The 71,549-nt window shown below is 49.5% G+C and overlaps 1 long non-coding RNA gene across 1 annotated transcript; it reads right to left on the bottom strand.

The window, feature by feature from the left end:
- Nucleotides 1–47,878: 47,878 nt before the first annotated feature.
- On the bottom strand, nucleotides 47,879–52,295 carry LOC142076137 (uncharacterized). Its single transcript, XR_012671122.1, has 3 exons — nucleotides 52,196–52,295; nucleotides 50,352–50,550; nucleotides 47,879–47,925 (listed from the first exon to the last, which is right to left on the bottom strand). It is a non-coding gene; the product is annotated as an uncharacterized LOC142076137 (long non-coding RNA).
- Nucleotides 52,296–71,549: the final 19,254 nt, after the last annotated feature.

Genomic DNA, 71,549 nt, shown 5'->3' with positions numbered 1-71,549 from the left:
CCTTTGGCTGTCTTTGGATGAAAAAGAAACACCACCCTTATTCCACCTCACTCTCACCCCAGAAGTAAGGCAAAAAGATATTTAGTAGAGAGAATTTCAGAGCACTTCTGACTAAGAAGCGTAATCTTTAAATGATAGAGGAGTTAGCAGTGAAAGAAAAAGCACTGTTCTAAGAACTTCCTCAGGAGGCTAACTGCTGAGACGTAGTAGCTTTTTTGACAAGTAAGAAGGACTGTTGGGAATGAAATTGAAGAGCTTGCCTTCATCCTCACCATCGAGAATAAGAAGGAACTCCCTTACAGCACTGACCTGTTACTTTTGTTAGTGATAGTAGCGCTAATTCAAAAACACCCTTGAGAGCTGCTCTATTTTACCTTGGTTCCAAAGCTCACCCTGCTCAGATTTTGAAAGGACTGCTTCAAACCTCTGCAACCCAAGTCTCTACAGCCTTCTCTCATCCTTGGGAATATTGTTGTGGTTTTATCCAAGGTTAGTAAGCAATTTAAGAATGTCATCCAGAGATCTGCCCCAAGGCTGGATAGTTATGAGTGGCAGGGCGAGTGGGATAGCATGGGCAAATGCCTAGGACGATGGGCACCCCCAGTGTTCTGGAACTTTACCCCTGAACAAGTGCAGAACCCTGAAAAATTAGTAGAATATTTGGAAGAAGTATGCTGTCACCTTGGCCATTCTAGGGAGACGCAAATCACTACAATGTGCTGGGGCCTGGCCCACGCCTACCGAGCCCTGTTTAACACCACTCAGAACCCCCAAGGGGAAGGAAACCTCTCTGCAGCTGATGACAAAGCAACAGGCCCTGTGGCTACTCCACGCACCATGGCAGGCACGGCAGCTACTCTGCCCCCTGCGACAGAGAACCAACCCATGCCGGTATCAGTTGCCCCTATACAAAAAAGAAAATGCACAAGAAAATCAGCTCGTTTAGTAAGGGATGAAGATGAACCAGGGCCATCACGAGAACAGGAGGAGGAGGAGGCAGAACCCGTAAATGAGATGGTGACCACCCGATCCCTATCTCTGGGTGAGCTGCGAGATATGCGAAAAGAGTTGTCCAGGCGAGCACGTTGTCACCTGGCTGCTCCGATGCTGGGATAATGGGGCCAGTAGCCTGGAATTAGAGGGTAGGGAAGCCAAGCAGCTGGGATCCCTTTCTAGGGAAGGGGGCATTGACAAAGCGATTGGACAAGGGGCACAAGTCCTCAGCCTCCGGAGGCGACTCCTGTCAGGTGTGAAGGAAAGGTATCCCTTCAAGGAAGATGTTATATGTCACCCAGGCAAGTGGACCACCATGGAGAGAGGTATCCAGTACCTGAGAGAATTAGCTGTGCTGGAAGTGATTTATGATGACCTGAACAACGAGCAGTTACCCAAAGACCCAGATGAAGTCAAATGCACCCGACCCATGTGGCGGAAGTTTGTACGGAGCGCACCAGCGTCACATGCAAACTCATTGGCAATAACGACCTGGAGAGATGGAGAGGAACAAACAGTGGATGAACTGGCTGGCCAACTCTGGCAATATGAAGAAAGTTTCTCTTCCTCCCTACGGGCCTTTGTCTCTGCTGTGGAGAAACTGTCTCAGGAGGTCCAGCAACTCAAAGAGGATATGTCCTGCTCCCCACCTGCACGGACCAGTGTCTCAGCCATTAGGAGCAAGCGTCCCTCTGCTCAAGAGAGGAGACATCGTGGGTACACACCCCGGGGCACCTTGTGGTTTTACCTGTGTGACCACGGAGAGGACATGAGGAAGTGGGATGGAAAACCTACCTCAGTCCTACAGGCACGGGTACATGAGTTGCAAGGGAAAACAACCACAAAAGGGGGTTCTTCCAGGAAAACTGCTGCTCCAGTCTCCAGTGAGTTCCCCAGACAGAGTAGAAGGGCTGATTCCACTTCCGACCTTAACAAAGGGACTTCTGATTCATACTTAAAAGAAGTGGATAGCGAATATGATGATCAGGACTAGAGGGGCCCTGCCTCCAGCCAGGTGGAGGAAAGGGACAACCGGGTTTACTGGACTGTGTGGTTTCGATGGCCTGGCACATCAGACCCACAGGAGTATAAGGCTCTCGTAGACACCGGTGCACAGTGTACCCTGATGCCATCAGGCTATAAAGGGGCAGAACCCATTTGTATTTCTGGAGTGACAGGGGGATCCCAAGAGTTAACTGTGTTGGAGGCCGAAGTGAGCCTGACTGGGAATGAGTGGCAGAAGCACCCCATTGTGACTGGCCCAGAGGCTCCGTGCATCCTTGGCATAGACCACCTCAGGAGAGGGTATTTCAAGGACCCAAAAGGGTATCGGTGGGCTTTTGGTATAGCTGCCCTGGAGACGGAGGAAATTAAACAGCTGTCCCCTTTGCCCGGTCTCTCGGAGGATCCTTCTGTTGTGGGGTTGTTGAAGGTCACCACAACAGTGCACCGGCGGCAATACCGCACCAACCGAGACTCCCTGATCCCCATCCATGAGCTGATTCGTCGACTGGAGAGCCAAGGAGTGATCAGCAAGACTCGCTCACCCTTTAACAGTCTCATATGGCCAGTGCGAAAGTCCAATGGAGAGTGGAGGCTAACAGTAGACTACCGTGGCCTGAACAAAGTCACGCCGCCACTGAGTGCTGCTGTGCCGGACATGCTGGAACTTCAATACGAACTGGAATCCAAGGCAGCCAAGTGGTACGCCACCATTGAATCGCTAATGCATTCTTCTCCATCCCTTTGGCAGCAGAGTGCAGGCCACAGTTTGCTTTCACTTGGAGGGGCGTCCAGTACACCTGGAACCGACTGCCCCAGGGGTGGAAACACAGCCCTACCATTTGCCATGGACTGATCCACACCGCACTGGAACAGGGTGAGGCTCCAGAACACCTGCAATACATTGATGACATCATCGCGTGGGGCAACACAGCAGAGGAAGTTTTCGAGAAAGGGGAGAGAATAGTCCAAATACTTCTGAGGGCCAGCTTTGCAATAAAACGAAGTAAGGTCAAGGGACCTGCACAGGAGATCCAGTTTTTAGGAATAAAATGGCAAGATGGACACCGTCAGATCCCAACGGATGTGATCAATAAAATAACAGCCATGTCCCCACCAACTAACAAAAAGGAAACACAAGCTTTCTTAGGCGTAGTGGGTTTTTGGAGAATGCATATTCCAAATTACAGTCAGATCGTAAGCCCTCTCTATCACGTGACCAGGAAGAAGAACGACTTCAAATGGGGCCCTGAGCAACGACAAGCCTTTGAACAAATTAAGCAGGAGATAGTTCATGCAGTAGCCCTTGGGCCAGTCCGGGCAGGACAAGATGTAAAGAATGTGCTCTACACCGCAGCCGGGGAGAATGGCCCTACCTGGAGCCTCTGGCAGAAAGCACCAGGGGAGACTCGAGGTCGACCCTTAGGGTTCTGGAGTCGGGGATACAGAGGATCCGAGGCTCGCTACACTCCAGCTGAGAAGGAGATATTGGCAGCATATGAAGGGGTTCAAGCTGCTTCGGACGTGGTTGGTACTGAAGCACAGCTCCTCCTGGCACCCCGACTGCCGGTGCTGGGCTGGATGTTCAAAGGGAGCGTCCCCTCTACACATCATGCAACCGATGCTACGTGGAGTAAGTGGGTCGCACTGATCACACAACGGGCCTGAATAGGAAACCCCAGTCGCCCAGGAATCTTGGAGGTGATCACGAACTGGCCAGAAGGCAAAGATTTTGGAATATCCCCAGAGGAGGAAGTGACACGTGCTGAAGAGGCCCCACCATATAACAAACTACCAGAAAACGAGAAGCAATATGCCCTGTTCACTGATGGGTCCTGTCGCCTTGTGGGAAAACATCGGAGATGGAAGGCTGCGGTATGGAGTCCTATACACCAAGTTGCTGAAACTGCTGAAGGAGAAGGTGAATCGAGCCAGTTTGCAGAGGTGAAAGCCATCCAGCTGGCCTTGGACATTGCTGAACGAGAAAAATGGCCAGTACTTTATCTCTATACTGACTCATGGATGGTGGCGAATGCCCTGTGGGGGTGGCTGCAGCAGTGGAAGCAGAACAACTGGCAGCGCAGAGGTAAACCCATCTGGGCTGTTGCGTTGTGGCAAGATATTGCTGCCCGAGTAGAGAACCTGGTTGTAAAAGTACGTCACGTAGATGCTCACGTACCCAAGAGTCGGGCCACTGAAGAACATCAAAACAACCAGCAGGTGGATCAGGCTGCCAAGATCGAAGTAGCTCAGGTAGATCTGGACTGGCAACATAAAGGTGAATTATTTATAGCTCGGTGGGCCCATGACACTTCAGGCCACCAAGGGAGAGATGCAACATATAGATGGGCTCGTGATCGAGGGGTGGACTTAACCATGGACACTATTGCACAGGTTATCCATGAATGTGAAACATGCGCTGCAATCAAGCAAGCCAAGCGAGTAAAGCCTCTTTGGTATGGAGGACGATGGTTGAAGTATAAATATGGGGAGGCTTGGCAGATTGATTATATCACGCTCCCACAAACCCGACAGGGCAAGCGCTATGTGCTCACCATGGTAGAAGTAACCACAGGATGGCTGGAAATGTATCCTGTGCCCCATGCCACCGCCCGGAACACCATCCTGGGCCTTGAAAAGCAAGTCCTATGGCGACATGGCACCCCAGAAAGAATTGAGTCAGACAACGGGACTCATTTCCGAAACACTCTCATAGACACCTGGGCCAAAGAGCATGGCATTGAGTGGGTCTATCACATCCCCTACCATGCACCAGCCTCCGGAAAAATTGAACGATACAACGGGCTGTTAAAGACAACACTGAGGGCAATGGGTGGTGGGACATTCAAGCATTGGGACACACATTTAGCAAAGGCCACCTGGTTAGTCAACACCAGGGGATCTCTCACCTGATCTGGCCCTGCCCAATCCAAACCCTTACGTGCTGTAGAGGGGGATAAGGTCCCTGTCGTGCACATAAGAAATATGCTGGGGAAGACGGTCTGGGTTGCTCCTGCCTCTGGCAAGGGAAAACCCATCCGTGGGATTGCTTTTGCTCAGGGACCTGGGTGCACTTGGTGGGTGATGAGAAAGGATGGGTAAGTCCGGTGTGTACCTCAGGGGGATTTAATTTTGGGTGAAAATAGCCAATGAACTGAATTGTACGATGTTAATTATTACATAGTACTGTATGTCATCACTTCTATGGTTACCATATGCCATATTAACAGTATTACAGTAAGAATCACCCAGATTAATGTAGGATGAACTCCGATGAAACTGAGCAAGGTGCAACAATGATCGAACCGGACGAGCGCCCAGAACTGGCCTCCGCATGCAAGAGCCCAACACCACACATCTCTCCTGCCCTGCAAGACTGTTACGACAGGTGGAACCCGAAGCCATGGACTACATGAACTCAACAGACGTTTTAGAGGGATGGCCCATGGACTAAGGGAATGATATCTCTGCGTGTGTATATATCAAAAGGCAGGGAAAAGTAGCGGTGACTAATTGGAATGGATGGGAAAATGTGAGACCTGGGCATGATGTAGATGGTATAGAATAAGGGGTGGATATTGTCCTGGTTCCAGCTGGGACAGGGTTAACTTTCTTCCCAGTAGCTTGAGGGGTGTGCTGTGTTTTGGGTTTGGTGTGAAAGGAGCGTTGATGGCCTATTGATGCTTTGGCTGTTGATGGGTGATGCTTGCACCGGGAGGGGGGAGCACAGCTGGGGTGGTGGACCCAGCTGGCCAATGGGGTATTCTATACTATGTGACATCATGCTCAGTATAAAAACCAGGTGTGTGGGGGGGCTCGCCCCCCGTTCATGACACGCAGTCGGCGGTCGGTGAGCGGTTGCGTTGTGCATTGCCGGTTTTGTGTATTCTGTTATTGTTGTTGTTATCATTACTGTTGTTATTATTACTGTTCTACTTAGTTTTATTTCAATTATTAAACTGTTTTTACCTCAACCCGGGAGCTTTCCTACTTGTGCCCTCCCGATTCTCTCCCCCATCCCACTGGAGGCGGGGGTGATCGAGCGGCTGCGTGCAGTTTATTTTTTTTGGCTGGGCTTAAACCACGACACTGGGTAAATGCAGTCACCTTCTCTTCCAGACACCCAGAGGTGGGATCTGAGTGGACGTGCTCTGGGGCACAGCCTTTAGTTCCACTGCTCATGCATTGGCCGTTTCTGAAAAGTGCACACCACATTTGGGTGCTGCCAGGCGTCAAGGAGTTCTCCCAGTCTCCGTGACCTTTCAGAGATGATGGAGAGTGGCCTCACTGTGCCACCAGCCTGCTCGCTCAGCTCCCTGGGATGCCGCCCCTCCTGTCCCAGAGACTGGTAAAGATTGCATTAGTCCAAGTGACCCCAATGTGATCCCCATCCACTGCTGGCTGTTCTTCTCCAGATTCCTACCTCGAGTCACAGAGGCCTGGGAGACGTTGCTGGTGAAGACGGAAGATGAGAGGACATGGAGAATCTCACCTCTATCCCTTATGAAATTCAGCGGTGGCCACACAGTGTCTTTGTGTCTTCTTTAACTTTTCCTGAAGTACTCAACACTCATTATGGTGCCCTTGCGTTGCCTTACAGGTCTAGACTCAGTTTCGATCGGGACTATTGCTGTGCCTGGAGGATGCTGTCCTTGAAGAGCAGCTGCACTGAGCTCTGCCACCATGCCTTGGCAGTTCATTCCATCAGTGTCACAGCTCGGTCTCTGACATGAACGGCTCCAGCTCACCGTGTCTGTGGCCCTGGCTGAGGGCATTGCTGCACATTAGGGCTGAAGCACATGCGCTGTGGAACCAGGCAAGCTCTGACTTGCCATAAGGGGTCCTGGTACCAAGTGTCCTCGACCCCGTGTGTGCAAAGGCTTTGTTCAGAGCAGAGACATGGCAAGGACAAAAGATTGCTGAATGTCTTTGTAGGCCTAGGACTACAAACCCAGACCTTCACTCATGTCTCTCCCCCCTCACTGGCTTCTCCTTGAAACACAAAGCCATGGGCTGATCCAGACTCCCTCTGGGTGACCTCTTACAATACAAGGATACTCTTTGAGAGAGATTTCTTTTTCCTCACATCCAGTCTGAACCTTCCAAGATGCCCTTTGTGGAGGTTTCTTTCTCTTCCCACTACCAAGAACAGCTCCATCACCTCTGAAACCACCCTTCAAATACTTGCAGACTACTACTGTGGTGCCCTGAGCCTCTACTTCCCCAGGCTAAAGAAGCCCAGGACCTTCAGCCTCTCTACACAGGCTCCAAACTCCATCCTGGCAGATCTCCTCTGGACCCTCTCCAATTCCTCCCAATTCCTCCAGAACAGGGAGCCCCAAAGTCAGACACCGATAATCCAGATGTGGCCACACCCATGCTGAGTCAAGGGAGATGATAGCTCCCTTTTCTGGGTGGCCACGCACCCCCTAATTCAGGCCCGTATGCGCAGCCCCATATGCAGGTGGCCTTACACACAGTGAGTGCGTACCGCTGGCTCATATGGCATTCCTTGGAATGGCCAGGCCCTTCTCCTCAGGGTCACCCCTGAGCTGTTCAGGCCCCAGCCTGCCCTCATCTATGGGTTTACTCTGTCCCCAGTAAAGGACTGACCACTTCTACTTGTAAAACTTCATCAGGTTTCTATTGCCAAATCCCAGAGTTACTCAAGTCCCCCTGGAGCGAAGCTCTGTTTGGACAGCTGTTAATATGGGGGTACAGATGGCCCACCAGATTTGTGGTGCCTCTGACAAGAGAACAGCACGAGGAACTGCAGGACACTACAGATAATAAAGGAGGTCCTAGTCTAATGGAATCGCTGACCAAGGTAGGAACCGCCCTGGTGACAACTCAGAAACACCAAATGAGGGTACCAAGAAAACCAAACTAGGGCCAGGGAGGGAAGGTTAAACAGAGACGTGCTGTTTGCATGGGAGGGTACAAGGATGGTCAAGGGGAAGAAATTGTGAGATGGAAAAGAGGGGGGGGGCGGGGAAAGGTCAACTAGTGGAAATGAAATCAGAAAATATCAAATTAAATTTTTGCCAAGCAGTCCTGCATCTGAGCAACAATGCCTGGAGTGGGACAGAAAAGCCACAGATCATCCCTTTGGTCAGCTGAGGTCAGCTGTCCCAGCTGTGTCCCCTCCCAACCCCTTGTGCACCCCCAGCCTACTCGCTGGTGGGGTGGGGTGAGGAGCAGAAAAGGCCTTGACGCTGGATAAGCACTGCTCAGCAGCAACGAAAACAGCCCTGTGTTATCAACATCAGCACAAATCCAAAACACAGCCCCATACAAACTGCTATGAAGAAATTTAACTGTCCCAGCCAAAACTAGGACAGAAAGGCATTTTGGATTCCATATAATTTGCAAGAGTGCTTGAACAGTTTCATGTTATGTTGAGGTACGTAGTTATAATGTCATCAGAAGAAAGTGAAGACAAAGAAGATGAAGATGGCAAAGATACTCAAAAGTGTGATAACCTTTTACAGCAGAAACACGTCATTTACAGTTTCTGTGAACAGTTTTCCTTCAATGTATTGTTCTTTTCAAAGATTTACGGACGATGTTTTGCTATTTCCATATCAGAGTTTAGTGATTTTAACGTAAGGCTGTCCACTGAAATGTAAAAGAAAGGACTGATGTATTCAGGAAATAAGTGTAATTACATAGACTGGATAGTTTTACTCCTGTAGTTTACAGGTGTCCTGAAAACGCAGGTGTGTGTTTTTTCACTTGTGCTGTGCAGTGATTAAAAAAAAAAAAACAAACACAAAAAACCACCCCGAAACTTCCTCTGAAACTAGAGGTGGATGAGACCTATCACATTTTCTGCCTCTTCCGCTACCCTGCTTTCTCTTAAACTTGTTTGTATCACTGTCATAAATTCCTTCCTTACTCCAGAGCCAAGACAATATCAGATATTTCTTCAGGCCGGTCTTCTCCTGTCAGGCAGAGATGTCCATGCAGACGTGCTCGGTCACAGACCCTGCTGCAAGAGGACGAACGGGCGGGTGCGTGGTTGGTAGTGGTTCTCCCTTATCGACAGTGCTGTCAATCACGTCAGGGAATGATGCTTTGGGGGGGTTTCAGATGGGTGGTAATTACAGAATAAGTATGTGATTATTACCGCGGTAGTCTGGGGGTATGAGAAGAACAAAGAGGTGGGGAGGAGAGATTTTTCACAGCGCAGCTTTTGTGGGTCCGTGACCACGATCATGGGGGTGGTGGCTGAGGTTCTGTAATGGACGTTCTTTTGTTCTGGAAGTGAAGCCCCAATCGCCCTCTGACAGTCTTACTCAGACAACTGTATCTGGGAGCATACAGGTTCTTTTCCTGAACCTGAAGAGAATCCAGTCACAGGGAGAGCCTGTTTGGAAGTTTTAGTGGTCTGGGGACAGAGGCCAGTTGGGGGCGGGGGCCCTCGGGGGTGGGGGCTGCTTCTGCCCCGTGCCCTTGGCCTGGTGCTCATAGCTGGGAACGGGCTTTCCCAAATCCTGCTGGAAGGAGCCGGATGTGGGAGCTGTGCCCGAGTGGGGGGACAGGGAGCACCCCAGGACCAGCCTCAGGACCTGCGGCAAACCTGCCTTCAAATCAGCTCTTCCCAGCTGGACACTGCCCACTCTCCTTCGGGAAGCACGGTACGCACCAAGCACACCCGGAGCTGCGCCTGTGCCAGGAGAAGACTTCAAGCACAGCCGGGCTGATGGTGACAGTTCCCACCGGCTGCCAGCCCAGGAAGATGCAGGGAAGGTGCACGGAGGGGACACCGACCAGTTGTCACTTCCCCGCAGGAACAGGTTTTAACAGCAGAAGGGAGGCAGGACGAAGGCCCAGGAGGTCAAAAAGCACATCAGAGGGCGGGCGGAGTCACGGTGAGAGCAGAGGGAGAAGAGCAGGAGATGCAGGCGGCGCGGCTGGGACAACGCGTCCGAGGTGACATCGGCCACACAAACACCGCGACAGAGAGAGGCACTGGGAGGGGGTGGGGGGGTGAGAAGGGGCCTGGGCGCGAGGAGAGCACGGGGAGACGGGAGACAGCGATGGAGGTGGAGGGGAAGAACCCGGGGTGCTGGGAGTGAGGACGCTCCTGCCGGGCAGGTGCTTGTGAGGTCACTGGTGGCAGAGGAGCTGATAGGGCAGGAGCAGGCCCCGGGCGGGTGCAGCTGCTGGTGCCGTCGCGGCCGGCAGCTTTCGCCCCTCCCAGAGAAGAGGCAGTCAGCTGCGCGCGCACAGCGCTGGCTGCTCTGCAGAGCCGCGGCTGCTCTGCCCCGGGTCCTGCTCTCGGCCCCGCCTCTCCCCTTCCCTCCCCCTCCTCTCCCCCTCACCCTCCTCCCCTGTCCCCCCTCGCCCGCCTGTGCCGGTCCGTCCCTCTGTCCCCCCTCCTCTGCTCCCTCTGTCCCTCTGTCCTGCTGCTCACCGCCATGTCCCTGCGCCCCTGCCCTGCCCGCTTCTCCCTGCCCCCTTCCTCACCAGGGGTTTCCTTCCGCCACTCCCCGCCCCCCGTCCTCCGGTCCCTCTGTCCGTCTGCCGCCCCTCCCCGGCCACCCCACCGCCCTGCCCACCCCCCTCTGCCGCTCTCTCCCTCTCCCCTCCTCCTCCCGGCTCCACCGGGGCTCCGGGACCGGGGCCGGGGCAGCCCCGGGGAGGGGCCATGGGGCCGGGGGGGGGCGGGGCCGGGCCGGGGGCGGTGTCCCCAGGGTCAGAGAGCAGGAAGGCGCACCCCGGGGCATGCCGGGAGCTGTAGTGCTGGGCACGGGGCTGCCGGGTGGCCATGTTGGTTCCCGGGGCATGCTGGGAGCTGTCGTTTCCCCACGCTCAGCTTCCTGGCAGCCATGTTGGCCTCGGGAGGCGCGGTCTTTGCTGCAGCTGCGTCTCGGCTGAGGTGAGGGCTGGGGCTGGGCGGGAGTGGTGGGGAATGCTCCAAACCGCCCAGTGTGAGGGGCTGCCGGTCAGCTGGAGCCGGGCCGGCCGGGGCAGCCCCGGGAGTGACCCGAGAGCTGGGGAGGGGAAGGAGACAGACCCCCTGGGCACAGGCACCGGGCAGCCCCACTCCCAGAGCCCCCCTGGCATCTTTAGTTACTACAGTAATAGGAGTGGTGTGTTTTCCTGTTAACTCTCCCAGGGCTTTCACTGCAACTGCCCTGTTCAGGACTGGGAATATTCAGCTGCCTGGGAAAATCGCCAGCCCGATTATTATTGTTCAAGCCTTGTTCCCTCGCTGAAAACTCTTCATTTTTGAATGTGTCCTTGCGCTGGCAAGATGGAGGCAGTGGAGATTGTTTCCTGCAGGGAGCAGCCTGATGAACCCCGGCTGCTGCCGTTCGGAGGCAGAGCTGCACACTTCTCCCGCCGGCGCTTGTCCAGTGGTTTCGCAGGTACAGTCGGCCCGAGCGGGAGCAAAGCTGCTTCCCTGCGTATTTCCTTTCCACCTCTTCCCTTATCCCCTCCCCGCCCTGCCCCTCTGTGAGGCTGTTTTTGTGGTGCACCTTCACTGGTGAAACGAGCTCCCACACCAAACGGAGGGGAAGAGAAGAGGGTGAGAGGAGTCGCAGTCCTTAGTTTGTAGGTTTAATCCCTAGGCCCTATTCAGAAAATACAGCATGTGTGGGTCAGCGGTCCCTGCAGATTTTTATTATTTATAGCCGTTTATGTAAACACAGGACTTCACACTGCAGGTTCACACGGTGCTGTGCTGCTTGCAGACGGAATCGTTTTTACCCTTGCTACAGTCTGGAGGTAGCAAGTGCCAGCTGATAGCTTAAGGTGGAAATGAAAGTGAGCGATACGCATGCGATGGTGATCCTGCCACAAGGCACGCTGTTTATTGATCTGGGGAAACGCTGCAGTGACTCTGTCAGAGGACAAGGTTTTCAGTGCCATTTCTGTATTTCATACCCCAGGGATTTCTTCCCTCTGCCTGTGTTTCTGTGCAGGCACGTGCATGAAACAGAGGTGTTTCTCTGTGCCGTAACTGGGACTGATGACGGCTGGGTGGGTGGGAAGACGCGCAACCACGAAGAAATGTCCTGCAGCTGCCCTGCAATGTGCTTCAGGATAACACAGCTCTTCTGGTCGTTTGCTGCCATGGAGAGCTGCCGAGTGCATGGGAAGGTGTTGGGCTCCTCCTCCCTGCGGTCGGCACTGGTCCTTACTGGGTAGCCTCCCCCGGCAGCCAGTGCTGTACGTCCCTGTCAGCTTTAGGCAGACCTCTGCAGCTGGAATGTGTGCCATGTTCCTCTGATTCATCCATCCTCCACCTTGCATAGCAAGACGTTTAAAATACTGCAATGTGCTCTTTTTATTGCTGCTAACGTTCAAAAACATTGTTTTGGTCTGGTCAGCAAGGTATTTGGAAAACCTCACTGTTGCATTTTGAGAATAAAGTGGGTTCCCATCCTTCCCCCTACCCCCCAAACTGTGCAGGATCCAGACCTTTTCCCCCTACCCTGCTGTGTGTAGCCTGGCTTTGTTTGTTTTGCTGCCTCAGACCCAGAATCTAGCAAACAGCTGAGATGTGTGCTGTGTGCTCCAGGCCAAAGAAAGTTTCAAATGGTCCCAGTTTACTTTACGCAGCCATGCAGCATGGTACATTTTGGAAGGAACGCTGGGATGATGGATCAGAAGTTACTGAAAATGAGATGATCCTGGTAGCGTTTCATTCTCGGTGCCTGGTTTGGGAAAGAATATACTCAAATATTCTAAAATACAGATTTACTAGAGAAATAGGAGTGCAAGATAAATTCATAATTCTTAAATTCATGCTGCATTTGTTGCTAAATGTATGTTTTAATTTCATTCAAACTAGAACGTAAACCAAGAACGTACCTGAAAAAGGATTTGAATAGCTGTCTTTGTTTCCCAGAGTGAGCATACAAGCAGTTTGCAGGATCAGAACTTCAGCCTGTTCTGGGTGATAAACCCTCAGGAGAGGAAAGAGACACCCCACTTTTTTAATTACAGCTCTACTTAATATTTCTTCGTGTTAGATTGTGTTGGCAGTCAGAGTCTAAGCACGTGATTGAACTGTTAAAAAATCAAGGTATTTAAGGATTATTTACTGTATTAAATCCTCTTACAAACGTGCACTCTCTTGCCCTGTGGATAGTAGAATGGCATGACTGGTAATTTTCCTTTTCTTTTCTAGAAGGATGCATTTAGGAAGGCAAAGGCAGAGTACAAACCAACCCATAACAAACCAACCTGTGAAAACCCAGACATCCACTTCCACAAACAGGAAGAAGCTATGGGCCTTTGCTTCAGACTCTGCAAAAGATTGACCAAGCCCGAGGGAAGCGACAAAAAGTGAAGAAATGCCACAGCGTAACTTCGGGATGGCAGGTGAGGTTTCCGTCCTTGTTCCTCAGATGTGGCAGCCTTGTTTTGTTTGAGGATGCGACGTTGGAATCGAACCGCAAGACCAATTTTCTTTACTGCATGTGGTGCTGTAGTGCAAGTCCCTTTCATGTCCCAAATTAAGGTGCCAAGACTCTCGTTAAACCTCTGCATAAGAACCTAAAATTCCTTAGTGCTTTCAAGAGTCAAGTCTGGATCTGTGGCATATCCTAACCCATAACCATTTGGGGTCCAGATTGGATTGATTTTTAATGCAGGCTTATGTGCTGTTAGAGATTTCCTTTTTGTGGTCAAAAAGGAAAATGCTGATTGTGTGCATTCTTTTTCCCTTTCATAGAGTGTTGTACTATGTTTAGTAATTTGCTGTTTACAGAGATAATTTATGGGTGTCTATGAAGTTGGAGGTGTTAACGTTCTTGTGGATGAATGTACCAGTGGAGCTAGGTTTTTGCATTTAAATCAAGAGAAGCATAATTTAATTTCACTTAAAATGTGCTCTTTTGCCCACTACACCTTGGAGGGGCAGATTCTATCCTTTTAAACATTAAAAAAAAAAAAAAAAATCAAATCTGTGAATAAGTGTAGGTGGGGTGCCTGAACTGGTGAAAGGCAGAGAATCTCTCTCTGATTTTATCCACAAATAGCAGAACTGTTGCAATGCTGACCTTGAAATACAGAGACGTTAATGTTAAATACTGGCAGCTTAAGAGCAGTCAAGGTAGAAAAAACATTTTTTCCCCCCACCAGCCTTCTTTTTTTTTTTTCATTTTTGCGTTTTAAGGTTTCTAATTTTCAAAATACTGATGTATTTGAAAGTTTGTCATATCCTACCTAGTTTATGACAAGCGTGTGGCAGATAGGACTTTTCTGCTTAGAGAGATTGTGAGCTGGAGAGTGGAAAATGGTTTTCTGGAACAAGTGTGAAAGGATAAAACGGGATAAAAAGGCTTGTATACCTTTTTACCGGTTGAGTGGTATGAAGATTCCTGGAATGAAATTCCTTCTGGCTATGAAGGAACTTTGAAATGTGATCAAAATAAAGTTCTAGAAGTCTCAAGCCCCTTCATCCCGTTCTGCTGTCAGAGGAATAACTCTTACGCTCCTCAAGGTTTCTTGACTTACCAGGAAGAAGAAGTAGGAGGTCGTGGTCTATGTGGCTGCTGTCCCCCACCGCTCCTGCTGGGGTATCCAGCTGTAGAGCTTCTGAGTACAGGGAGATCTTGAATCGGCACCTGTCAAAGCAGAGGACAGAGAACTTAAGAATTAATTAGAATCTAACCTAACCCACTGTTTTATCTGCAGAGCCATTCATTTCTGAAGAAGGCCCTCTTCTGTGCTACATGTGATTTTCTTTTTTAATTTTTATTTATTTGTTTGTTTTCTGCAGACTGAGTCAGTGAGCACAGTAATTCACAGGAGTCTCACGCCAGTTCTCACGCCAGTGAAGGCTGGCTGTTTCATGGGTATAACAATAGCCCGTAACATAGCGACAGCTTCTGACAGAGACGTTAGCAGCATCTCGAGCATGGCAAGTCTGCCGTGCCAAACGGATTCCTGCTTTGTCAAGTATACACCAGTTTGTGGTAAATACGTTTTGTTGTATTCTCCTCCCGTCGACTTCATGTGATAGTTCAATTCAGCTCTGACTCTTCTATCCAGTAGAACCTCTTTTAAAACGCAGGCTGTGTGCTGACAGATGAACTAAAATGTAGCTGAGCAACCGTAGAAATGCCACTGACTGTCTTGCATCTTCAGGGAGATCGTTTCCTTAGGAGAGGGATTATATGATTCCAGAAGAAGTCCAGGAAACCTGTTTTCCTTGTTGGTAGTTGTTAATCCTGTCTTGATTGCCTTTTACATATCACATTTCATTTTGGAAAATGTAATACAGAGAGAGTAAGATCTTCCTTTCTTTTTCTGAAGTCCCACCCAGGCCATATCTCTCCTTTATTTTTGGCATTCCAGCCGTAAGCACGCCACTTTGAAGTTTCTCACGTTGACCTGTCATGGTGTCAAGAACCTGAGGGGCGGCACCAGCATTGGGCTTCTGACCTGCAGACCCACGAGTGGTGTCCTTGCTCGTCCAGCCGGGAAGTTGTGATTGAGCACGTTTTTCTCGTGACACGGCTCACGTGTGATATGTTAGGGCGTAAGGCAAAGCCAACGGCTGTTTGCAGCCCCGCTCGCCCCCTGCAGCTGCCCCGGCCCCAGCCCCTCCCCTGGGGCCTGTCCCGCAGCCCCAGGCCCCCCACGGCCTGTCCTGGCAGCAGCGAGCGGAGCCTCGGGCGCGCTCGATCCTCCGTTAACGCGGGTGCTGCCAGCGCCAGCGTGGGGACGGAGCGGTGCCTGCAGGAGCTCCTGCAGCAGGAGGGGCTCCAGGCTGGGGCTGGCTGCGGTAATGACGGTTCTTTCCCTCTCCCAGAGGCCGCGCTGAGGGCTCGGTTGTCCGATCCTCCCCCGGGGATGTCATTGGCTGCATCTGGCTCGGGCTGAAGGTGAGGAGATGGGAAAAAGGTGAAGCGGCTGGAGAAGGACAGGAAGGGGATCTGGCTGGAAGCTGCCCCCGGCTGCCGACGAGAGGCAGATGGCCTCTCCGGGTGAGGAAGGGTCCCTCTGAGTATTCCTCAGCAGACCAGATCGCCGACATGCACCGCGGGGGGCTTTTGCCTAACCAAAAGTGCGGTTCGGCCAGGCAGTGTGTGTGTCTGTGTGCGTGCGTGGGGCTGTGTGTCCAGGAAGCCTCATGTTGTAAGAGCTGAGAGAGGCAGGACAGAAGTGTCTGAGCTGTAACATTCTCCTGGCAGCACGGAGAGCGGGAACTGCGGTGAGTCCTGGGCCCCTGGGGCCGTGTCGCCCCTCTTCTGCGTCCGGGTCCCTTCCTGTGCCTGTGCCCCCCCTGCCTTTCCCTCACTGGTTTCGCCTTTTTGCTTCCCTGTGCCCCTCTTCTTCTGTCTGTTCTTGTATCCTGCTCCCTGTTCCTCCCTCTCTGGTTTCCAAGCCCCTCTCTTTCTCTGCCATTCTACCCGCCCCTTTGTTTTTTCTTGCTCCCCCTCTGTCCTGCTCCCTGCCCCTCTTTTTTTCTTCCTCTGTCTCTGTCCGGCAGCCCAGCGCTGTTTTTTTTCGTTCTCTGCCTCTTTGTCCTGATCTGCATCCCTCTCTGTCTTTCACAATCTCTCTGGCCTCCTCCCTGTCCTGCCTTTTCTCTCTCTGCTTGTGTGTCCCCCTCCCTGTCCCCGTCCTCCTCTTTCTCTCTCTCACTCCTTCCCTTTCTCTCTCTCTCTCCCTCTGTCCTCTCACCATCTCTGAGTTTTTGGTCATTCTGTACCCCACTGTCGCTGTCCTTCTTCCTGTCCATCTCTTACTCTCGCTGTGCCTCTCTGCTGCTCCCGGACCCCCTTTCTTTTTCAGTCTTCCCCCATCTCTCCACAGGGCTCCTGACCCCTCTCTTTCTTTCTCCATCCCTCCGTGAGGCTCAAAATCCCAGTCCTTCTCTCTCTGTCTTTATTCTTGTGTGTGCCTCTGTCCTGCTGCCTGACCCTATTCCTTTTTCACTCCCTCTCTGTCCTGCTGCCCACCTCAGATTATTTCTCCATCTCCCTCCTGCTCCCTACCCTTATTTTTCTTTCTCTGTCCTGCTCCCTCTTTCTGCCTCTCTTCCTCTCTCCCTGCTGCTTCTTTCTCCACCTCTGTCCTGCTCCCTGGCCCTTTTTTCCTCTCGCTGTGCCTCTGTCCTGCTTCCTCTCCCATCTTTTCTATCTTTATTTCTCTGTCCCACTGCCTGTCCCATCGTTTCTTGCTATACCCCCCGTCCAGCCGGCTCTCCCTTTTTTGTGTTCTCTCTTCCTCTGTCCTGCTTCTCGGCCTTTCTTTCCTCTTCCACCACCTCTGTCCTCCAGGCCATGGCTGTTATTTTTCCTCTTGGTCTCTTTGTCCGGATCTGACCCTGTCTTTATTTCTTAGTCTTCTCTGTCCTGTTCACTGTCCTTCTTTTTCTCTCTCTGTCTGTATGTCGCGTTCCCTGTCCCCGCCTTTCTCTATCCCTCCTTCCTTCTTCTCCTTCCCCCCTTCTCTATCCCTCTGTGCTGCTCCCCAGCCCTACTTTTTCTTTCTCCATCTCTCTGCAAGGGTCCTTGTCCCTGTTTTTCTTGATTTCTCCATCTCTCTGGCCTTTTCCCTGCACCTTTCTTTCTCTCTCAGCTCCTCAGTCTTTTCCCTCATCTTACTTTTCTCTTTCTGGTCCTTCTCCCCATCAGCTTAACCTGATGACCAGGCGTCCCTGTGCTCTGGTATTTACCCGTGTCGTGGTTTAACCCGGCGGCAGCTAAGCGCCACACAGCTGTTTGCTCACTCCCCCGCAGTGGGATGGGGGAGAGAAACGGAACAAAGGTCAGACTCGTGGGTTGAGACAAAGACAATTTAATGGGACAGAAAAAGGAAGGGAAAATAATAATAATGGTAAAAGAATATACAAGTGATGCACAATGTGATTGCTCACCACCTTCTGACCAATGCCCAGCTAGTTCCCGAGCAGCAGCCCCACCCCCCCGGCCAACCTCACCAGTTTTTTGTTCAGCATGACATCACACGGTATGGAATATCCCTTTGGCCAGTTTGGGTGAGCTCTCCTGGCTGTGTCCCCTGCCAGCTTCTTGTGCACCTCCAGCCTCCTCGCTGGCAGGGCGGTCTGAGAAGCTCAAAAGTCCTTGACTTGGTGTAAGCACTGCTCATCGAGAACTGAAACATCAGTGTGTTATCAACATTATTCTCGTCCTAAATCCAAGACACAGCACTATACCAGCTACTAGGAGGAACGTTAACTCTATCCCAGCCGAAACCAGGACAACCTAGCATTGCCCTAGGGAAGATCTGTGTCTGTAGGGCTAGGGATCATTTGGGAGCGGATCTCCTTAGGTAGATGGTGGAGCTAGGCGTAGTGAAAGCTGGGGTTGTTCTCAGCTGGTGCTCTGTGCATCTTGTTGAAAGAGCAGGCTGTGGGCCTTATTTTGAAGGAAGGTTTCTTGTTCTGCACTTATTGCTGCGAGGGAGGCTGCACAGGAATGGTGCTGGGGTCTGCAGGGATGGGTGGGACCTGCTGTGATTCCTCATAAATGTGAACTGGACTTCTCTTAAGGGACTTGAATGAAACCAGACTGACTGCCTATGGTTTTCTTCCCCAGCTCCAATTCCAACCTATGTGCTTTGTGCTAATAAACAAGAGACCCTGAGCTATTTTCCAGATGTCAGTGGCTGCTGGTTCGCAGAGAACATCGCTTACTCAGGTGACGGTGCAGTTGGTCTGTGATCAGGGATGTGTACTTGCATGATGGGGCTTTTGTGAACATTTGCTGGTCTTGCCACTTCAAAGGCCTTCTTTTTTCTGGAAATTTTTAAGACGGCGTTTCTTATTCTGGGGTTCAGACTGGAGTTAGACTTTATGTTGAACAGCTGATGTAACGGGGTCCGTAAAACGTGAGAGTGTGCTCCTTTTTTGCTGTTGTTTTCTAACACTATCTGAACTTCGGTAAGCAAGAGGAAGAGTGGTTGAAAGAGCCTGTTCTTTGAGAGTAACGCGTGCCTGTAGCGTGCCTGTCTTTGTATGGTGAAGGTTTCCTCCTGCAGTATGATTTTGCTGGGCTGTGAGGCTGTATTAGAGTAGCAGAGGTAAGAAGTGTTGTCTTTGATGGTAATGAAGCTGTGGCAAAACAAGCAGGACAAGCTAGTTTCTTCCTAGAATGCTGCCTGACAAAAACAGTGGCACGTAAAGGCACTTACAGTTGGCTTTTTTATGCAGTCTTCATACGGAGCTTTGGATATTGATTGATTTCTGGGAAGCAAGACAGCAGCAAGGAAAGAAAACTGGGGCTTGTCTAAACGGCTTCTTTGCAGTAGGCAGGGTTCAAGCCTTTGCGCTAGCACAGGTCTTAACTACAGTTTACGAACACAGAAAATGAGCTGTCTGTAAGGAAGGTTTCAGTAGAAGTAAGGCTCAGTTTGCTAAATTGGCTCCTGTGCACGTAATGCAAATAAGAGATGACTTGGCAGCGTTTACATCTCAAGTGCCGTCAAGGTCTTTTCACGGGTAGTTCTGGACTGCAGGTCGTGTGCCTGGGTGGTCCCGAGTCCCAGGATGAGCCAGCTCCTGCCAATAGTTTTACCTCCTGGAGGTACGTTTCATTTGGACTCATTTTCTCAGCTAAGTCTATACGAGTCTTACAGACTTGAGCCCCTTGGGATGGTGCCGTTGTAGTTCGAGTGCTCAAGTGGCACTGTTTGGTTTACCGTTGCTTTGCCAAGGCAAAGCCCATTGCAGGATAACGGTCCCACAAAAAGCCTGGCACTGCAGTCTTCTCGGTAGTCGTCTGTAGCCTTCACGCTGCCAGGCTGTTGCTGCTGTTTCCTCAGAAGTAAAATTCACCCTAATCCTGGGACGTCTTTCCTGCCCTCTCTGGACGGGGTAATTGCTGGTCATTCATGAACTGGTCATGCTCTACCTTCAACCTAGGCAGGGTATTTTCCCTCATTCCCATCTTTTTCTGAAGTAAACATCACAGTTGTTATAATCATGAAAAAGCCGAATTTTTTTCTTCCTTGTACAAATACTGCTTTATACAATACTTTCTTCATTTCCCTGTTCTGTGTTGGTAGCTCTGAGCATTTAATCTGGTCTACCTGAGCCTCCTGAACGCCGAAGCAGTGTTCTGAAGGAGGCCTTATTACGGATTTCTTCAATGCTGTTAAAATAAAACCTGCTTGCTCTGCTTTAAATCGGGGTGACGGAAAAGGCCACTGTGGTTTTTGAGTCCTTTTTTCCCTTCAATTTTTAGATCAGCAGAGGAAACTTCTGTTGGGCTTTCTCTTTGCGTGCGTCCTGGTGCCTTTCTCGCCAGCTTTCTTTGCCAAACGTGGGCTATTGCTTAAGGCCTCCATCAGAAGTGAATGCCTGTCACACGGCAAGGTTCTTTGGGTATTGGACGAGAAAACAGCAACGGCCTACAGAACAAGTCTGATCAACCTCATTATAATAACATAAATTGACAATCAATATAATGAAGCCTGAGTGAAGCAAGCTAAACATGAGCAAAAGAGAGAAGGGGGAATCTCACTTGCCATGTAGGCAAGGTACAACACCATTAACGATTAATCTTACCCGCTGATGAGCAACAGTCGGGGAAATTGTCGACCTGTCGTGTTCTCCGTCATGACATAAGGACATCTCCTTCGCTGGGCAGCACCCTGGACCAGCCAACGAGAGCTACCCCGAGTCAGTGTTGGGGCACCTTATTTATGGGATCGCACCTTCTCTGTTCCATCGTAAGACTGACAGGTTGACGTAGACACGTCCTTTACGTACAAAGCTGGACGTGTCTCAGAAGGGCTGGTGATCTGCAAGGAGTTACATGCAATTGGTCACAGGTTTCTGTGTGCGAGTGGGTCCGTGCAGCTGTGTGAGCAGTGCAAGCACGCTATGTAAGTGCTTTCCACTGTCCCGTGCCATCCCGGAGGCCAGGAGCGTCTCGCCACACTCCACCCCTTACGGCGTGGTAACGGCGTGATCCAGTGGTTGGGGTAACAGCCCTGCAGAGTGAGAGCGCGAGCCTCTCTTGCCTCTCCACGTGCGAAATGGCTGGGCGTGAACGGAGAGGTGGTGGAGGAGGAGGAGGGCTTTCCCAAGCGGGGGGAAATGCGAGATTAATCCCTATCGGTGTGTTTGATCGTTTGCTTCTAGGACATATGGCAAAGCAAAGCTTAATCACAATCCAAACCAAACTTCTTAATGGGCTAAAGAATATGACACTAATAAGAGTTTTCATTACTATGTTTTGCAAATTTACGGATGGTACCCAACTAAACAGGTCAGAAAGTGAAACTCCACCAAGAGGTATTGCGATTTGATGTATTGTTTGGAAATGGCACGGATGTTGTGTTCGATTTGTCGAGATTGTTAACATCGGTGCCACAGGTGGTGTGAATCGATGCTCAGACACCTCCTTGTTGCAGGGTAAGCATATCAAGTACGAGACGATTTGTCCTACTAGCAAAGCTAACGAAGAACTTTCCTGTTGCAAGGCTGAAGTGGCATCTACTGTGCGATTGCCTGTGTCTTCCATGGTAGCGGATAGATTGTTAAGAGCTCCTTCTAGTTCATTTACCTCGAGTCCAGGAATTAAGGGTCTGATTAAATGTTTCCATCTGGAATCATGGGGGGTTCCTCCTATACTGGGGTGAAGAGGTGGAGGGTTGGATCTACTCATGTGGCAGGGGCTGCGTTAACCCCCCCACCTCCTGCTGCACGAATGACCGCAGGCAGAGGCGCTGTGAAACGAACATCAAACCTTTAATGACTTAAGAAAGAAAGAGAGATATGGGCGAGGACTGGGGCAGGTCGCATGTTGCAGGGATCCGTGCTCCACGCCTTCTCTATCAGCCTATCAACAGCGGTCAGGGGGGCGTGGAGCACTTTGACCCCTGGCTCAAGAACCCCTCAGGGTTCTGGCTCGCTTGGTGGGCACGTTGTTGCCGTCAGATGCCCTGCGCTTGCTGCTGCCCGCTTGCTGCCTGCTGCTGCCTGCTGCCGCACTGTCCCCATCCAGCTTCCCCTCCCGCAGGGTTTTTGAGTGTTTTACCACCCGGCGCACCACCATCTTCTTCTTCTTCTTGGGTGGCGTGTTGTCCCATGGGGAGGTCTCTTGTGTTTTGGGGGTGCCGGCTGGCACGGGGCGCTTGGCCTGCTGGCCGCCCACCTTGCCCGATCTGGGCACCACCCGGCGGGAGACGATGCCCAGTGACAGTGGCAAGCGGGTCAAAACCACCCGGGGCTGCCTCCGCAGCGCCTCCTCTGCCAGTTGGGCCATGCGGGGCGGATGGCGCTGGGGGGCAGCCACAGGGCTCAGCAGAGGACTCTCCAAGGGACCCTTCAGGGGATCCTCCGGAGGACTCTCTGGGCGACCCTTCAAGGGACTCCCCAAGGGACTCTCCACAGAAGTCTCCACAGGACTCACCGTCAGCCAGGTGGGGAGGACCACTGCCACCCCGCCCTGCTTCCCCTTGGGGTCCAGCAAGGGGGACGTCGCCACCCCCGAGAAGGGGTCGGCGTCCCCCAGCATCGCTGCTGCCACTCGGCCCACGGGGCATTCGCCCTCCGCCCCGTACTCTGAGATGTCGGGGGGCTGGTTGAGGAAGGCGGTGCTGGTGAGACTGTCGGAGATGTCGAGGACATCAGGGATGGTGTCCTCGCTGTCCCCCAGCCCCACCACTGACGCTGGCTCCTTGGGCCAGCTGCCCTCTGCCATGTACTTGGAGAGCTCGTTGAGGAAGGTGATCAAGGTGCAGCTGTTGGGCTCATCAGGGGTGGCGTCCTCGCTGTCCCCCAGCCCTGCAGCTGCTGCTTGCTCCTTGGGGCAGCTGCCCTCCGCCACGTACTCTGAGAGGTCGGGGAACTTGTTGAGGAGGGCGATCAAGCAGGGGCTGATGGGAACTTCGGGGTCGGTGTCCTTGCTGTCCATGGTGTGGAGCCAGGCGAGCGTGTCAGTGATGTCCACGGTGAATGACTGATCGTCCTGAAACTGCAGGTTGTCCCCTGCCAGCTCAGGAAAGGCCTCAGCAAAGGCATCTGGCCCCAGGTCGGGCAGGTCCAAGGGCTTCTCCGGGGCCTCCAAGATGGTCACCCCTGCTGAAAAAGCAATCAAAGCCAGCTCAACCCCGGGGCGACGCAAGCTTTCTTGGGCACGGGACACGGGCCCGCGGGCTCTGCCATCCCTCAAACCTCACCTTTAGGCTTTGTTTTGGTTCTGCTGCGTGGCAGAGCCGGGGCGGGCCAGTGGGGGCTGGCAGCAGGGACGTTGTCCTCGATGACTACCACGTCATTGTCAGAGGCCTTCAACGGCTGCTTGGTGCTGCCGGGCAGGGTGTGGACCACAGGGAGGCCCTGCACCCAATGCTGAGCTATCAGCTGGCAGGGCACCAGCGTCCCCGTCACCATCTGCTGTCCCCAGCCATGGGCAGGGGGACAGGGAGCAGCCACGGGGGTAAGCGGCACCATGCCGGGGAGCTGCACCACCTGCCCCAGGGCCCCCCGGGGCCCTGGCACCTCCTGCAAGGCGGTGTCCTGGGCCAGCTGGTAGGTGACGGTGTGGAGCTGGGCAGGCTCACAGGACACCGGCAGCCCTGGGACAGGGGGCAGCACGCCAGCAGTGACCGGTGGCATCATGGCCGGGGCGGTGAAGCTCACGCCGGGCACCTCCAATGCCATTGGGAGCCGGAGAGGGAACCTCTCTGTTGGGGGAAGTGAAGAGAGGTGATGGGGTGAGATACTGGCAGGCAGCGTGGCTTGGGGGGTTACCCAGAGGGCAGGAGCACCAGGAGGAGCTGCTGTACCTGCCGTGGCGGTCGGTCAGTGTGGGGTTTGTTTGGGGCAATCAGCGTTCTGGGGGGTCCGTCCCCATGGCGATCATTATGACAGCACCTGCTTCAGCCAGCCTTGCGATGGTTTCATTTTTCACACCACAGCAACTTCCCATCTCAATGGTTTCCCATCCTGCTGCTGATGTCCTGTCCTCAATGCTGATTTCGCATCCCTACTGTGGTTTCCGATCTCAATGATGGTTTTTTTTGGGAGGTGATTTTCGTGTTCAAGGGGAAGTGATGAGGCCAGCACCGCTGGCCCTGCGATGCTGACATGTGTGCACTGCCCCATCTTCCACGATAGTGGAGATGGGAGGGGGGCCTGGGGCACTTTTGGGTTGTTTTTGTCCTCCCCCCTCTCTGGTCTGGGCCAGAGGTCAGTCTTGGTCTTGCTGTTGGGGAAGCGAAGCTCTGTGACGTTCATGATGTTGGACATGAGGAAAAATTTCTTTACTGAAAGAGCGGTCAGGCCTTGGAACAGGCTGCCCAGGGAAGTGGTGGAGTCACCATGCTTGGAAGTATTTAAAAGATGTGTAGATGAGGCGCTTAGGACATGGTTTAGTGGGTATGGTGGTGTTGGGTATGGTGGGTTGACGGTTGTGCTCGATGATCTTAGAGGTCTTTTCCAACCTTAATGATTCTATGATTCTATGTGGCCCTTCCTGGGGAGCGCCGGTGGGGCCGTGCCAGGCGTGGAGAAGCGTCGTGGGGCAGCAGGTGGGCGTCCTTCCCTGCGGGGTCTGTGAGTGCAAGGGGTACGCCGGCGGTTAGCGAGAGCTGCGGGGAGCCTTCCCCTGTGCCCCGGCTCAGCCGGGCTCTGGGAGTGTCCCCGACGGATGCTCAGACCCCAACGGAGGCCAAGGAAGAGATGTCGGAGGGACCCGGAGCCCTGCAAGGCTTGGGCACAAGCTTGACGGGAGCTCCTGGGGCGCAGGGCGTGCCGCTGCACCCAGCAGACCCCTGCCTGGAGCTTGAGTGCCGTGACGCGGGAGATGTGGAAGGGAGAGGTCTCCTCCGACCCCGCAGAGCTGCGGAGGGAGAAGGAGAAAACATCGGGGGGTCGAGGAGGAGCCCGCATCTCCCCTGCTGTGGGCAGCACGCCCGGCCCATGCCCACCGCTGACACAAGCCGGTTGTGGATGGGGTGGAAGTGCTTGGTGAGCCTGACGGCGAAGATGACGTTGGGGATGAGGAAGAAGGAGCAGCATCCCAGGCCGAAGCAGGCAGCATTCTGCAAGGAGAGAGCATGCTGGGCTGGGCGGGGAGAGGCAGCCCCCGGGGTCTGGAGGGGCTTGGGGAGCCTTGCGGTGGCTGTTCCCAGTGGTGTGGGGGAGTCGGCTGCCATCGGCCCCGGCTGCCCCAGTTCGTGCCAGTGTGGCCAACCCAGCGCAGGTCTTGCGCAAAGAACCGCAGCTTCTTCCTCGTGAAGCAGCCGATGTCCTGGGCAGAGGGAAGGCAGCATGGAGGGCAGGCGTCGTGCTTCCCAGCCTGGCTCCAGCCCCCAGCCCAGACTGCTGGGATGAGTCAGAGAAGGGGGTACAAACTATATGAGGCATCTTCCGTGTTTATAACCCTGCGTGGGCTGACATGCAGCAAGTGTTTGAGACTGTCTTTACTCCTGAGGAAAGAAAACCTGGGAAACAAATCCAGGAAGCCTGTTCCAGGGTTTCAACACCCCCTCGGTAAAGAAATGCTTCCTCGTGTCAAGTCTGAACCTCCCTTGGTGCAGCTTTGAACCATTCCCAGGCGTCCTGTCCCTGGATCCCAGGGAGAAGAGATCAGCACCTCCCTCTCCACGACCCCTTCCTCCTCAGGAAGCTGCAGACAGCAACGAGGTCGCCCCTCGGCCTCCTTCTCTCCAAACGAGACAAACCCAGAGTCCTCAGCCGCTCCTCAGAGGACATGCCTTCCAGCCCTGCCACCAGCTTGGTTGCCCTCCTCTGGAAACATTAAAGTACCTTAACATCCTTCTTAAACAGTGGGGCCCAGTTTACGGGATTGCATTCCTGTACGATGTTCCCCCCAGTAAGGGAATGCCATTAGTACAGCTATAGCTAATTGTTTCAGGACATGCTATGTCAGCATTCATTTGCCTTACGCAGCCTTTGCAGAGAGGAAAGCGTGGTCTTAAAATGCACCGGCTACCAGTTCATTTTCAAGCATAACTCAAAGCATAGGTTTGAGCTAATAAATCCCCTGTGGTTTGAAAGCTTTGCTACTTAAAGGCAGGGGGCACTCATGGCAGGGGAGTTCGCCTCTAGCCTCGCTCTGCCCTGCTGATCCATCAGATCCACATTTGGACACGTGCAAGGGCCTGTCTTGTCACACTCGGCTTGCATCAAAATGTTGAGATTCTTTAACTGAACAGACTTTGTCTGGCAGCTTTCTGCACTCATTGCACAAGTTTTTCCAAACTAATTACCGTGTGTGTGCTAGAAGATTGTTTTTCACAGTTTATTAATTTAAAAAAAAGAAAGAACTTCCTTTTTATCTGAATAGTGTCCTCAGTGATTTCCTGACACCGACATTCTCAGGTGGTTTTAGGTGGGCGTATAAAAAGCAAAATCTTCAGTCCTTCTTTGCAGCTGTCTTACAGGGACTCTTTAAAGACAGGCAGTTGCCTTTTGCTGTCGGATGGCCACCTGGCCCAGCCACCTCCTTGCCCATATCAGCATTATCAGCCACAACTTCCTCTTCCCTAAATGCCTGCGGAATTCATTTAAAAACTCAGCAACCTTTATTCACACGCCTGGAGAGAAAAGCACATCCCCACAGACAGCAGTGCCATGAACTGCATCGCGCTGACCCACCAGTGTTCTGTCTCTTGTAGCTTTTTCAGTGTCTGGGCTGATTTGGCGCTTTCATAGAATCATAGAATCATAGAATCATACAGGTTGGAAAAGACCTCTAAGATCATTGTGTCCAACCGTCAACCCAACACACCATGCCCACTACACCATGTCCCTAAGGGCCTCATCTACACGTCTTTTAAATACCTCCAGGGATGGTGACTCCACCACTTCCCTGGGCAGCCTGTTCCAAGGCCTGACCACTCTCTCAGTAAAGAAATTTCTCCTAATGTTCAATCTAAACCTCCCTTGGTGCAACTTGAGGCCATTTCCTCTTGTCCTATCGCTAGTTACTTGGCAGAAGAGACCAACACCCACCTCACTACAACCTCCTTTCAGGTAATTGTAGAGCGCGATGAGGTCTCCCCTCAGCCTCCTCTTCTCCAGGCTAAACAACCCCAGTTCCCTCAGCCGCTCCTCATAAGGCTTGTGCTCCAGGCCCTTCACCAGCTTCGTTGCCCTCCTCTGGACACGCTCCAGCACCTCTTGTAGTGTCCTTCTTGTAGTGAGGGGCCCAAAACTGAACACACTATTCGAGGTGCGGCCTCACCAGTGCCGAGTACAGGGGCACGATCGCCTCCCTCCTCCTGCTGGCCACACTCTTTCTGATACAGGCCAGGATGCCGTTGGCCTTCTTGGCCACCTGGGCGCACTGCCGGCTCATGGTCAGCCGGCTGTCAATCAGCACCCCCAGGTCCTTTTCCTCTGGGCAGCTTTCCAGCCGCTCTTCCCCAAGCCTGTAGCGTTGCGTGGGGTTGTTGTGGCCGAAGTGCAGGACGCGGCACTTGGCCTTGTTGAACCTCATACAACTGGCCTCAGCCCATCGATCCAGCCTGTCCAGGTCCCTCTGCAGAGCCTTCCTACCCTCGAGCAGATCAACACACCCGCCCAGCTTGGTGTCGTTTGCAAACAGACTGAGGGAGTGCTCAATCCCTTCATCCAGATCCTTGATAAAGATATTGAACAGGACCGGCCCCAGCACTGAGCCCTGGGGAACACCGCTCGTGACCGGCCGCCAACTGGATTTAACTCCGTTGACCACAACTCTCTGGGCTCGGCCGTCCAGCCAGTTTTTTACCCAGCGAAGAGTGTACCTGTCTAGGCCGTGAGCCGCCAGCTGCTCTAGGAGAATGCTGTGGGAGACAGTGTCAAAGGCCTTACTGAAGTCCAAGTAGACCACATCCGCTGCCTTTCCCTCATCCACTGGGCGGGTCACCTGGTCATAGAAGGAGATCAGGTTGGTCAAGCAGGACCTGCCTTCCATGAACCCGTGCTGGCTGGGCCTGATCCCCTGGTTGTCCCGGACATGGCTCGTGAGCACCCTCAAAACCAACCGCTCCATGATCTTCCCCGGCACCGAGGTCAGGCTGACCGGTCTGTAGTTCCCCGGATCCTCCCTCCAGCCCTTCTTGTAGATGGGAGTCACATTGGCGAGCCTCCAGTCGTCCGGGACCTCCCCAGTTAACCAGGACTGCTGGTAAATGATGGAGAGCGGCTCGGCAAGGTCCTCCGCCAGCTCCCTCAGTACCCTCGGGTGGATCCCATCCGGCCCCATAGACTTGTGAGCATTCAGGTGGCGTAGCAGGTCATTAACTTCATCCTCTTGAATTATGGGGGGGTTATCCTGCTCGTCGTCCTTGTCTTCCAGCTCAGGGGGCTGAGTACCCTGAGGATAACCTCTCTGACTACTAAAGACTGAGGCAAAGAAGGCGTTGAGTACCTCAGCCTTTTCCTCGTCCTTGGTGGCAACGTTCCCCCCCGCATCCAATAGAGGATGGAGATTCTCCTTGGCTCTCCTTTTGTCATTAACATACTGATAAAAGCATTTTTTGTTGTCTCTCACGACAGTGGCCAGGTTGAGTTCTAGCCAGGCTTTTGCCTTTCTAATTTCCTCTCTGCACGACCTAATGTGATCCCTGTACTCTTCTTGAGTTGCCTGGCCCTTCTTCCACAAGTGATAAACTCTCCTTTTTTGCCGGAGTCCCAGCAAGAGCTCCCCGTTCAGCCAGGCCGGTCGTCTTCCCCGCCCGTTCTTCTTAGGGCACATGGGGACAGCCCACTCCTGCGCCTTTAAGACTTCCTTCTTGAAGAACGTCCAGCCTTCCTGGACCCCTTTGCCCTTCAGGACTGTCTCCCAAGGGACCCTCTCAACCAGTGTCCTGAGCAGGCCAAAGTCCGCTCTCCAGAAGTCCATGGTAGCGGTTTTGCTGGCCCCCCTCTTTACTTCACCAAGTATCGAGAATTCTACCATTTCATGGTCGCTAAGCCCAAGCCAGCCTCCGACCACCACATCTCCCACCAGCCCTTCTCTGTTCGTGAACAGCAGGTCAAGCGAGGCATCTCCCCTGGTGGGCTCGCTTACCAGCTGCGTCAGGAAGTTATCCTCCACACACTCCAGGAACCTCCTCGACTGTTTCCTCTCTGCTGTGTGGTATTTCCAGCAGACATCCGGAAAGTTGAAGTCCCCCACGAGAACAAGGGCTAGCGACTGGGAGACTCCTGCCAGCCTCTGGTAGAATATTTCGTCTGCCTCCTCGTCCTGGCTAGGTGGTCTATAACAGACTCCCAGCAGGATATCTGCCTTGTTGGCCTTCCCCCTCATCCTTACCCACAAGCACTCGACCTCGTCATCACTACCATCGAGCTCTAGACAGTCGAAGCATTCCCTAACATACAGGGCTACTCCACCGCCTCTCCTTCCTCACCTGTCCCTTCTGAAGAGCTTATAGCCGTCCATTGCAGCACTCCAATCGTGAGACTCATCCCACCACGTTTCCGTGATGGCGACTAAGTCATAGCTACCCCGCTGCACAATGGCTTCCAGCTCCTCCTGTTTGCCGCCCATGCTGCGTGCATTGGTATAGATGCACTTGAGCTGGGCTGCCGATTTCTCCCCCGACAATGGCGTGCGGTCCCTAGGCTCTTCTCTAGAGAGCCTGGTTTTATCCCCGTCCCCCTTCGAATCTAGTTTAAAGCCCTCTCGATGAGCCCGGCCAACTCACACGCGAGAATCCTTTTCTCCAAGGAAACTTCCACAATGGAAGCTCAGTTACTGCCAGCTGTGGTTATTTTCCTCCCTAGGAGGCAGACACTCCTTCTGAAAACGACGAGGCTGACGCCACCAGCTTCACGTGCAGAGCCCACCCACACCGTGCGTCCGTTGCGCGGCCGGCCAGTGGAGGGCTGGATCTGCTGTCGTGACTGCGTGGAGCTGGACTCCAGCAGGCGACTGACGGGTGAAAGCCTCATTAACACATCTCTCAGGCTCCACCCTTCATGCTTTGATGTCATCAAATGAAGAAAACAGTGAAGTTCATGGTCACGTCTTTTAAATTTAGATTGCAGAAAACCATTGTTCCAGAAATCTAGGTTTCCTTCTCCACGTCATATTCTGGATTTCATGGCACCCATGAGCCAGAAAAGGCTGTATGCATGCTCTCAACGTCTCTGCAAAGTTCATGCAGAGGGAACTGAACCCCTTCCTTTCACCTCTGGCATCACCATAACCAAATGTGTATGGTACAAACGCCCTTATTTACGTACTCTGAACGTACATACCAATTTTGGCACTAACGTACAAAATGACAAGAATAGTACCTGCCTTACTCTTTCAGTACTCAAAATACTAAATGCTAAAGGAAAAAGAGATTTGCCAGGGTTTTAGATAAGATCTGAACATCTTCCCACCAACTGAGGTAGGCAAGTAACTCTCAGAAAGGTTGAAGTCACAAATGAGCTGTGAAAGTTTTACCCTGCAGCTGAAGCGCGTTTTGTATCCCGCATAAACACGGCTAACTGCGCAGCTTGGTTTCAGTGGGAAAAGGGGATGTGATGGCAATAGCAGCAATGGACAATTTTTGCAGTTTGGAAGAGTCGTCGTTTGCCTCTGTCGCGAGTGAGTGGTTTAGAGGCCGCTTAAAGAATCACCGTCAAAGAAATTAGCAGAAAGTGATTTTAATAGAGATTTATAAAGGTGCGACCTAATAGAATCCGATGGCAAGGTTCACTCTATTACTTATTACACGGGTGAAATATATAAGGGAAAATCATCTAAGGGTTTATATTTTAGGGACAGTCTAGGTTTCATTCACAATTTAGCAACACTTAATTATCAACTAATCATTAACAAACTTTAGTAACGCTTAATCATTAACTATTCACTATTTGCAAAGGTTAGTAAGTCTACTACAATCACAACTTAATTACAGATTACGCTTACTATTAGTGCACACACAGAGAAATGTATATATATATATAATGTACAGAAGGTATACCTGTTAAAAATTCCCCTCGATTTCAGTGAAGAAATATTCATGTCGAATCTCTAGGCATTCCCTCTCAATGGGCGAAGGGTTGAGCTTCGAAAGGGACTCACCCGAATATCGTAGGCCTGAAAGATCGTAAGCTCTGAGAGGCGTCCCACTCCGAGGGAGATGCTGGGTGCAGCCGCTGCGGTCCAGGAGAGCTCAAAGGGCCTCACTTAGGACCACCCTTTATAGGTTCACAAGATGGTTGGCTTTAGTCATCCGTAAATTTCCATCCTGGCCACAGTCCCAGGTGGTAATTACTAAAGAATTCTCAAGATTTCGGTGGTGTTCTGCTGGACACCCGGGCCAGACAGTAGGAGTATGTTCCCATCCTCAGCTATGCAGAGCTTCTGATACAGTCAAGGAGCGCTCAACTGCCAGACTGAATACACCAAGGCCGAGGTTTCATGGAAATTTCTGAGATCAACAGGCGGCCCAGATCAACAAGTGGCCAAGGGAAGAAGGGGGATATGAATGCACCACCACAATCCACCCCGTGACTAAAGTCAATCCATCTTGATCACAGAGTGGCGGTGTGGTCGCCTCTTGCCTCTGTGCCTATAAACAGATCAATGCCATATTCCAATTGTAGTTTGAGGGAAATTTTTGGTTGGTATACTTCATTATTAATATACTTAACTATTAAGGTTTTATTAAGTACAATTAAGCAAGGTTATATATGCGAGGAGGTTTTGATATTAGTGCCATTTGTTTAGTTATTTTCCACACTTTAACACATACATAGAATAATGTTCAATAATAAGCATAGCAGAATAGAACTTAATAAAATTGTTATGGGATGTAAAATCCAATTCAAAGTTCCTGTTGCTGTTGGTGACCATTTAAATGAAACATCCCACCAGTGATGTTCTCCATCCTTCTTCATCTTTTCTAGGACATCATGTATCTTCTCTGCATCATGATGGACCGTAACCAGAGTTCTTTGTCCCTTGTTTCGAATCTGGTTTAGCAATTGGCTCAGGTCATCGTGTTGTAACAGTTTTCGTACTAATGTAAGATTCATTCTGATGGGGGTAGGTAGTAGATCTTGATAAGAGGTATAGCTTGATTGTAGCAATTGATGGGTTGTAACGGGAGCTGAATAGTTGAAGTTGCATCCCACAATCTTAGTAAAATTACAAACACAGATATTTGAGTGGTTAGATGTTTCCACAATTACGTTATCTGTAAATATAGAATCACAAAGTGTTCTCATGCAAACACATGCATTTCCAACATATATAAGTACAGTTTCAGGGGTTTCATCAGGATGTATTTCAAAATTACAAACATTTTGTTTAGTGTCAAGACAAATGTCTTGAGCTTTGATGGTATTGCTTTCACAAATAAATCCCTGTTGTTCTCACAAAACACATGCATCAACATCAATAGTTTGCCATTTATTCCCATTTTTTGGGTCCATACTCTATGTTCTAACGGGTAGAGTCCCGTTCCATTGTGATTTAATCCCAGCGCAATGATTGGGTATATGATATATACCAAAGCATTGCATATTGTCAAAACAAAGGCTGTGACTTTGCTGTCAGTGGAGTCATAAGTAAAATTGACCAGACGCCACCAAGATTGAAATTCTTTTTCAAATTTAGTTGCATTATCCCAAACTACCTTTCGGATTTCAGTGGGCAAGGTGCCCTCGTCACCTTCCCTTATAATTGCTGCCACGGGAGATTGTATCCATAATTGAGCCTGGATGCAGATAAGAGCTAGAGAAATATTATTTTGAATTGTGCCAAATGTATTTGTGATTAGTTGGTGATCCTTTTCATTAATTCTCTCCCATGTAGGCAATATATTAGCCAAAAGCCACTGGCTCGTTCCTAATGCTGTCAAAGATGATCGTAATGGGTGTTCTAATTTATGTAAATCACTTGTTGCCAAATTTATTTTGTTTGCTAAAACTTCAGCATCCATGCTGTTCAATATTCCTAGTCCCGTTCCTAGGATGCCAGTCACATCTCTTCTTGATAGTTTTGGAGAGGTGAGGGTTCGCCCATGCACCCACGCTAACCATCCTGTTATTCAGGAATGGTGAGCAAGCAGGTTAATTGTAGAGATATCAACTTGCATTGATAGCTCCACTCGTTTGAGAGACCACGAGGGATTAAATAGCACTTGCTGTTGTCCTATGTTCTTGATTATCTAGGGACCAATGTTATAAATGTGAGGAGACAGTTTGGTAGGAGGCTGAGTTGGTGAATGTGGTTGTGCGGTATCAATCCTGAATTGAAAACCTAAGCTGGAATGAGAGTTAGGGTTTCTCCAAAGACACATTACGAGTGCTGAATGGGATATAGTAAAAGTATACCAACATTCTGGTTTAAAAGGACAGGTATGTATGTTGTCTTTTCCTTCAATGTTGTTTACAACAATGTGTAAGGTTGTTGTCATACATTTAGTATGATTTTCAATTTGGCATCCTATCAAAATGGTGTCTCCTTTGGTTCCCTTTAAGGATGGAATTTGTTGGTTTTCATTTTCGTCTTTAATAATTCATTCCTGCCTATGAAAAGTGATGTTGTTGTGTAGTGCTATTGCAGATAAATTTAGATTAGATGTAGGTATGTTAAAAGACACATATGCATCAATCCACGGCCACCCTGTCGTACACAAATTCCAAATTTTTCCTTCACTAATCATAAAATCAAACAATAGTTCTACACCACGATTACCCTAGAAGCAAAATGCGAGTACAGGTTGTGTAAAAGTGAAATTGTACCAACAATCTGGTTCTAGTGTCTTATAGCAAGACTTCTCATTGTTTTTAGGTTTAGAGAAATTGGTGTAGTATATTTTAATTTTAGTGGATTTTCTGTGAGTAGATCCATTGATTACACAGCACCCTATTTTTATTTCTTCCCCTGGTGTGGCTTGAAGTGATAAAATTTGATGAATGTTATTATTATTGTGAGATATTTTAATTTCTTTCTGGTGTAGTGTCTCCCATCTCCATTCATCTTTTGGATATGCCTCATTCTCATGTATAACTAAAATAGCAAGGTTCAAGTTTGTCTTCTCTGTTGGTAGGGTTCCCATATTTCCAGTGTAATTTAGTAATGCATGGTCCCAGGGATCTTGTGTCTGAACTAAAAGGATTATACTTATCTCGACTAAAAGGAAAAATAAAATTGGGTTGGGGAAATGCTGTTGCTGTTGTTGTTGCCATCGGTATAGGTTCATCTTCTGTTTAAAAGAAAAGAAAGACGACGTTTCGGTGGGGAAGGCCGAACGGGTTACCCCTTTTAGAAAGAAGGAAAAATCCATCTAGTACCGATTCTGTGTTTTGCACCACTGCTATCAGTAGCTTCCCAAGCAAGTGGGCCACGGGGTTTAGTTAAAGTCACAGGCACAGTTCCAATTTGTGGTAAATTTACCATAACGGGTTGTCCTGGCTGTAATGTTAGCGGACATTTTCTTTCATCAGTAGGGGGGATATTAGATTTAGTTTTTACAAAGAATGCTCAGCTCACAGGGCTTCCAGTGGGTCCGTATCGATTCTTTAATTGACAGAGTACTTCGAAAAGTTGTGTATCCCACCAGACTTTGTGTGGCTTAAGACTCTGTTTTAATAAGCCATTAGCTCGTTCTATCATCCCATTTGATTGGGGGTAGTAGGGGGTGTGGAATACCCATCGAATTTCTTTCTGTTTTGCCCATTCTTGCACTTCCCTATTTGTGAAATGTGTACCATTATCACTTTGGATAGCATCAGGAGTAGATAGACTAGAGAACCAAGAAGATAGTCCTCGTACTGTGTTTTTCCCATCAGCTTTTCGGCATTTAGTTGCCATAAGCAAGTCGGAGACTACTTCTACCCCTGTGAGGATATATCGATATCCTGCAGAAGATTTTAATGGCCCAATGTAATCAATTTGCCATGTAGACCACAGAGTCTTTCCCTGACTGATATGTAAGGGGGGTGCTTTAGCAGGGTGATTCATTTGTAATTTTAATCTACATTGAGGGCATTCTGTAAGAATAATTTCACAGGTTTTCCTGTCTAGGGGCCAACCCTTAATTTGTGCAGCAAAATAAAGTGCTTCTTTACCTGTATGACCCAATTTTTGATGTAGCCATTCTCCCAATCGATACCACTCAGAATTTAAGGAATTTCCTATTTTTATTTTTCTAATTTTTGCCAATTCATCTACCTTTTGATTCCAGTTTGTGGCTGGTTCATTATTTTTGGCATGAGCTTTCACCCATCCCATCTTGAATGGAGTGTTTCTGGCTATTTTAAGCAATAGTTGCCAATCTTGAGATCTCCAAACTGGAGATCTATTTACTTCCCAGTTCAGGACTTCCCACTGACAAAGCCACTGTGTGGCACCTGCCCACACGGCATAGGAGTCGACATAGATAGCTTTTGCTCCGTTTTGTGCTGCTAGAACAACTGCCCTTAATTCTCCTACTTGTGCACTACCTTCACCTTCTTCTATGATTTGTTTGCCAGTGTTGATGTTTAATGCAGCAGCCTTGTATTGCCATTTGCCATTTATTCTCCTTGCTGAGGCATCAGTAAGCCAAATATCTTCTGATGGTGTTCCCTCGGTAAAGGGAGGTGCATTTAAAATAGGTGATGGTTTAAAAGGTTGTTGTAATGCTAATGTGTCTGCATTTATAGGCATCTGTAATTTAGAGAGTTTAGTGTGTCCTTCAGTTAATCTCATTTCTTCTGCAATTCCTGTTAAATAAGCATACCATTTCCTAATTGTAGGCTTTTGTGCAAGTCCTTCTGGGGGGGCAGTCCCCTTTAGAACTGCTTCTAATAAATTAAATGGACCTCTGGTTTGTACAGGTTGTTCCTGGTGTATTTTCTCAGCTTGTTTCACTGCTCGGACTAAAGACAAGAGTCCTTTTTCCCACTCAGAATATCTCTGTTCTGTCTCTTTGAGTGCAGTCGAACTGAACATCAAAGGTCTTTTTGGTCCGCCAGGGCCAGTTTGGAACAGGTTACAGTAAGCACCGTGTTCAGCAAAAACCCATTCTGCTGTAAGAGGGTCGTGGGGGTGTAGTGGTCCCAATGATTTTAATTCCTGAATTAGAGTTTTGACTGCCTCTTCATGTTCTGAAGTCCATTCCCATGATTTTCCTTTTCGTAAAAGTGAATATAGTGGGCAAGCAATGATAGAAAATCCAGGTACATGTTTCTTCCAATATCCTAAAGTACCCATAAGCTGTTGTAATTCTTTTCTAGATCGGGGCATCTGCAATTGTTCTATTTTACTTAGGGTGTCTGGTGGAATTGTTGCACTACCTGCAATCCACCAAATACCTAAAAATTTTACTTCTTTACTTGGTCCCTGACATTTCTCAGAGGGAATTTCAATTTCTGCATTATGTAACACTTGCCATACTGCTGTTGCTGCTTCCCCTACCTCTTCAGAGGAATCTCCGCCGATTAGGATATCATCTATAGATGGGTACAGTTTCACATTCTGGGGAAGTGAGACTGTTTGTAAAAGCTCAGCAAGCGCGGCATGAGCGATTGTGGGTGAATGTTTATACCCCTGTGGGAGTCTGTTAAAGGTGTATTGTATACCTTCTGAAGTAAAAGCAAACTTCTCTTTATCTTTTTCCTGTAAAGCAATCATAAAGAACATATCCTTTACATCTAATGCTGCCATCCATGGGTGTGCGGCTGCTTGTAATGTGGCTGTTAAAGTTGCAATATTAGGTACAGCAGCCGTTAGCGGAGCTGTGTTGGCATTTAAGCGCCGATAATAAATTGTTAATCGCCACCTCCTGTCTGGTTTTCGCACTGGCCAAACTGGTGAATTATATGGGGAGTGGGTTCTGGAAATAATGTGCCGTTTTTCCAAATCTGTTATTACTTCAGAGATTCCAGCTCGTGCTGCAGCAGAGATCGGATACTGCGGGACGTTGGTGATTTTTGAATCAGGGAGTACAGGAGTTGCATGGAGTACGCGCACTGTCATTTCCCGATTTTTATCAGGGTTAGGGTCGACATCTGAACTGAAGGACCACATGCTGCCGTCCGGCAGACACCAGGTTCGACCGTTCAAAACATCGAATCCTAAAATATTTTCATTGTGATCTTTAATTGCAAAGCAAGTAGATGATACACGTTTCTCACCCGGGAGCCGTAAATTAACTTTTGCAGTTGGCACATAACACTTGCTCCGTTCACTCCAGTGATTTTAACTCTTTGCCGTCCGGGTCGTACACCCAGCTTCTCGGCATCTTGCTGTGTTAATATTGAAATTTGTGCTCCTATATCTATTAAAAATTTTACCAATTGTTGTCGAGGACCAACTGGAATTAAAATATATTTTGCTTTAATGATGGGTCTAGCCTCATATTCAGAGGAATCTGAGGGGAACAAGGGGTCATCATTGCCCTCATCATAGTCATCAGGATCACCACAAATATCACCATCCAGTTCCTCAGGGGATACAATTAATTTCCTAATCTGTACAATGTCAGGGGGATTGGGAGCCCGCATAAGCATCGTCTCGATCTTTTCTTCCAACTTTTGTGATTTCTCCTTTTCTTCCTGTAACTGTTTTTGCAGCTGCTCGATTTTCAAGGACAGTATTAATTCAGCTTCCTTTCTGCCTTCTATTTCTTCTTTCAGGTCCTGCTCCCTTCTATTGTTATTCTTTCTGTATTGATAAGCAGCTTCCAAACAGGTGCCTAACATTTTGCAAATAATTCCTTTTCCATCTTTTATATAGCCCTTAGCTACTTTTAGTTGTTTTTCCACAGCTTCCCAATCATGCCAATTATTACAAGCCCATTCTTCTGAGAATTTAAGACTTGGATTTATTCCATGTTTTTGTAAGTAATCAGTGATACTACTTGCCATCCTGCCAACTACGCCAATTAGTCGCGAATGAGTGGTTTAGAGGCCGCTTAAAGAATCACCGTCAAAGAAATTAGCAGAAAGTGATTTTTATAGAGATTTATAAAGGTGCGACCTAATAGAATCTGATGGCAAGGTTCACTCTATTACTTATTACAATGATGAAACATATAAAGGAAAATCATCTAAGGGTTTATATTTTAGGGACAGTCTAGGTTTCATTCACAATTTAGCAACACTTAATTATCAACTAATCATTAACAAACTTTAGTAATGCTTAATCATTAACTATTCACTATTTGCAAAATAGGTTAGTAAGTCTACTACAATCACAACTTAATTACAGATTACGCTTACTATTAGTGCACACACAGAGAAATGTATATATATATATAATGTACAGAAGGTATACCTGTTAAAAATTCCCCTCGATTTCAGTGAAGAAATATTCATGTCGAATCTCTAGGCATTCCCTCTCAACGGGCGAAGGGTTGAGCTTCGAAAGGGACTCACCCAGGACCCAGCGGTCCTCCGAATATCGTAGGCCTGAAAGATCATAAGCTCTGAGAGGCTCCCACTCCGAGGGAGATGCTGGGTGCAGCCGCTGCGGTGCAGGAGAGCTCAAAGGGCCTCACTTAGGACCACCCTTTATAGGTTCACAAGATGGTTGGCTTTAGTCCTCCGTAAATTTCCATCCTGGCCACAGTCCCAGGTGGTAATTACTAAAGAATTCTCAAGGTTTCGGTGGTGTTCTGCTGGACACCTGGGCCAGACAGTAGGAGTATGTTCCCATCCTCAGCTGTGCAGAGCTTCCGATACAGTCAAGGAGCGCTCAACTGCCAGACTGAATACACCAAGGCCGAGGTTTCATGGAAACTCTGAGATCAACAGGCGGCCCAGATCAACAAGTGGCCCAGGGAAGAAGGGGGGTATGAATGCACCACCACAGCCTCGCTGTGCTTTGGGCACGGATCCAAATGTTCTAGGTCTGAAAACGTCCAACGTGTCCATCACACCGGTGTCACCTCCCCTCACGTGTTTTTCAAAGCCTGTGCTATTTCCGTGACGGTCTATTGGCACCGTCCATCCCAGCCCGTGGCTCTGGTTACACTGTGGCTGCGGCTGCCGAACTCACCCCCCTGCGCCCCCAGGGAAGGGTTTGTGTCCAGCCAGATCAAGTCCCTGGCCCTCCTTGCTGCGTGGCCTCACGGACGTTGGGTCTGGCACAGAGAGGGGACGGCTCGTAGGGGTGGTCTCTGGGCTGCAGGGTTGGTCTCTGCCACAGCCTGAGAGAAGAGGAACAGCACTGGGTTGTCCTTGGGAGCCGAGGGGCAGAGGACGTGTCAGGGACGCCCAGCAGCGGTGCCCAGTGCACGGCCACCAAGGGCAGGGACAGCCCCCGGGGCCTCCTGGGCACAGGGGCTGCCTTGGGCCCAGCACCCAAAGGCCTTCCTCCGAAGGGTGCTGGGCGGAGGGCCGGCGGGCGGGGCTGCAGCGGGCGGGGCTGCGCATGGGGGGCCCCGTCACGCCCATGTCACAGTGCCACCGCCCGGCAACGCAGCAGTCACAATGCCCCGGGGCAGGATAAAGGGGCATCCTCCTGTGTCCCGCTGCTGGCCTGCCCGGCTTCGCCGTCAGGACAGAGCTGGCCCAGGGGGCAGCCCGAAGACGTCCGAGAGGAAGCCCTTGAGAGCCGGTGGAATTACTTGGAGGGGCTGAGGGAGGAAGGCTGGAGGCTGGACGAGGCTCCTGGAGGTTCTCCGCTGCAAGGCAGCTCCCGGCGGGGCCACGTTCAAAGCTCCTCTGATGGACGGAAACCCCTTGCAGCGGGATAGCAGCAGCAAGACCACGGGAACGCCTTCCTGAGGAGCACTGCAGAGCTCGCCGTCCTCGTCCATCCCCCGCGGAGCCAGGGGCAGCGGCCGTAAGAAATGGGACGCAGAGATGCTGCAAGGGGCCCCAGTGCTTTGGGCACCCACTGGTGTCCTGCCAGGCGTGGGAAGGATTCTTGCCCGCAAGGTCGATCGGGCTGCGGGCATTTTGCCACTCTGAAGCCCCTGAGTTGGCTCCAGGTTGAGGGGGAACAGGGGTTGGGCATCTCCTGGGCGGCACGAGCAGCCTGTGGGACGAGGAGGCAGGTCTCGCTCGCATGCTCAGGGAAGAGCCGATTGCCAGCTTGGGGGTCAGGAAGGAATTTTCCCCCGGGGCAGATCGGCACTGGTCCCCGGGGGTTTTTTGCCTTCCTCTGCAGCCTTTGAGCACGACCCCGTGTCAGGGCTCCTCCGGTCCCTTTCGGCTGGGTCACTGCCTGCTGCTCGCGCACCACGAAGATGGCCTGTCGTGCCCTGCGTCTGGGGAGAGGAAGGATAAATGAAATCATGAAATGGATGAATGAAATGAAATGAAAGCATGAAATGAAATGAAACACATGAAAGAATGAAATGAAAAAAATGAAATGAAAGAATGAAATGAATGAAATGAAATTAAATTAAATTAAAATAAATTAAAGATGGAAATGGAATGAAATGAAACAATGAAATGAAATAATGAAATAATAAAATAATGAAAGAATAAAATAATGAAACGAAATAATGAAAAAATGAAAGAATGCATAGAAAATGAAATGAAACATAAAATGCAAGAAAGAAATGAAAGAATGAAATGAAAGAATGAAATTATGAAATGAAACAAAAGAATTAAATAATGCAATGAAAGAATAAAATGAAAGAATGAAATTATTAAAAGAAATGAAATAATGAAATGAAATGAAAAAATGAAATAGGGAAATGAAATGAAAGAATAAAATGAAAGAATGAAATGAAATGAAATTATAGGTGGAAATGAAATGAAAGAATAGAATGAAAGCATGAAATGAAAGAATTTATTTCTTACTTATTTCTTATTTATTTCTCGTCATTATTTCATTTGTTAATTATTTCATTCTTTCATTTCATTTTATTTCATTTCATTCTTTCCATTCCTTTAACTTCATTCATTAAATTTTTTCATTTCGTTTTTTCATTTCCTTTCATTTTTTAATTTCATTCTTTCCTTTCATTTAATTTCTTTCACTTCATTCTTCATTCACAAAATGATGAAATGAAAGAATGAAATAATGACAAGAAATAAAGAAATAAGGAAAGAATGAAAGAATGACAAATAAATGAAATGAAAGAATGAAATGAAATAATGGAATGAAATAAGGAAATAATGAACTGAAATGAAATGATCAAATGAAATTATGACATGAAACTAAAATCATGAAATGAAAATCATGAGATGAAATGAAAATGAATGAAAGAATGAAATAAAATGAAAGAAAGCATGCAATGAAAAAAATGAAATTAAATATTAGATGTAAATTAAATGAAAAAATGAAATTAATCGAAAGAATGAAATGAAATGAAAGAATGAAAAGAAAGTATGAAATGAAATGAAAGAATGAAATTAAACAAAAAGGAATGAAATTACATGAAAGAATGAAAGGAAATGAGTAAATGAAATGAATGAAATGAAAGAAAAATGAAATTAAATGTAAGGAAAGAATGAAATGAAAGGAAATGAATGAATGAAATAATGAAATGAAGAACTAAATAATGAAAGAAAAAATACTGAAATAATGAAATGAAATTAAATAAAATTAACTGTAATGAAATGAAACAATGGAAAGACATTAAATGAAATGTGAGAAAAATTAAAGGAAAGAAAAATTAAATTAAATGAAAGAATGTAATGAAATGATAGAATGAAGTGAAAGAATGAAAGAATGAAGGAATGAAAGAATGAAATGAAATGAAAAGAAAGAAAAATGTAACGAAAGAATGAAATTAAATTAAACGATAGATTGAAATGAAATGAAAGAATGGAATGAAAGCATGAAATTAAAGAACTTAATGAATTTATTTCTTCCTTATTTTTATTTATTTATTGTCAATATTTATTCTTTAATCGTTTCATTATTTCATTATTTCTTGCCATTATTTCGTTTTTCATTTCATCATTTCATTTGAGTTCAGTTCAGTTTTTTATTCCTACTTTTCATTTCACTTCATTCTTTCATTTCATTCTTTCTGTCATTTCTGTCATTTCATTTGATTTCATTCTTTCCATTCCTTTAATTTTATTCTTTCATTTCACTTTTTATTTTTTTTATTTTCATTTCAATTTTTAACTTAATTTCATTCTTTCACTTAATTGAATTTCTTTCATTCATTCTTTCATGAAATGATGAAATGAAAGAATGAAATGACAAGAAATAACAAAAGAATGAAAGAATGACAAGAAATAATGAAATGAAAAGAAATTAAAAAATCAAATGGAAGAATGAAATGAAATAAATGAATGAAATGAAAGAACGAAATGAAAGGCTGAAATGATGAAATGAAATTATGAAATTAAATAATGAAATAAAATGAAAAATGAAAAAATGAAATGAAGTAATGACGTAACGAAATGAAAGAAAAATTAACGAAATGAAAGAAAAATTATAAAATAAAATCATGAAATGAAATTAAAATCATGAAATGAAAATCATGAAATTATATGAAATGAAATTATGAAATGAAAATAAATGAAAGAATGAAAGAATGAAATAATTAAATGAATGAAATTAAGTTAAAAATTAAAGAATAAAATCAAATAATAGATTGAAATGAAATGAAAAAATGCAATTAAATGAAAGAATAAAAAGAAAGTATGAAATGAAACAATGAAATAACAAAATAATGAAATAACGCCATGAAGTAACAAAATAATGAAATGAAATCAGAAATGAAATGAAATGAAATGAAAGAATTAAATAATAACAGTAAATAATAAATAATGAAATGATGAAATAACAGAATAAGGAAATAATGAAATAACAAAATAACGAAGGAATTCATTGAAAGAGTGAAATGAAACAAAATGAAATGAAATGAAACGGATGAAATAAATGAAATGCCATGAAATTAAATGAAATAATAAAATGAAATGAAACAATGTAATAAAATTAGATTAAATAATGAAATGAAATGAGATGAGATGAAATGAAAGAAGAAATGGAATTAAATGAAATTAAATGGAAATATGAAATAAAATTAAATGAAAGAATGAATACTGAAATAATTAAATGAAATAATCAAAGAATGAAATGAAAGGATGAAATGAAATGAAACTGAAATGAAGTGAAAGAATGAAATGAAAGAATAAAAAGAAAGAAGTGAAAAGAAATGAAATGAGATTAAATTAAATTAAATGAAATTACATGAATGAATGAAATGAAATGAATAAATGAAATGAAATGAAAGAATGAAATGAAGGAAAACTGAAATTAAATGTAAGGAAAGAATGAAATGAAAGGAATGCATGAATGAAAGAATGAAAGGAAGGAATGAAATAATGAAATGAAAGAAAGAGAAAAATACTGAAACAATGAAAGAAATGAAATAATGAAATGGAATGAAATATGAAATGAAATGAGAAATGAAATGAGAAATGAAATGAGAAATGAAATGAGAAATGAAATGAGAAATGAAATGAAATAATGAAATGAAATGAAATATGAAATGAAATGAGAAATGAAATGAAAGATGCGATGAGATGAGATGAGACACGAGATGAGATGATGAGATGAGATGATGAGATGAGATGATGAGATGAGATGATGAGATGAGATGATGAGATGAGATGATGAGATGAGATGATGAGATGAGATGATGAGATGATGAGATGAGATGAGATGAGGGTGGTGAAACACTGGCACAGGTTGCCCAGAGAGGTGGTAGATGCCCCATCCCTGGAAACATTCAGGGTCAGGTTGGACAGGGCTCTGAGCAACCTGATCTCGTTGAAGATGTCCCTGCCCACGGCAGGGGGGTTCAACTAGATAACCCTTAAAGGTCACTTCCAATCCAATATTCCAAACTGTTCTCTGATTCTATGATTCTAGGAAATGATAGGTTGAAATGAAATGAAAGATTGAAATGAAGGAATGAAATTAAATGACAGAAATGAAAGAATGAAATGAAACAAAATGAAATTAAATGAAATAATGAAATAAAATGAAAGAATGAAAGAATGAAATAATGAAATGAAATATTGCAAGAATGAATGAGAGACAAAAAACAAAATGAAAGAATGAAATGAAAGAATGAAATGAAATGAAATGAAACGAAATGATGAAATTAAACGAAATGATGAAATGAAATGATGAAATGAAACAAAAGAATGAAAGGAAATGAAAATGAAACGAAAGAAATGAAATTAAATTAAATGAACTGAGATGAAATGACAGAATGAAAAGAAAGTATGAAATGAAAGACAAAAGAAAGAATGAATTGAAATGAATGAATGAAATAATGCAATGCAAGAAATACTGTAATAATGAAAAGAATGAAAGAAGGAAACACTGAAATAATGAAACTAAATGAAATGAAACTAGATGAAATGAAACTAGATGAAATGAAACTAGATGAAATGAAACTAGATGAAATGCAACTAGATGAAATGCAACTAAATGAAATGCAACTAAATGAAATGCAACTAAATGAAATGCAACTAAATGAAATGAAATGAAAGAAAAATTAAATGAAAGGAAAGAAAGGAAATAAATGAAAGAATGAATGAAAGGAAAGAAAGGAAATAAATGAAAGAATGAAATGAAAGAAAGAAATTAAATGATAGAATGAAGTGAAAGAATGAAAAAATGAATGAAATTAAATGAAAGAATGAAATGAAAGAATGAAATGAAAGAATGAAATGAAAGAATGAAATGAAAGAATGAAATGAAAGAATGAAATGAAAGAATGAAATGAAAGAATGAAATGAAAGAATGAAATGAAAGAATGAAATGAAAGAATGAAATGAAAGAATGAAATGAAAGAATGAAATGAAAGAATGAAATGAAAGAATGAAATGAAAGAATGAAATGAAAGAATGAAATGAAAGAATGAAATGAAAGAATGAAATGAAAGAATGAAATTAAATGATAGATTGAAATTAAATTAAATGATAGATTGAAATTAAATGAATGAATGAATGAAATTAAGTGAAAGAATGAAAGAAAATGAAAGAATGAAATGAAAGAATGCAATGAAAGAACGAAATACTGAAATAATTAAAAGAAAAAGAAATGAAATGATAAAAGAATAAAATGAAGGAATGAAATGCAATCCCAATGGAAACTGGGGGGGGGGGGCGGTTCTCTCCAGTATGTAAGAATCCAGACAGCATGAAGTACTGGCACAGCCTACTGAAGGCCCGCAGAGTTTTAAGAGGGAGCAAAATCAGTCCCGAAACGTGACCATATGATGAGTTCTTGTGGCCATGGGGAACTGGGCATGGCAACTCTTTGCATTGCCTTCACCTGTGCTCGGTCCTGCCTTGCGGTGCTCAGCGGCGATGGTCTTCACTCCTCTGTCAGCAGTTTAGTGGGGAAGCAGCGCCGGGGTTTCCAATCAGCAGCAATGAGGTGTTGCCATCTGCTTAGCAAGGAGGTCCCTAAGCCACTGTGCCTCGGTCAGGAGCGTGCGGCTTTCCCTGGATTCCCTGTGCCCTGCCTGGGGCATCCGCAGTCAGTCCCACCCTCTGTCCACAGGTCTCCCTGGGCCACTGCCATGAGGATCACAAGGGCATCTTCTCTCTTTCCAACGTGGGACGGCTGCCGCTTGTTAGGGAGAAAGAGGATGAACTTTAGGGACAGAGCCCAGAGACGCAGTTTCTGCAGAACTCCAGCTCCATCTTCTCTTCCTTAACTCCAACTGTTTAACGCCAGCGCAGTGTTCTGTGCTTCCTGCGTTGCTCAGTGCGCATCCCGTGTTGACTGCATCCTGTCACATGAGGGAGCCTCTCTTCTCCGCCCATCCCAGCCAGATCTCACACCTACAGGACAACATACTCTGTAATTAAACTTTAGTTTATGAGCTCATTAGGAAAGAAAACAAACAAACAGCAAACAAGGGCTCAATCCCCTTTGTACAGACTCGTCTAACACGTACATTCACTCGTTCACCACTTAATTGACGAGGTTTCTAACTCACAAGTTCTCTAATTTGTAACTCCCAACCTGTAACTCCTGCACCCGTGTACTGCTTTTTGCTGGGATAAATTTCCTCACAGTAGCTTGGACGGGGCTGTGTTTTGGATCTGTGCTGGAAACAGTGTTGGTAACACAGGGATGTGTTAGTTATTGCTGAGCAGCGCCTGCGCAGCCTCAGGGCCTTTTCTGCTCCTCACCCTGCCCGCCAGCGAGCGGGCTGGGGCTGCACAAGGAGATGGGAGGGGACGCAGCCGGGACAGCTGACCCCGGCTGACCAAAGGCATCTCTCACGACATAGGACGTCGTGCTCAGCAGTGAGACTAGGGCTGGAGGCTGGCAGGGGCTGCCTTGCTCGGGGACTGGCTGGGCAGCCGTTAGTTGGTGGTGAGCAATTGCCTTCTTTTGCATCACTTGTTTTCTTGGCTGTATTTTCCTCTCTCTTTGTTGGTGGGTTTTTTTCCTTTTTTTTTTTTTTTAATTATTAATCTGTCTTTATCTGAACCCACGAGTTCTCCCACTTTCACCCTTCCGATTCTCCCTCCCATCCCACCGCAGGGGAGTGAGCGAGCGGCTGTGTGGTGCTGAGCTGCCGGCCAGGGTTAAACCACGACAACCTGTGAGCAAAACAGTTACCTAGCCGACGGGGAGAGTGCTCGTCCTTCCTCCTCCGTCACGCTGCGGGCATCCTCTGTATCGCATCTGGACGCACAAAAGTGTCAGCTCTCTGGCTGCTGTCGGAGCCACTTCGCAAACTTTTCAGGTGAGCTGAGGTATTCACGCCGCCCAGCGTGGCAGTTAATCTATACCACCGCCACAGCGAGGGGTTCTGAAGAAACTGCCCGACAGTCATTGCACAAGGACGACGGCTGCAGGGGACAGCAAGCTGCAGGCGACATGGGCTGCATAAGGACCTTTAGCCCTTCCTGGCCACCGTGCCCTGCCTGCGTGCGGCCCTCGCTCTGACCTCATGGCGCTGCTGCCAGCAGACGTGGAGGAATAATGGGGGTGGGCAGCAGGATAGAGGGGGAGTGAAAAAGGAATAGGGTCGGGGAGCAGGACAGAGGGACACACAAGAATAATGACAGAGAGAGAAAGACCAGGATTTTGAGCCTCACAGAGGGATGGAGAAAGAAAGAGAGGGGTCAGGAGCCCTGTGGAGAGATGGGGGAAGACTGAAAAAGAAAGGGGGTCCGGGAGCAGCAAAGAGGCACAGCGAGAGTAAGAGATGGACAGGAAGAAGGACAGCGACAGTGGGGTACAGAATGACCAAAAACTCAGAGATGGTGAGAGGACAGAGGGAGAGAGAGAGAGAAAGGGAAGGAGTGAGAGAGAGAAAGAGGAGGACGGGGGCAGGGAGGGGGACACACAAGCAGAGAGAGAAAAGGCAGGACAGGGAGGAGGCCAGAGAGATTGTGAAAGACAGAGAGGGATGCAGATCAGGACAAAGAGGCAGAGAACGAAAAAAAACAGCGCTGGGCTGCCGGACAGAGACAGAGGAAGAAAAAAAGAGGGGCAAGGAGCAGGACAGAGGGGGAGCAAGAAAAAACAAAGGGGCGGGTAGAATGGCAGAGAAAGAGAGGGGCTTGGAAACCGGAGAGGGAGGAACAGGGAGCAGGATACAAGAACAGACAGAAGAAGAGGGGCACAGGGAAGCAAAAAGGCGAAACCAGTGAGGGAAAGGCAGGGGCGGCACAGGCACAGGGAGGGACCCGGACGCAGAAGAGGGGCGACACGGCCCCAGGGGCCCAGGACTCACCGCAGTTCCCGCTCTCCGTGCTGCCAGGAGAATGTTACAGCTCAGACACTTCTGCCCTGCCTCTCTCAGCTCTTACAACATGAGGCTTCCTAGACACACAGCCCCACGCACGCACACAGACACACACACTACCTGGCCGAACCGCACTTTTGGTTAGGCAAAAGCCCCCCGCGGTGCATGTCAGCAATCTGGTCTGCTGAGGAATACTCAGAGGGACCCTTCCTCACCCGGAGAGGCCATCTGCCTCTTGTCGGCAGCCGGGGGCAGCTTCCAGCCAGGTCCCCTTCCTGTCCTTCTCCAGCCGCTTCACCTTTTTCCCATCTCTTCACCTTCAGCCCGCGCCAGATGCAGCCAACGACATCCCCGGGGGAGGATCGGACAACCGAGCCCTCAGCGCGGCCTCTGGGAGAGGGAAAGAACCGTCATTACCGCAGCCAGCCCCAGCCTGGAGCCCCTCCTGCTGCAGGAGCTCCTGCAGGCACCGCTCCGTCCCCACGCTGGCGCTGGCGGCACCCGCGTTAACGGAGGATCGAGCGCGCCCGAGGCTCCGCTCGCTGCTGCCAGGACAGGCCGTGGGGGCCCTGGGGCTGCGGGACAGGCCCCAGGGGAGGGGCTGGGGCCGGGGCAGCTGCAGGGGGCGAGCGGGGCTGCAAACAGCCGTTGGCTTTGCCTTACGCCCTAACATATCACACGTGAGCCGTGTCACGAGAAAAACGTGCTCAATCACAACTTCCCGGCTGGACGAGCAAGGACACCACTCGTGGGTCTGCAGGTCAGAAGCCCAATGCTGGTGCCGCCCCTCAGGTTCTTGACACCATGACAGGTCAACGTGAGAAACTTCAAAGTGGCGTGCTTACGGCTGGAATGCCAAAAATAAAGGAGAGATATGGCCTGGGTGGGACTTCAGAAAAAGAAAGGAAGATCTTACTCTCTCTGTATTACATTTTCCAAAATGAAATGTGATATGTAAAAGGCAATCAAGACAGGATTAACAACTACCAACAAGGAAAACAGGTTTCCTGGACTTCTTCTGGAATCATATAATCCCTCTCCTAAGGAAACGATCTCCCTGAAGATGCAAGACAGTCAGTGGCATTTCTACGGTTGCTCAGCTACATTTTAGTTCATCTGTCAGCACACAGCCTGCGTTTTAAAAGAGGTTCTACTGGATAGAAGAGTCAGAGCTGAATTGAACTATCACATGAAGTCGACGGGAGGAGAATACAACAAAACGTATTTACCACAAACTGGTGTATACTTGACAAAGCAGGAATCCGTTTGGCACGGCAGACTTGCCAGCTCGAGATGCTGCTAACGTCTCTGTCAGAAGCTGTCGCTATGTTACGGGCTATTGTTATACCCATGAAACAGCCAGCCTTCACTGGCGTGAGACCCCTGTGAATTACTGTGCTCACTGACTCAGTCTGCAGAAAACAAATAAATAAAAATTAAAAAAGAAAATCACATGTAGCACAGAAGAGGGCCTTCTTCAGAAATGAATGGCTCTGCAGATAAAACAGTGGGTTAGGTTAGTTTCTAATTAGTTCTTAAGTTCTCTGTCCTCTGCTTTGACAGGTGCCGATTCCAGATCTCCCTGTACTCAGAAGCTCTACAGCTGGATACCCCAGCAGGAGCGGTGGGGGACAGCAGCCACATAGACCACGACCTCCTACTTCTTCTTCCTGGTAAGTCAAGAAACCTTGAGGAGCATAGGAGTTATTCCTCTGACAGCAGAACGGGATGAAGGGGCTTGAGACTTCTAGAACTTTATTTTGATCACATTTCAAAGTTCCTTCATAGCCAGAAGGAATTTCATTCCAGGAATCTTCATACCACTCAACCGGTAAAAAGGTATACAAGCCTTTTTATCCCGTTTTATCCTTTCACACTTGTTCCAGAAAACCATTTTCCACTCTCCAGCTCACAATCTCTCTAAGCAGAAAAGTCCTATCTGCCACACGCTTGTCATAAACTAGGTAGGATATGACAAACTTTCAAATACATCGGTATTTAGAAAATTAGAAACTTTACATCGCAAAAAGGAAAAAAAAAAAAAAAAGAAGGCTGGTGGGGGGAAAAAATATTTTTTCTACCTTGACTGCTCTTAAGCTGCCAGTATTTAACATTAACATCTCTGTATTTCAAGGTCAGCATTGCAACAGTTCTGCTATTTGTGGATAAAATCAGAGAGAGATTCTCTGCCTTTCACCAGTTCAGGCACCCCACCTACACTTATTCACAGATTTGATTTTTTTTTTTTTTTTTTTTAATGTTTAAAAGGATAGAATCCGCCCCTCCAAGTTATAGTGGGCAAAAGAGCACATTTTAAGTGAAATTAAATTACCTTCTCTTGATTTAAATGCAAAAAGCTAGCTCCACTGGTACATTCATCCACAAGAACGTTAACACCTCCAACTTCATAGACACCCATAAATTATCTTTGTAAACAGCAAATTACTAAACATAGTACAACACTCTATGAAAGGGAAAAAGAATGCACACAATCAGCATTTTCCTTTTTGACCACAAAAAGGAAATCTCTAACAGCAGATAAGCCTGCATTAAAAATCAATCCAATCTGGACCCCAAATGGTTATGGGTTAGGATATGCCACAGATCCGGACTTGACTCTTGAAAGCACTAAGGAATTTTAGGTTCTTATGCAGAGGTTTAACGAGAGTCTTGGCACCTTAATTTGGGACATGAAAGGGATTTGCACTACAGCACCATGTGCAGTAAAGAAAACTGGTCTTGCTGTTCGATTCCAACGCCGCATCCTCAAACAAAACGAGGCTGCCACATCTGAGGAACAAGGACGGAAACCTCACCTGCCATCCCGAAGTTACGCTGTGGCATTTCTTCACTTTTTGTCGCTTCCCTCGGGCTTGGTCAATCTTTTGCAGAGTCTGAAGCAAAGGCCCATAGCTTCTTCCTGTTTCTGGCAGTGGATGTCTGGGTTTTCACAGGTTGGTTTGTTGTGGGGCACCACTCGTACCCTGCCTTTGCCTTCCTAAATGCATCCTTCTACTAGGAAAGAAAAGGAAAATTACCAGTCATGCGAGTCATGTCATTATACTATCCACAGGGCAAGAGAATGCACTGCTGGTAAGAGGATTTAATACAGTACATAATCCTTAAATATCTTGATTTTTTAACAGTTCAATCATGTGCTTAGACTCTGACCGCCAACACAATCTAACACGAAGAAATATTAAGTAGAGCTGTAATTACAAAAGTGGGGTTTCTCTTTCTTCTCTTGAGGGCCTATCACCCAGAGCAAAAATACCTTGCACTCGTATTTCTCTAGTAAATCTGTATTTTAGAATATTTGAGTATATTCTTTCCCAAACCAGGCACCGAGAATGAAACGCTACCAGGATCATCTCATTTTCAGTAACTTCTGATCCATCATCCCAGCGTTCCTTCCAAAATGTACCATGCTGCATGGCTGCGTAAAGTAAACTGGGACCATTTGAAACTTTCTTTGGCCTGGAGCACACAGCACACATCTCAGCTGTTTGCTAGATTCTGGGTCTGAGGCAGCAAAACAAACAAAGCCAGGCTACACACAGCGGGGTAGGGGGAAAAGGTCTGGATCCTGCACAGTTTGGGGGGTAGGGGGAAGGATGGGAACCCACTTTATTCTCAAAATGCAACAGTGAGGTTTTCCAAATACCTTGCTGACCAGACCAAAACAATGTTTTTGAACGTTAGCAGCAATAAAAAGAGCACATTGCAGTATTTTAAACGTCTTGCTATGCAAGGTGGAGGATGGATGAATCAGAGGAACATGGCACACATTCCAGCTGCAGAGGTCTGCCTAAAGCTGTCAGGGACGTACAGCACTGGCTGCCGGGGGAGGCTACCCAGTAAGGACCAGTGCCGACCGCAGGGAGGAGGAGCCCAACACCTTCCCATGCACTCGGCAGCTCTCCATGGCAGCAAACGACCAGAAGAGCTGTGTTATCCTGAAGCACATTGCAGGGCAGCTGCAGGACATTTCTTCGTGGTTGCGCGTCTTCCCACCCACCCAGCCGTCATCAGTCCCAGTTACGGCACAGAGAAACACCTCTGTTTCATGCACGTGCCTGCACAGAAACACAGGCAGAGGGAAGAAATCCCTGGGGTATGAAATACAGAAATGGCACTGAAAACCTTGTCCTCTGACAGAGTCACTGCAGCGTTTCCCCAGATCAATAAACAGCATGCCTTGTGGCAGGATCACCATCGCATGCGTATCGCTCGCTTTCATTTCCACCTTAAGCTATCAGCTGGCACTTGCTACCTCCAGACTGTAGCAAGGGTAAAAACGATTCCGTCCGCAAGCAGCACAGCACCGTGAGAACCCGCGGTGTGAAGTCCTGTGTTTACATAAACGGCTATAAATAATAAAAATCTGCAGGGACCGCTGACCCACACATGCTGTATTTTCTGAATAGGGCCTAGGGATTAAACCTACAAACTAAGGACTGCGACTCCTCTCACCCTCTTCTCTTCCCCTCCGTTTGGTGTGGGAGCTCGTTTCACCAGTGAAGGTGCACCACAAAAACAGCCTCACAGAGGGGCAGGGCGGGGAGGGGATAAAGGAAGAGGTGGAAAGGAAATACGCAGGGAAAAGGTGGAAAGGAAATACGCAGGGAAGCAGCTTTGCTCCCGCTCGGGCCGACTGTACCTGCGAAACCACTGGCCGAGCGCCGGCGGGAGAAGTGTGCAGCTCTGCCTCCGAACGGCAGCAGCCGGGGTTCATCAGGCTGCTCCCTGCAGGAAACAATCTCCACTGCCTCCATCTTGCCAGCGCAAGGACACATTCAAAAATGAAGAGTTTTCAGCGAGGGAACAAGGCTTGAACAATAATAATCGGGCTGGCGATTTTCCCAGGCAGCTGAATATTCCCAGTCCTGAACAGGGCAGTTGCAGTGAAAGCCCTGGGAGAGTTAACAGGAAAACACACCACTCCTATTACTGTAGTAACTAAAGATGCCAGGGGGGCTCTGGGAGTGGGGCTGCCCGGTGCCTGTGCCCAGGGGGCTGTCTCCTTCCCCTCCCCAGCTCTCGGGTCTCTCCCGGGGCTGCCCCGGGCGGCCCGGCTCCAGCTGACCGGCAGCCCCTCACACTGGGCGGTTTGGAGCATTCCCCACCACTGCCGCCCAGCCCCAGCCCTCACCTCAGCCGAGACGCAGCTGCAGCAAAGACCGCGCCTCCCGAGGCCAACATGGCTGCCAGGAGGCTGAGCGTGGGGAAACGACAGCTCCCAGCATGCCCCGGGAACCAACATGGCCACCCGGCAGCCCCGTGCCCAGCACTACAGCTCCCGGCATGCCCCGGGGTGCGCCTTCCTGCTCTCTGACCCTGGGGACACCGCCCCCGGCCCGGCCCCGCCCCCCCCCCCCCCGGCCCCATGGCCCCTCCCCGGGGCTGCCCCGGCCCCGGTCCCGGAGCCCCGGTGGAGCCGGGAGGAGGAGGGGAGAGGGAGAGAGCGGCAGAGGGGGGTGGGCAGGGCGGTGGGGTGGCCGGGGAGGGGCGGCAGACGGACAGAGGGACCGGAGGACGGGGGGCGGGGAGTGGCGGAAGGAAACCCCTGGTGAGGAAGGGGGCAGGGAGAAGGGGGCAGGGCAGGGGCGCAGGGACATGGCGGTGAGCAGCAGGACAGAGGGACAGAGGGAGCAGAGGAGGGGGGACAGAGGGACGGACCGGCACAGGCGGGCGAGGGGGGGACAGGGGAGGAGGGTGAGGGGGAGAGGAGGGGGAGGGAAGGGGAGAGGCGGGGCCGAGAGCAGGACCCGGGGCAGAGCAGCCGCGGCTCTGCAGAGCAGCCAGCGCTGTGCGCGCGCAGCTGACTGCCTCTTCTCTGGGAGGGGCGAAAGCTGCCGGCCGCGACGGCACCAGCAGCTGCACCCGCCCGGGGCCTGCTCCTGCCCTATCCGCTCCTCCGCAGTCGGTGACATCAGAAGAAGCCTCACAAGCAAGGTGACTTCTCATGCCCAATCGGCTACTCGGGAACATGCGACATCACAAGCACCTGCACCCGCCCGGGGCCTGCTCCTGCCCTATCAGCTCCTCTGCCACCAGTGACCTCACAAGCACCTGCCCGGCAGGAGCGTCCTCACTCCCAGCACCCCGGGTTCTTCCCCTCCACCTCCATCGCTGTCTCCCGTCTCCCCGTGCTCTCCTCGCGCCCAGGCCCCTTCTCACCCCCCCACCCCCTCCCAGTGCCTCTCTCTGTCGCGGTGTTTGTGTGGCCGATGTCACCTCGGATGCGTTGTCCCAGCCGCGCCGCCTGCATCTCCTGCTCTTCTCCCTCTGCTCTCACCGTGACTCCGCCTGCCCTCTGATGTGCTTTTTGACCTCCTGGGCCTTCGTCCTGCCTCCCTTCTGCTGTTAAAACCTGTTCCTGCGGGGAAGTGACAACCGGTCGGTGTCCCCTCCGTGCACCTTCCCTGCATCTTCCTGGGCTGGCAGCCGGTGGGAACTGTCACCATCAGCCCGGCTGTGCTTGAAGTCTTCTCCTGGCACAGGCGCAGCTCCGGGTGTGCTTGGTGCGTACTGTGCTTCCCGAAGGAGAGTGGGCAGTGTCCAGCTGGGAAGAGCTGATTTGAAGGCAGGTTTGCCGCAGGTCCTGAGGCTGGTCCTGGGGTGCTCCCTGTCCCCCCACTCGGGCACAGCTCCCACATCCGGCTCCTTCCAGCAGGATTTGGGAAAGCCCATTCCCAGCTATGAGCACCAGGCCAAGGGCACGGGGCAGAAGCAGCCCCCACCCCCGAGGGCCCCCGCCCCCAACTGGCCTCTGTCCCCAGACCACTAAAACTTCCAAACAGGCTCTCCCTGTGACTGGATTCTCTTCAGGTTCAGGAAAAGAACCTGTATGCTCCCAGATACAGTTGTCTGAGTAAGACTGTCAGAGGGCGATTGGGGCTTCACTTCCAGAACAAAAGAACGTCCATTACAGAACCTCAGCCACCACCCCCATGATCGTGGTCACGGACCCACAAAAGCTGCGCTGTGAAAAATCTCTCCTCCCCATATCTTACATTGTCTTGGCTCTAGAGTAAGGAAGGAATTTATGACAGTGATACAAACAAGTTTAAGAGAAAGCAGGGTAGCGGAAGAGCCAGAAAATGTGATATGTCTCATCCACCTCTAATTGCAGAGGAAGTTTCGGGGTGGTTTTTTTTCTTTGTTTTTTTTTTTAATCACTGCACAGCACAATTGAAAAAACACACACCTGTATTCATCTTGTTCTGTCCTTGCCAGAACTGCTGGGAGAGCTGTCATCAGCCACAGTGACTAACAGCAGGCAAGACTCTCCCAGCTGGCTGAGCTCAGAGGCAGCTCCCAGGAAAACGGCTATTTCAGAAAGTCATGCTTTGTGACTTTGGGAAAGTGTTTCAAGGAAATGTTTTCAATACTCTAGAAGGGTAAGACTAAGCATGGTAATCTCACTCCAAGTCCTAGCTCTGCCACAGATTACCTTTTTTTTTTTTTCTCTTTTCACGAAAAGGGTGGCACTTCTTTCTGAATGCACGGTGAGTTACACGGGGTATACAGACAGCCCATGGAAAACTGAGCAATGAGTCTGTGATCACTTCCATCCCCGCACCTTGGCACCCCAACGCTCCTTTCACACTCCTTTCCTCGCCTCGTAAGGCAGTCAGGCCTTACGCAGTCTGCGCAACACGTACAAGACGCTGACTTCGCCAGGTATTGCCCAAGTCATCTCCTACTCGAGTTCTGAGCAGCTCAATTGCTGCCACAGCCTTTTCTGTCCCTGCCACACTCCCCCAGGAACAGCACTGTCTTCTCCCCTCCCCATGCCCACACTCTGGAGGAGCTGCTTGCATCCCCCCGGCAGCCAGTGCTGCCTGAAAATCCGTGCTGTGCTGCTCAGGCCGTGAAAACTGTCACGCTGCGGCTGTACCCGCACCGCTGTGCCTCCTTCTGAGTGACACTGCCCGTTCCTGGGCATTCCCACCTGCCCACAGCCAGCTCTTCTCTTCAATCTTGGAAGCATCGTGGAAAAGCACACTTTTTTTTTTTGAATACCCGCTTTGACCTCACCACAGTACAGGCTCAGAGTCCATGACTATGGCTGGTCAAGTCCGTAGCAACACAGAACTGTGTAGGGATGAAAAATAGCCAGTAGTTCACTTCCTTTCAGTTGTTTAAGACAAGGCTTTTGGCTGGAACACAGGCAAGAAAATTTAAAACCGGAACTAACCTACACTCCCACCCTTGATCGGCACCTCTGTCATCATCAGTTCTTTGCATTTCTTTAGTTCCTGGGGAGTACAGATCAAGGTTTTCCTGTTTAAAAGTGTCCTGGTTTCGGCTGGGATAGGGTTAAATGTCTTCCTAGTGCTGTGTTTTGGATTTAGTATGAGGAGAATGTTGATAACACACTGATGTTTTCAGTTGTTGCTAAGTGCCCTCTTAGTCCAAGGACAGCTCCCATGCCTACTGACTGAGCTAGGTACACAAGATGGGAGGGAACATAATGAGGACAGCCAGCCCAGCTGGCTAATGGGATATTCCATACCATGTGACGTCATGCTCAGTATATGAAGGGTAGGCGTGATCCAGGAAGTACCGATCGCTACTTGGTTATCGGTCAGCGCGGGTGGTGAGCAATTGCATTGTGTATCACTCATTTTGTATATTCTATCATTATTATTATTATAATTATTATTTTCCCTCTTCTGTTCTATTAAACTGTCTTTATCTCAACCCACGAGTTTTTCTCACTCTTACCCTTCCGATTCTCTCCCCGTCCCGTTGGGGTGGGGGGGGAGTGAGCGAGCGGCTGCGTGGTATTTGGCTGCCTGCCAGATTAAACCACGACAAAAAGCAACAAGAAAGATCAGTCACAAACATGCAGAAAACCTGCCAATCGCATCCAGGGTGCCCACCCAGCAGCATTATCAGGGCCCTGCATATACGCAGAAGGTGGGATTAATGCTCCGGGAGGAGGGAGCAGGAACAGCCCTCTGGCACCCACGGTCGGTAACGAGAATTTCTGCTCTGAACTGGGGCTTAGTCAATGTGCAAGTGCAGCACTGAGCCAGAGACGAACCTGAGCGTATCACTTAATCCCAGGTGCCACATGCGCTGTGCCTTCTCCCATCGCCTCCTGCCGATGAATTGTTTTCCAGGCCCTTCCATCTCACCGCAGCTTCGATACCTGCACGCTGGCTCAGGGCTGACCGGGGAACTTCTCAGTGCTTTAACTCTGCTTCGGGCTTGTATGAGCACGAGGCTTCATCCCTTTGGCTTGGCCCCCAGCAGAAGGTGGGCAAGTGGCAGGTTTGCAGGTTGGATGGAACTGAGCTTGTACACCTACCAGAGATAAAAACCAGCCAAAGGAAAAGCCCAGAGAAACTGTGTTCGAGAGGTGCAGAAAGAAACATCAGCTGCTGATCACTGTGTAACACACGGGGTTTGGGATTTTGGAGACTGGAGCTCCCAACAGACTCGGCTCTTTGAAGGGAAACATCCTTTAGCTTTTGATCCTGGCAGAAGTATTACAGACTGCCCCATCTCTACTTTGCAGTTGCCCGAAGCGTTTGCTTGTCCATGCCCAGATCTCTTCCCTGCTGACAGAGTACGTATCCCAAAGCCCTCGTACCCACACTCTAACCTCCTCACTTTGACCTCCCCACACACCTGGGGGCAAGGCAAGGATCGCGAGGTCCCAGAGCAGCCACAGGGTGTTGGAGGAGGAATGGGAGGTGACCTGTATCTGACCAGCTGGTAGGCCACAAGGAGGAGATGGGTGCAAATGCTATGATGAGGTCAGCTGTGCCTCAGGATCTCATGGGCCAGCAGGAGCCCCATGGCTGGGAAGGAGACTTTGAGGTCACAGCTGCCAGAATCCCTGATAGGCCAGCAGCAGGCTTGGATGTTGTTTTGCAGCAGAAGATGCCTTTCATCATGGTGCAGCAAGCTGTGCAGATCCCACCCGTTGAAGAGTTATCCCACTTTACTCCTGTGAGCTCCTTCAGTGTTTTCTTACAAGGAAAACAATTCTAGTCATCTTTTCTACTGACCCAAAGAGAGGATGTTCACATGGGAAATTGTTGCTGCAGTTTTTGATAAAGTTAAGGACACACAGATGGCCTAATCGCCAGTAGCAGGTTGGAGCTTCCTGCACTCTTCTCGTTTACAGTCCAGTTTAACGTGCAGCCAAGGGATACACTGAGCACAACACAGTCTGAAGACCAAGCTGTCCATGGAGCATGTACCAGCACAGCACAGAGGCCGGGGTCTGCTCAGGTTTACTGTTATGTGGCTTACTCACTCCTTGATGTCCAATGGATCACCGAAACGCCTGACGAAGGTCAGAAGGAGGATGAGGTCTCCTTTAGACAGCTGGAGGAAGGGACACAGTTTTAGGCCCTGGTAATGACTGAGGACTTTGAAGACCATGGACCTCTGCTAGAAGACCTCTGTTGAAGGGAAGGTGGAAGGTGATCCCTGACGCAACATGGGGGAATGCTCTCCTGGACTTGTTTCTCACAAGAAGGCAGGGAAGGACTGATGGAAGATGTGGAGGGCAGCTTTGGCTGACGTGCAAGTGAAGGTGTTGGGGTTGAAAACCCTGAGGGAAATGAGCACAGCAAATTGTAGCAGTGCTGAGTAGAGAGGATCACCTCCACCAACCCTCTGGTGTTGCAGATCCTGATTTAGGATCCTGCCGACTATGCCAATTTGCCACAAAATGAGTGGAACGTGCCTCACTCAAAAGAGGGAAGCAGCAATTTGTTTTCTAATTTGACTGGGTTCAATAAATTCGATGGAATTTAACAAAGTCGTTTACCAAGGTTCAGTAAGGTGGTTCACCAAGGTTCAATAAGTTTGATGGCAAGGTTCACCTTATTAATTACTGCATGGAAGAAACATACAAAGGAAAATTGAGTTACACTCGAGTTAGAATGATTCAGACAGAGACCAGAGACGAAAAGGGTAAAGAAGGCCCTCCCGTTGAGTCACGAGGTTCAGAGTGGACCCTCTTGCTTTCTAAACTCCTGATGGAGCTTAGGTGCCGCTAGATCCAATCTTAGTCTCAGGCTTGGACAACAGGTTATGTCTAATGGAATTATCTATACAAAGTTGATAGTAATTACTATTTAATAGTTACATGGATTAGTAGTGTATCATTAGTATTAATTCAGCATGCTATCAGTCACCTACCAAAGATCTGCCATTGTTAAAAGGTCTCTCTGCCTCGAGGAGCAACCTTGAGAGGTGTCCCAGCTCAAGAGGAGATCACTGCCACGCAGCCACGCTGCCTGGCAGGGAGAGCTCACAGAAGGCTCCCTTAGGCTGTCCTATTAATGGGATAAAGTGATTGGCTCGTAGTCAAATTACATGCGATGGGAAAGGTATGCACGAGGCTCCTTGTACCCACAGCTTGCTTTGTTCCTTGATAAATGAGTCTTGGAAAAGCCACCAGCTATTCATGTGTCAAGCACATGATCGGTGTTCCAAGCTCATGTGTATCAACGTTCACCGAGCCACTCGGCTCCTTTGTGGGTTCTCAGAGAACAGACTGGAACCAGAGGAGTTCTTGGCCTGGCCATGGCTCAGACCTTTACCTCCTTTGGAGCCTGTACCAAACGACTGCTGGCTTGGTTAAGAGGTCGAGTGTGTCCGTCACATCTGGCAGTGCTCTTCCTAATGCAGCCCAGCATGCCATGGACCTTCCTTGTGCAAAGGTGCAAAGCCAGGAGAGGACAAGGCTTTGGGGAGCCCTAATAACAGCCACCTTATCTCCTCTATGATACAAAGGCAGCCAGGCTCTCCCCTGTTTTGCATGATGGGAGGATGAGGGCCAATGGGTGTCAGCTGAAACAAGGGAGGAACAGCTCTCCCCATTAAGACAGTCAAGCAGTGGAGCAGAGCTCCCAGAGAGCTTGTGTCATCTCCATCCTTGGAGCTTTTCAAGCCCAAAACAAATAAAGCCCTGAGCACCCTGCTCTGACCCCATAGCTGACCCTGCTGAGAGCAGGAGGTTGGCCTAGAGACCTCCTGAGGTGCCTTCCAGCATGAATGATTCTGCGCTTCCATCCACAACAGATCTTCCCTTCGTGATGGAGGCAAAGCACTCAGGTTCCCAGTGACCACTGAAGTCAGAGAGAAAGAAGTTTGGTCAGATGATCTGTGACTTTCCTATCCCACTCCAGGCTGTTGCTCAGATGCAGGGCTGCTTGGCAGGTACCCCCAAACAGCCCTGATCCTTTCCACTGCTTCACCTTTTCTTTTCTTTTTCCCTCTTTTCCATCTCACAATTTCTTCCCCTTGACCATCCTTGTACCCTCCCATGCAAACAGCATGTCTCTGTTTACCCTTCCCTCCCTGGCCCTAGTTTGGTTTTCTTGGTACCCTCATTTGGTGTTTCTGAGTTGTCACCAGGGCAGTTCCTACCTTGGTCAGTGATTCCATTAGACTAGGACCTCCTTTATTATCTGTAGTGTCCTGCAGTTCCTCGTGCTGTTCTCTTGTCAGAAGCACCACAAATCTGGTGGGCCATCTGTACCCCCACATTAACAGCTGTCCAAACAGAGCTTCGCTCCAGGGGGACTTGAGTAACTCTGGGATTTGGCAATAGAAACCTGATGAAGTTTTACAAGTAGAAGTGGTCAGTCCTTTACTGGGGACAGAGTAAACCCATAGATGAGGGCAGGCTGGGGCCTGAACAGCTCAGGAGAGACCCTGAGGAGAACGGCCTGGCCATTCCAAGGGATGCCATATGAGCCAGTGGTACGCACTCACTGTGTGTAAGGCCACCTGCATATGGGGCTGCGCATACGGGCCTGAATTAGGGGGTGCGTGGCCACCCAGAAAAGGGAGCTATCATCTCCCTTGACTCAGCATGGGTGTGGCCACATCTGGATTATCGGTGTCTGGCTTTGGGGCTCCCTGTTCTGGAGGAATTGGGAGGAATTGGAGAGGGTCCAGAGGAGATCTGCCAGGATGGAGTTTGGAGCTTATGTAGAGAGGCTGAAGGTCCTGGGCTTCTTTAGCCTGGTGAAGTAGAGGCTCAGGGCACCACAGTAGTAGTCTGCAACTGTTTGAAGGGTGGTTTCAGAGGTAATGGAGCTGTTCTTGGTAGTGGGAAGAGAAGGAAACATCCACAAAGCACAGCTTGGAAGGTTCAGACTGGATGTGAGGAAAAAGAAATCTCACTCAAAGGGTACCCTTGTGGTGCAAGAGGTCACCCAGAGGGAGTCTGGATCAGCCCATGGCTTTGTGTTTCAAGGAAAAGCCAGTGAGGATGGAGAGACATCAGTGAAGATCTAGAAATGCTGGGGTGAGAGCTAGGTGGGTAAGCAAGATGGGTGTCTACAGCCTGAAGGGCAAGAGGTGCAGGCATGGGACAGTGTAGGACAGCCTGCAGCAGAGATGGCTGAGGGCTCTGTCAAGGCCAAAAGGCTCAACAGGACCAAGGGCTTTGTCCCATTGGATAAGACAGTTGCCTCTGCCACCGAGGCCTACAGGGAGGAACTTTCTTTTGAGGCTCTGGACTTCATTTCCTCCTTGCCCCTTCTTTGGGAGGCCAGGAGGTACCATAGAATTTTCCTACCCTTGGCATTGCTCACCCTCACATCCAACCGCCCCCAAGAAGAGCCCTGAGCCACGCGTGAGGGACAGGATCTGCCTTCCCAGGGCCTGGGGGTGAGGGCTTGGCCTTTCTGCTTCCTAAAATAAACCAAGAGTTTTCTCAGCATTACAGCCACCTGCACAGTGCCTTTGCCTACCTGCAATCATGGCCTCCAATGATCTGCTCTAACAAGTCCAGGGGGAGGCTTTGTCAGTAATGGCCCTCAGCAGGGCCCATTAATGCTTCAAGACACTTTGAGTTTTGCTTCTGACTTCTTGAGCAGTTTCTTCAATCTTCTCTCAGTAGCTGAGGTTCATGAACTCAGCACCAAATACACTGTGGGAATCATTAAAATACAGAAAGCCCTAACGAGCCATGTCTCTTCCTGTAGTTTTCTTCAAGTTTTCAAGACTTGTACAACTAATTAGAGAGGTTTCATAGAGTAGTTAAGGAGGAAGATTTCAAAGTGCATCTAATAAAAATGATCTTTTATTGTAAAGGATATTTTTTTATTACTTTTCAATTTAGTGAAGAGGTGATGGAAGCATTCTCCAAGTGATAGTGATCCAGGGTGTCTCCTCAGGACGTCTGGACAGGTAGGAGAAGCAGTCCCTTGAGGTCTGACTCTCTATGCAGAACTTTGCTCCTCACCTCCTGTCATAGTTTAACCTGGCAGGCAGCCAAATACCACGCAGCTGCTCACTCACTCCCCCCCCACCCCAACGGGATGGGGAGAGAATCGGAAGGGTAAGAGTGAGAAAAACTCGTGGGTTGAGATAAAGACAGTTTAATAGAACAGAAGAGGGAAAATAATAATGATAATGATAGAATATACAAAATGAGTGATGCACAATACAATTGCTCACCACCCGTGCTGACTGATAACCAAGTAGCGATCGGTACTTCCTGGATCACGCCTACCCTTCATATACTGAGCATGACGTCACATGGTATGGAATACCCCATTAGCCAGCTGAGCTGGCTGTCCTGATTATGTTCCCTCCCATCTTGTGTACCTAGCTCAGTCAGTAGGCACGGGAGCTGTCCTTGGACGAGGAGGGCACTTAGCAACAACTGAAAACATCAGGGTGTTATCAACATTCTCCTCATACTAAATCCAAAACACAGCACTAGGAAGAAATTTAACCCTATCCTAGCCGAAACCAGGACACCTCCCAAACCTCACCATTTCTCTCATTGGCCATCTGGGACTTACATCACTCTTCCTTGCATCAGACTTCTCCACTGATCTCTGCAGCTGGATGTTACAGCTCCATGGCACCATCTCCCACCTGCTCTCCTCAGAGAACTGGCTGCACACAGGCACAGAAGATCTTTTCCTATTTGTAACGAAAGAAAATTAAAGCATGATCAGTCTCCATAAACAGTAAAGCGCACTCTGTAACCATATGCTAAGTACAAGCTGCCTCTAATGAGGTTGCCTCTCTCCAAGGGATAATCTTATCAGAAATGGTTTCGATAGACAGATACAAAAAGATAGAATGGAACCTAATGAAAGAGTTGGCTAAAGAGACAATGAGACTACTGAAGGAACAGGCAAGCTTTTAACTCCCTGAAGCTCAAAGCAGCTGCATAGGTGAGAGGTATCGGAATGAAGAAAGACAAAGGGGAGGAGAAAAGTGAAGAATAATGGAAAGGGCCTTTGTCTAGATAGTCTTCATCTGAAAAGATGATTTTAGAAATGGCCATTGTATCATGACAGGTGGAAGTATAGGAAAGAATAGAGAAACTGAATACACCGTATAACAGGCAGAACAGTGGTAATGAAGTTACAGGGCAAGACTGATATTTCCTTGCATAGCCCTTTTAAACGGCCATGGGATTGGTGCAGGTGTCTTGTGAGTGAGGACAAACCAACGTTGCACCCATCTTTGCAAGAGGCCAAAAGTGCAACCCAGGGAACCACAGGCCGCACAAGCTCACTTTGATGAGGAGTGAGCCATTGAATGGCTCTTCGTGGGTGACATTCCTGGGCACCTGAAAGAGAAGAGCATCAGCGTGGAGTTTGCAAGGGTAAATCATGCCTCGCGAGCCTGATTGCTTTCATGATGAAGTAACTCCATTTGTGCAGGAAGGGAGAAGAGTGGATGTCATTGACCTCCACTTCAGCAAGACTTTTGGCATGATCTCCCTCAATATTCTTGTACCCAAGTTAGGCCATTCCAGTCTGGATGGGTAGACAAACAGATGGGTAACCCACCAGTTGGATGATGAGGCAGAGGGAGCAGTGGTGAAGGGGTCATAACCTACCTGGAGGCCAGTGGGACATACTGGGGCATTGTGGGGCAGCAGAGGGGACTCTGCTGAGCCCTGTGCAGTTTAATACCTGTATCCATGACCCAGAGGAGGCAAGTCTCCCCACGGTTGTTGATGGCACTATGTTGGGAGGACCATTCCTGTGCCTTGGGATGCCATTCAGAGAAACCTGACAGGCAGAAGGACTGTCCTGTCAGGAACTTCATGAGAGAGCAGAAGGACAAAGGCCAGGTCCTGCTCCTGGGATAGACTGGCACCCTGCAGTGGCAGGGGCTGGGAACTGCCTGGCTGGGGAGGAGCTCTGCAGAAAAGGCCCTGGTGGTGTTGGGGGACAGAAGGCAAACCACGATCCAACAGTGACCCATATGATCCAGTGTGACCTGGAGGTAAAGAAGGCCAGCGGTGTCCTGGAGTGTGTAAAGAGAAGCCTCATGAGAAAAGAGAGGGAGATGATTGTCTCCTGTGGCCATCACTCATTAGACCACCAGTACACTATTGTGTCCACTTCTGGGCCCCTGGTTCAAGTGTACTGGGTCTGGCTGGGATGGGGTTAACTTCCTTTGTGGTGCTGTCTTTGGCATTTGTGCCTAAACCAGTGTTGATAACACACCAGTGTTTTGGCTGTTGCTGAACAGCATTTGCACAGCGTCAAGGGCTTCCCTGTGTCTGACTCTGCTCCCTCCCAGTGAGTGGGCTGGGAGTGGGCGAGAAGTTGGTGGGGGGACACAACCAGGACAGCTGACCCCGACTGACCAGAGGGATCTTCCATACCATATGATGCCATGCTCAGCAATAAAAGCTGTGGCAGAGGAAGGAGGAGGAGTTTTTTGTCATTTAAGCTGTCTGTTGCAGGGAGACTGCTGGGCGTCCATCTGCTTGTGGGAGGTAGTAGGCGATTACCTTTCCATCGCCTGTTGGTTTTGGTTTATGGTTGGTATTTACCTTTTTTCTTTCGCCTCTTATCTGTTTTGATCTCAACCCACAAGCCGCACAACAACTCCATGCAGCAGCATGGGTAGAGACCTGGCCAGCTAAGGAGCGCCCTGAGGAGAAGGGCCTGAGCACCAGGACGATGCCATAGGAGCCAGTGGGCCTCCCATTTCAAAAAGAAAGTGGAGAAACTGGAGAGGGTGCGGAGGAGGTCTACCAAGATGGAGACAGGGGCCTAAAGCATGAGCTGTGAGGAGAGTCTGAGGGAAGTGGGCCTCTCTAGGCTGCTAAAGGGGGCATGGGGCAACCTAGTAAGAGCCTCCAGCTACCTGGAGAGATGATGGAGCCAAGCTCTTTTCTGCAGTGGCCAATGCTATGACAGAGGCAACAGCCACAAATTACCTCTTGGGAGCTTTAGGCTGAGCCTTAGGAGAAATAAAATGGCCTAGGCTGAGCCTTGCTGTGATCTCCACCTTTGGAGCTCTTCTTTGCTCCACAAAGTCACAGCCAGCCTGGAGGCTGGACTAGAGACCTCCAGCAGTCTCTTTCCCACCAGCCCTTCCATGAGCCTGTGCCTTGACCACGTGCCCTATGAGAAATGATTAAGCTGGAGGTGAGGGTCTCTACATCATGTGCTCCTAGGACAGTTCAGGGTGGAAGGGAGCTCAGGTGCGCTGTAGTCCAATGCTGAGCTCCAAGCAGGGCCAGCTCTGAGGTCAGACCAGGTTGCTCAGTAAATGTCAGCACCCACCGAGAGAGTTTACGCATGAACCAGGCATCTAGGCCAGCATTACAGAAATGGAGACGAGGCCTTTGAGCAGCTCCCTGAACACAGCTAGGGGTACGCCATGGCTCCTGAGATTCCTGGGAACATCCACCTTCTTGTGCAGAGGAGTGTGGTTCTTCTGCAAGTTTCCTGGCATCTCTCCAGACCATGGGGTACTTTAGGCTGGAAACAGAATTGAAAGAAAGCCTCTGGCTTGGGTACTGTCAACTTAATTGCTAAAAGAGAGGGAGGTGGAGGGATCTCAGCATTTCCAGGTTCCTGCTGAAGATTCAAGGCCTCCGAGAAAGGAGCTGAAGAGAACACTTTTGAACTAGCATAGCCTTTAGATCGTTTCACATGTGAGGGCTCTGCTCCCCCATCTCAATCATTGGCACCCAGAAACCTCCCCTGCTTTTCCGTCCTCTCCTCCCAAAACCTGACCAAGTGATGGGAGGAAAGGCAGCAGAAAGGCCCTAGGTCTCTGTGAATCAGGTGGGGTCTGGCACCTGGAGGGCGATGGTGTCATTTCATTGGACACCCCATAAAGACTCAAGCTGGGGAGTGCCTCTGCAAGTCCGAACCAACAAGGTCCATGGCCAGACAAGGCTGTGTCTCTGGCTGCGTCTGGACACCCAAACACCCACAGCTTAGATGAAGCTGAGGCTGAACCTCAGGCCTGGGCTTCAGTGGTCTCCTGGGCCCATGGGCAGAGATGCAGGTGGAGGCCCCAGGTGATGCTGCTCAGGGCCATGAAGGCCTATGGATGCTCTCAGGGCCCTGACACTGCCATATTGGACCCCACCTGCCACCGACCTCACTAGGCCAAATTCTCATTCTCTGATGTGCAGGGTCTGCTCTCTGCTACTCTCCTTCCCCATGTGTCTTGGCATCTGGGAGACCACAATTTCAAGGTCACTTCAGCCAAGGCTGACACTGGTCGTCACATCCCCGACCAGCTTTCCCTCCTTTGGCAGTTCCAGGTCCAGGTGAGCAGAAGACTGGGTGGCCCATTTAGAAGCTGACCCACACACAAGCCACCATCTAACCTGTTATGTGTCCCATAGAGACCCGCCATATATGTGAGCTGCCCTGACATCACACAAGGCAGCCCCCACTCCTCATCTTTCCCATCGGTCTCTCCTAAAGATGTTGTATCTCCACCCACCACAAAGGCTGTGGGAGCTGTCCTTCCCCACCTCAGCTCTTATTCCACTGAAGTCACAGCTCTGTGATGGCACCCACAGCTCCTGCTCTCTGTGGCCCAGGCTGTGGGCTTTCATGCCCATTTGGGCTGCAGCCCCTCCGATGGGGCACCAGGGCCAAGGGCAGACTTGTCCCATGCAAACCTGTTACCCAGAGATGGGACCCCGTGTGTGGAAAGGCTTTGCTTCCCAGCAGAGGCATGCTGGAGTGGGTGGCAGGTGGCAACAGAATGATGGATGAGGTTGCCACAGCGAGAGCAAAAGCTGCAGTGCCCAAGGCCAGAGAGAAACAGGCCCGGGCTGTGCAGCCCCGGCAGGAGAGGGGTTTGCTGTCCCAGGTGACTCTGCAGCACCGTGGGGCCTGTGCCAGAGGTGGAGCTGATCTCCACGAAGGACAAGGTGCTGCTGAGAATGTCCCTGGGGGAGGACAGCCTGTGATCCAGCCACACTCTGGACATCATGCTGGGGGCCAACCAGCTAGATAGCATCTCCGCAGGGAAGGACCTTGGGGTCCCAGAGGACAAGCAGCTGAGCAGGAGCCAGCAGTGCACCCCCGCGGCAAAGGCCAACAGCCTCCTGGGTTGCATTAGGAAAAGCATTGCTGGCAGGTGGAGGGAGGTGACCCTTCCCCTCTCCTCAGCACTGGTGAGGCCCCATCTGCAGTGCTGTGTCCAGTGCTGGGCTGCCCAGTGCAAGACAGTTGTTGACCTACTAAAGCAAGTCCAGCCAAGGGCCACAAAGCTGGTTTAAGGGACTGGAGCATCTTTCACAGGAGGAAAGGCTGGGAGATGTGGGCCTGTTCAGTCTGGAGAAGAAAAGGTTTGGAGGGATCTTATTAATGTATATAAAATTGCACCTGAACCCAAGAAAAACTTTTTGACTGTGAGGGTGGTCAATCACTGGAACAGGTTGCCCGGAGAGGTTGTGGAGTCTCCATCCATGGAGATATTCCAAACCCACCTAGACAAGGTGCTGACCAACCTGCTCTAGCTGACCCTGTGTCAGCCAGGGGGTTGAACTAGATGATCTCCAGAGGTCCCTTCCAATCTGAACATTTCCATGATTCTGGGACTATAAAGGAGAAAAGACGGACAGAAAGAAATGAACAACACATAGCTTTGACCACAAATATGGCGGGGTACATGGAGAAGACCCAAGCTGAAGCAGGGGAGAAGTGTGAGGAGAAAGGAGATGAAGCGATATTCTTTACTGACTCTTAACCCCCTCTTCACCATCCTCCTGGGTTTGGGGTGGGTAGATGAATTAGGAACGATGGAGTAATTTAATTGTGGGAGAAAGTGTGAGGAGAATGGTCTTCAGTATTTTTGTCATGGTTTTTCACAATCCCTATCTTTTTTCTTTGGCAATAAATTAAATTGATCCTCAGCAAGTCAACACGTCTTTGCCCATGCCAGTAATTGATAACTGACCTCCTTGACTTTATCTTCACCCATGATATTTCTGGTTTGTTTGCTCTCTTTGTCCTGTTGAGTCAGGGGAGTGAGTGAGTGAGCAGCTGGGTGAGTGTCTGCCTGCCGGCCAAGGCTAACCCATAACAGGACCGCATCTGGACTGCAGCGTCTAGTTTGGGGCTCCCCAGCACAAGAAAGACCCTGACAGACTGGAGCGAGTCCTGCAGAGGCCAGAAGGATGGTTGGGGCCTGGAGCACATTTTGGCCAAAGAGAGGCTGAGAGAGCTGAGTTTTTGAGAAATGCCACAGAGCCAAACACTGGAGCAAGGACCCAGGCCAGTTGGTGGGATCTCAATCAATGGAGATTTTCAATGTTTGTTGAGACAAGGCCATGAGCACGTGATCGAGCTGGGGCTGTCTGAGAAGGGTCTTGGCTGAGAGACCAGCTGTGGCAAGAGCTCGCTCTGGGACTTGTGTGTAAGAAGTGTCAGTAGGAAACTGGTTCCCTTTTTGTTAATAATGGCAGTGGAGTTGGGTATCAGTGAGCCCTGGAGGAGGAGGACGGAGGTGACCATGCAGCAAAGGTCCCTCCTCAGGGCTAGTGTATCCAACCAGACATGGAAATGGCCAGTGTGTGTGACTGGTCTGGGATGGTTTTCCTAGGGCAGCTTCCCCGGGGTGTCCAGGGAACATGGCACAGACTGGGCCTCTCTCTTCTGCACCTTTGGTGCCTTGCTTCCTTCACCATGACGCCTGACTCTGCACTGTGAGCACCCTGCTGTGTGCCCCCACCCTGCACACTCACACAGCTCAGCTCTACACTGCTGCTTTCCTCTCCCGGGCACTTCCCAGCCCAGCCCCGCCCCTCCCCAGCTCTCCCCAGCACCCCTGCCCTCTTCCCAGCCCAACCCAGCAGAGCAGCCCAGCCCGGGCTGGTCCCACGGCAGTGCCCACCGCAGGGTGCTGCAGAGCCCTGGGCACTCACCCCACGGCCCCAGCCCCTCTGAGGGGCACAGCAGCTGCTGGGGGGCACACAGGGAGCTCAGCCTCCCCATCAGTCCCAGGGATGGTGCTGGCCCCAAGGGCACGAGGAAATGGAGGCTACTCACTCGCTGCCTCTCCTGAATTCATATTGCAGGTGATGCCCAAACCTCACTGAATTTTCCCCTCCTCTGCTCCCACCAGCCCCACTCCCCACGACAGCACGACAGTCCTGGCCCCGGGCCTCCTCTGGCAGCTCCTGCATCTCTCCAGTCTCCCCTCCCTCTGCCTGCTGGGTCCCCACTCACTTCCATGGCACTGCAGAGTCCTTGTCCATGGATACGTCGATTTGGTGCTTTACATTTGGGGGACTTCACCTTTGAGGGTGTTTCACCTTCTGAGTCTCCATTCATTCCAAGACCAGGGCACGGGGTGAGTCCCCATCCTCTCCTCTCCTCACCTCTCCAAAGTCATTTCAGGACACTCTGGTATGTGCCATCAGTCTTGTCATCCATGAAGAAACCTGAGATAATGGGAGCTCATGGACCATCTCCCCTGCCATTGGACACCAAGAAGAGAGCTCTTAAATCCAGGCCATTTGGTCCAGTGGAATCCAGTGGTATGATGAGCTTAACTCACAAAACATTGAGAACAAAAGGAGAGCAGGCCCTTTAAAAGACCAATTCCTTGGACATTTTCTTGGAAGCAACTTTGGAGGAAGAGCCCAGCCTTCAGACACTGCACCTGGGAGACCTCGTTTTATTGAAGAGCTGCTATTGGGCGTGTCACATGTGACACAGTGTTGGGCAAGAGACAGACACAACACGATCAAGCCTCAAGACAAGTAGTAGAAACCCAGAAAATTATATATAAGCAGGATTATCACAAGAGAAAAAATCAGACTCGTGGCTTAAGATAAACTCTGGGGAATGTACAGAGAAGGGGAGGCAGGTTATTGTCGATGAAACAGCGTCCATTGGACCAGTTTCCTTAGGGCATCCTTGAGCTTCTGGTTCCTCATGCTGCAGATGAGGGGGTTCACTGCTGGAGGCACCACTGAGTACAGCACTGCCATCACTACGTCTGAAACTAAGGAGGAGATGAAGGGAAGCTTCAGGTAGGTCAACCCTGCAGTACTGACAAACAGGGAGATCACGGCCAGGTGAGAGAGGCACATGGAAAAGGCTTTATGCAGTCCCTGCTCAGAGGGGATCCGCAGAACCACCCTGAAGATCACCACATAGGATAGCATAAGGGAAACAAAACACCCAAATGCTAAACAGGCACTAACCACAAGAAGCCCAACCTCCCTGAGGTAGGAGTGTGAGCAGGAGAGCTTGAGGATCTGGGGGATTTCATAGAAGAACTGGTCCACAGCATTGATGTGGCAGAGGAGTAGTGACAATGTATTCGCAGTGTGCAGGAGAGCATTGAGAAACCCACTGGCCCAGGCAGCTGCTTGACAATCAACCCTTGACAATCAACAAAAGAACTGTTTCTTGGTGGGAGATGTTGCAGATGTGCCTGCGGGAAGCCCACAGAGTTTGTTTTCAGTGAACCAGGACTTTCCCCTTGTGAACCCGTGTTGGCTATGACCAGTGACTGCATTGTCTCTCAAGTGTTCTTCGATATGACCTCCCAGAATGACCTCCGTAATTCTACCTGGCCCTGAAGTGAGGCTGTTCATTAGGAAAGAAGAAATTCCTAGGGTTCAGTGCCTTTCTTGTGACAATTTTGCTCCATTTAAAAACCTATTCTCAGATTATTGATGTTATAGGCTAAAAAAACCAGAATAGGTAAGGCACCAGCAAAGCACGAAGGCGGGCATGGGAACGGAAAGTCTCTAAAAAGAGCCTCCTACTCAAAGAGAGAGAGCAGGAGGGGTCACAGGAGTGCAGATGCAGTCAGCAAAGGGCCAAAGAAGAGAGGACGAAAGCATTTTTATTCTTTTGTTATTGTTTATTGTCCATTCTTGAAGGTGCGGAGGCTGGGCCGCCGGTAGGGAGCCGGCCAGGCGCTGCTGCAACGGTGTTGGCGTCGTCTCGTGCAAAGGAGCCTGGATGGCTGGGGTACTGGCAGGTCATCCCTGTGGCAGGTGGACTCAGCGCCATCGATACCATTGTTCTTGAGGTGGATCCACCTCCATGGGCTCCGTGCCGTCGTCTGGTGGCTTAACGGCCATGGGCCCAGTGCCATGCTCTGGTGGATCGACCTCCATGGGCTCTGTGCCGTCGTCTGGTGCATTAACGGCCATTGGCCCCGTGCCATGCCCTGGTGGATCGACCTCCATGGGCTCCGTGCCGTCATCTGGTGGCTTAACGGCCATTGGCCCCATGCCATACTCGGGTGGATCGATGTCCATTGGCTCCACGTCATCCTTTGGTGGGCTGTCACGCCTGCGCCTCACGCCCAGGTGCCTCAGCAGATAGAGACGCCAGGGCCCCATGCTGTTCCCCTGTGTTCCCACAGGTGCGCGCTGGACGACGTGGGTAGCGTGAGCACGGGCAATGGCTCTCATGGCGCGAGGAGGGATGTTCCACCTCCTCCTCCACTGCTTCCCCCTCTTCAGGCTCCTGGGAGGTGCTTTCCTCCTTGGCGCTTGCGGGAAGCGTCTCTGTGCTGTCCCACGCCGAGGTGGGCAGCCACCCGCCTCGCTGCTCCAGCTGCTCCCCGGCAGGCAGGCACGCTTGGGCTCCAGGGCATGCCCTGGTGGGCCTACAGCCATGCGCTGCATGCCGTCGATGAGCGGAGCGATGTTGATAGCGCTCCTGGCGGCAGGAGGGGTGGTGTTGCTCCTCCTCCACTGCTTCCCCCTCTTCAGGCTCCTGGGAGGTTCCTTCCTCTGTGGCGCTTGCGGGAAGTGT

Source organism: Calonectris borealis, unplaced genomic scaffold, assembly GCF_964195595.1.
Source record: "Calonectris borealis unplaced genomic scaffold, bCalBor7.hap1.2 HAP1_SCAFFOLD_33, whole genome shotgun sequence".
Classification (NCBI taxonomy): Eukaryota; Metazoa; Chordata; class Aves; order Procellariiformes; family Procellariidae; genus Calonectris; species Calonectris borealis.
Note: the sequence above shows the minus strand (reverse complement) of the source record. Positions and strands in the feature narration are given on the sequence as shown.